Below are 71,716 nucleotides of genomic sequence, written 5' to 3'. Positions count from 1 at the left end.
GTTTCAAAAAGGCAGTGCTATCAATTGAACTGAAAAGCAACCTACAGAATGGGAGAAGATATTTGCAAATGACATATCTGATAAGGGTTATTATCCAAAATATATAAAAAACTTATAACACTCGACACCTAAAAAAACTAATAATCCAACTAAAAATGGGCAGAAGACATGAACAGACATTTCTCCAAAGAAGACATCCAGATGGCCAACACACACATGAAAAGATGCTCAACGTCAGTGATCATCAGGGAAATACAAATCAAAACCACAATGAGATAGCGCCTCACACCTGTCAGACTGGCTCAAATCAACAACAGATGTTGGTGAGGTTGCAGAGAAAGGGGAGCCTTCTTACACTATTGCTGAGAAGGCAAACTAGTGTAGCCACTGTGGAAACAGTATGGAGGTTCTTCAAAAAGTTAAACATGGAACTACCCTATGACCCAGCAACTGCACTACTAGGTATTTACCAAAGAATACAAAAATACTAATTCAAAGGGTTACATGCACCCTAATGTTTACTGCAGCATATCTACAGTAGCCAAATTATGGAAACAGCCCAAGTGTCCATCGATTGATGAATGGATAAAGAAGCGATAATATGTATTTACACACATACACAATGGAATACTATTCAGCCATAAAAAAACATTGAAAGCTTGTCATTAGCAACAACATGGATGGAGCTAGAGAGTGTAATGCTAAGCAAAAAAAAAAAAAAAAAAAAAAAAAGTCAGAGAAAGACAAATACCAGATGAATTAACTCGTGTGGAATTTAAGAAACAAAGCAAATGAGCAGAGGGGAAAATGAGACAAACCAAGAAACAGACTCTTTTTTTAAAAAAAAGTTTATATTTGAGAGAAAGAGAGAGAATGCAAGCATGGGAGGGGCAGAGAGAGAGGGAAACAGAGACTCCTAAGCAGGCTCCTTGCTGACAGCACAAGGCCTGATGCAGGGCTTGAACCCACAAACCATGAGATCATGGCCTGAGCCCAGGTCTGATGCTCAACCGACTGAGCAGCCCAGGTGCCCCGCAGACTCTTAAGTCTAGAGAACACACCGATGGTGACCAGAGGAGAGGCGGGTGGAGGCATGGGTGACACAGGTGATGGGGATTAGGCAGTGTACTTGTTGCGATGAGTTCTGGGTGTTATATGGAAGATCTGAATCACTATTTGCACATCTGAAACTCATGTTACACTGTATGTTAACTCACAGGAACTTAAATAAAAGCTTATTAAAAAGTGAAGTTGGAAACAATGACCAAGTGCAAGAAGGTAGTCAGGAGGCCAGTTCCAAGGCTGACCTGGTGAGAGGGAGGCAAGAGAAGGTGGCCCGTGCAGGAGGTAGTGCAAAGTAACAGCAGATACGGGGCTACAGGGTGGGCTTTGGGCTCCAAGAGGTCAAGTTTAAATCCTGTTCTCCACTTTTGAGGTGCACATTCTTAGCCTCTCCTGGCCTAAGTTACTTCTTCTGGTAAATGGGAGCAGCTAGGTGTCACACAGAAATGTCCCGCAGACCATGGGGTCATGTTCGTGAAGCACTCAGGTCAGTTTCCGGACCAAGGAGAGCTGTAGCCAACATCGTCCCTGATGCCCCATGTCACATCCCCCATCGGGACAGAGAAAGCAGGGAGCAGTCCAGGCCTCCTATCGGCTCGCTCCAGAAAACCTCTGTCAACACATCATGATCTGGCCTCAAAGCTGAGAGTGTTATGGAGCAAGAAGGAATCTGCATGAAGTCAATTTCCACCTGGATAGCATCATTGCATGAGTCGCAGATGTACTTCCTCTGGATACACAGTTGTCCTGAAGGTTGGGGCTCTGTTCCTCAGCCTTTGGGGCTCAGAAGTGACGGGAGCTGCTGAGGGGAAGCGAGGCAGGAAGCGAAGAACAGCTTTGTGCAGGCGGAGTGGAGCCGAAGCCAGTCTTGCTGTGTGTCCACCACTTGCACATAGAGGGATGGCCAGGTCAAAACAGAGGCCACGGCAGCTGGCAGAGGAGCACTGTAGATCTGGAGGCCGGGTGGTTGGTACCAGGGTGTGTCCACCTGTCCAAGGGCTCCAGGCAGATCGCTACTCCTGGTATTTATGCACATGAACCTCTGACTTTTGATCTTCCTGGGTGGAGCTGTCTCCTCTTCCAACCCTTCTGTGCCATTGCTCAGTTCCCGCTGCCTGCAGCCTGGGGGCGAACCTGTAGGTGCATCACAACCTGGCCCACCCAGGAGCCTTGGCCCTGCTCCGCAGGTAAGCCTACTTGTAGGTCAGGAGGATATTTCTCCATCAGGTAGGAGAGCAGAAAAGTGCAAGGGTTGCATTGCCCCATTTCTTTTCCCCTAAGGATAAGAGCTACTGCTCTTGAAGGGCTGTGATTAACAGGATTCCTTGAGAAGGTGGCAGGTTACAAGATGCATAGTCTGCAAAGGATGCTGATAAGAGATGAACTCTACTTCTCCAGGAGAGGTCACGCAACACCAGGGTGACCTTAGTGGTGGGCCTTCTGCTGTGGGGGTGTCTCCACTGCCCCTGTTTGGCATTTGCTGCTTCCGAGATGATAATGTGACTCCTACAGACAGAATGAAATGATGCGAAGTGATATCCATCTCAGGGTTATGGGTCTGGGTCACTTTCTTTGGATTTATGGAGTGTTAGACCCATGGAGACATAGGTGTAGGAAGAGAGGGTGCAAACACATCACGCTGCCAGTCTACCCCCTCCCCTTTAAATCCGATTCTTATGAGGAATTGATAGCTCCTCATATTCCTGATATGACCTAAGAGGTCCTGATATTGACCTATCAGTTGAGGATTAGTGGCATGTGAACTGCCCTGGGACAGATTAACCCTCAAGAAGGAGATAGTCGGCAGGTGAGCTGGGATTTTCTAAAGTGCCCTCATCCTTGTGATCTTGCCTGGTGAACCCTACCCCCCTGTGAGGCAGAGGAGCTTAGCTCTTCAACTAGCTCTTGGCAGGAGAATGCCAGTTTCTCCTCGGTTTTGGAACCGTGAGGACGTGATCCTGAGGAGCCAGTAGCTGGGTGGCTGGCCTTGGTTCCAGCCAGCCTAAGAAAACAAAGCTGACCGTGCAGAGAGAAGCAGAGATGAGAGGTGGCTGGGGAGACGCTGGATGAGCTCAGGTCCCTGGTTTCCGCTGGCTTCACCTCCCTGCCATTTGGCTATGTGGGACAGGAAATTGCCTTGATTTTTGCTTTTGTTTTGTTTTGTTTTGTTTTGTTTTGTTTTGTTTTGTTTTTCTCATGCAGGTGTGAGTTGGGTTCCTATCCCTTACAACCTAGAGAGTCACAGGTGACCACTGGTTTAACCAGCCCTGTTCTACACAAGATGAAGTTGAAGCCGAGAGAGATGAAGTATCTCGCCCTCCATCGCTGAGCTGGTCGGTGACAGAGCTAAGCCAGGATCCAGTAGGTTCAATTGTGTGGATTCTCAAAGCAGCTCTCAGCTCAGGAGGAGTTAAGAACCTCTGCTCTGGATCAAGAACAGTTCATTGTGAAGGAGTCGATGAGATCACTTGACCTTCTGGGTGTTTGAGTAAGAGCCTGGGGAAGAGAATTGGAGGGCAGAGTGGCAGGCCCACCTACCAGCCATAGTTGTATTCCAAAACCAGACAGTTATATTTTAAATACTCAAGTTCAAACCAAGACAGATTTGTACACAGGAGCAGTGGGGGTTATAGTCGGACCCTAACATACAAGCTATGTGACCTTGGGTAAGTCCCTCACTTTCCGTAGTTTCTTTAGCTGTATGGGGATCGTACTCTCACACATGGTGACTAAATGAGAGACAGTATTTATAGAGGACATTTGTGCATGGAAAATACACGTCTCACAACCACTGGCATCACAGCATTAGTATTTGTCACACACACTGAAGCCATGGCCAACAGCTGGTGTCTCCGGAGCCCTCAGTCTATTGATTCACTCAGTCCGTTCCCAACTGTCTGTCCTGTATCCAAACAGGAAGGCAAAAGTCTTGACCTGAAAAAGAAATCTGAAACATTGCGTAAAGCCAAAAGCAAATGCTTTGTGTGGATCCCAAGTTATTTGGGGAATTCCCTTTTTCCCCCATGATAGGAAACTGGAGGCAATGGTGTCCCCTGGTGGGCAGTGTCAGTACTGCAAGCAGTGGGTGTGGATTACTGGTGCCAAAATCTCCAGATGTTCTTGGGTTATATGTAATGCTTTTAAGTAATGGGTTTACAGAACTGGTTTTGAATGCAAATGCCCTCAGTGGAGAGCAGGACCCTATGGGAATCTCTGTGATTTCTTATATCTCCAGGATCTGAAGCGCTCCTTAGGCCAGACCTTTTGCCTCTGGTGATGCTCTCTGAGGTTGGGATGGAGATATCATGTTCAGGAAGACACCAGGATCATTCAGAGAGCATGTGGTAGATGCTCAATCATCAGCATACACCTGTCTGTTTAGGTAGTTAGAGAAAAGTGAGGTGCAGTGGCTGGTAAAGCAGGTGAAATGGCACCAATATAATGGAAAGTATGACCTTTCTTTTGGAGGCTCAAGTTCTACCTCTATCTTTAGTAGTGATTTGGGATAAGTTTCTTCATCACTTCGAGGCTCAGTTTCCTAATTTGGGAGCTTCCTGGACTCCTTGGGCCCTAGAATTTAGGGAGTGATTATGGTGATTAATTAATATACTGCATGTCAAGCGTTTAGTGTGGGCACTTAGTGTGGGCTTAATAAGCACTTATTATTTTTCTCTACCCACTGACTACGCCCTTCTTAAATTTGCCTTCCACTTCTCCAGTGGTTCCACACAACTACACCATTGTACAAATATTCATGGAGCACACCTTACCAGCCTGTATTGCCATGTTCTGGACAAGGAAGTAGAAGAAAAGAGGGAAAAGGTGAGTAAAAGGAAAACTGACAAAAGGTGTTGAGGAGATGAAGGAACCAGAACTTTCAAACACTCCTGGTGAAAAATGTAAATTAACACAACTAGTTTGGATAAAGGGTAGACTCTACTTAACCTGACCACATGCGCACTTTAGGACCCATAATTTCCACATCTGGAAGATACCCAGCAGAAGTGTATATTCACCAGAAGACGTGCAAGAATGTTCATGGCAGCACTAATGGTACAGGTGAATCTTGAACAACATGGGCTTGAACTACATGGGTCCACTAAATACAGATTCTTTACAGCGCAGTACTGTTATTGTGCTTTTTCTGCCTAATTATTTTGTTTATAAATTTGTATTTGAATTCCAGTATAGTTAACATACAGTATTATATTACTTTCACATGTACAGGATAGTGATTTCATCAATTCTACACCTTACTCACGGTAAGTTCACTCTTAATCCCCATCACTTATTTCATCCATCCCCTCACCTTGCCTTATGATTTTTTTATTTTATTTTTTATTTATTTTTTTAAAATGTTTTATTTATTTTTAGGAGATAGAGAGAGAGACAGCGTGAGCAGCGGAGGGTCAGAGAGAGGGAGTCACAGACTGAAACAGGCTCCAGGCTCTGAGCTGGCAGTCAGCACAGAGCCCGACGCGGGGCTCGAACCCACGAACCGCGAGATCATGACCTAAGCGAAAGTCGGATGCTTAACCGACTAAGCCACCCAGGCGCCCCTTATGATTTTTTTAAAAAAATTTCAATGCTTATTTATTTTTGAGAGACAGAGAGACAGAACACAAGCAGGGAAGTGGCAGAGAGAGAGGGAGACACAGAATCTGAAGCAGGCTCCAGGCTCCAGGCTGTAGCCCAGAGCCTGATACAGGGCTCGAACTCATGAACCGTGAGACCATAACCTGAGCCAAAGTTGGACGCTTAAGCAACTGAGCCACCCAGGTGCCCCCAACCTTATGATTTTCTTAATAACCTTTTCTTCTCTCTAGCTTACTTTCTTGTAAGAATACAGTGTATAATACATATAACATACAAAATATGTGTTCATTGACTGTTTATGTTATTGATAGGCTTCTGGTCAACAGTAGGTTATTAGTAGTTTAAGTTTTGGGGGAGTCAAAAATTATACATATTTTTGACCACACAGAAGGGCCAGTGCCTCTAACCCCCATGTTGCTCAAGGGTCAACTGTGATTCCAAATTTGAAATAGTCCAAATGCCCATCCACAGCAGAAAATAAGTCCATGTCATACATCCAGACTGTGGGAAACTGAACAGCAATACAAATGAGCAAACAGCAACTTCCCACCACAACACGAATGCATCTCACAAACATAATGTTGAGTGAAGGAAGCTGGACAAGAGAATGTACACTGCATGATTCCACTGAGATAAAGTTCAAAAACAGACAAAATTAATCTATATAGTTGGAAGTCAAGCCAGTAGTTTCCTTTGTGATTAGTGATACAAGAGAGCTCTGAGCAGGGGTGTGAATGTTCTGTTTCATAATCTGGATGCTGATTACGTGGGAATTTCACTTCGTGAAATTTAATCCAGGTGTATGCGTGGTGTTCATGCACTTTTCTCTATATATGTCACACTTCGATGACAATTTATTAAAATAAAATAAATTGGGTAAAACTTATTCCATCAAGAGGCTCATGCTGTCATTGGTGAGCAATTAGAGAAACAACCAACCAAAATTCAATACATGTTACAACCAGGGTTAAGCCATGAGCTATGAGTGGCCACAAAATCCTGACTAGAGACCCTAATTTCATCCAGGCAGTGGCTTTTGAGTGGGACCTCAGAGGCCAGAAGGGGGGCCTGCCTAGTGTGCTTAGGAAAACCAGAATAGTTGGCCAAAAACAAGAGAAGAAGTGTGGAAGAACCCAGCAGATGAAGCTAGAAATGTAGGCAAGAGTTTCATGTGTCACATTATAGAATGTGGACTGTGTTTTGAAAGTGAGTTCTTCACCAAGGAATACGCAATATATTGTTTTGTTTTGTTTTGTGTTTAAATCCTGTAGCAGCCTGAAAAATGGCCAGGAGAAAAGAGAGTAGAGGCAGAGAAACCAATTAGAATGCCATTGCCCACAACAAGAGACAGATAACCTGAACTTAGGTGGGAGCAGTGGGAACCTAGGGTAGGGCCAGGAGGGGACAGGAAAGGTTAGAAAGGACAATGGAGAGTCTGCCTGGGTCCCAAGCAGGATGGAGGAGGGTTGGCAGGAGGAGGTGGAGAGAGATGGGCTCAGGAAATATTCAAATAGAAATGTCCAGGAAGGGACAGGCAATTCAGATCTGGAATTCTGGATAAGGGTAGAACGGGAGATGTTAAGTGTGGGATTTGCAGTTACCTGGCATCAGAGTAGATGACATTGGCCTGGGGGGGTGGGGGGGAGGGACACACATTGAACTCTCTGACCGTGGGATATCCAGAGCACCATCTTCCATGTCACCTCACACAGAGTCCTTGGCTCCCATGTGCTTTATGTGGTACACTCCTTACTACATTCCTCCATGTGGATTCCCCAGCCTCCCTATGCCCCCACTATCCAAATCTATTTACCCTTTCAAGGGGCTTATCCCAAGCTCCTTCTCTTTCCTCAAGCTTTCCCAGATTACTTTGGCTTGATTTACATCTCCTCTAAACATCTAGCTGTACATACCCGCTAGTTTTCTAATTACCTGCCAGTGTCTTCTACTAGTTAAGATACCCATTCAGCTGCTGCAAATAACAACACAACTGGCCTAAACAAGACCAGCGTTTTCTTGTTCTCTTACATAATAGTCAGTGTGTAAGCAGAGCAAAGCCCATATGGTGTTGGGGACCTAGGAGTCTTCCACCATGTTGCTCTGTCATCATCTAAGATGGCTGCGGCCGTTCTTACCGTTCTATCCCGTGGTAGGAAGAGAAGGAAGTGGAGAGAAGGCCCCTTCCATTTAAGGCTATGTCCTGGAAGTGGCACACTTCACTTCTGCTAACATCCCTTTAGCCAGAACTTAGTTACTTGGCCACTCCTAGCTGCAAAGAAGTCTGGGAAATATAGTCATTATCTGGAAGGCTGTGTGATTAAGCATCTGGGATTCTATTACTAAAGCAAAAAGAGGGGGCACGCCTGGGTGGCTCAGTTGGTTAAGCGTCCAACTTTGGCTCAGGTCATGATCTCACAGTTGTGGGTTGGAGCCCTCCTCGGGCTCTGTGCTGACAGCTCGGAGCCTGGAGCCTGCTTTGGACTCTGTGTCTCCCTCTCCCTCTGCCCCTCCCCACCTCTCTCTCAAAAATAAATAAACATTAAAAAATTTTTTAAAGAGAAAAAAGGGGGAATAGATACTGGGTGACAGCTAGAAATCTCTGCCACTTGGCTCCCCACTATAAGTATCTTTTGGTAGGAATCGTAATAATGTCCAGGGAGGTATCAGAAGACCCAGCAGAGGACTGGGGACATGAACCTTACTCAAAGGTAAGGTTCACCTTTGGCCCCCTGAAGTCTTAACTTCAGATTCCACTGTCCTGGGCCCTAGGGTTTCAAGCAATTATGCTGGGCTGGTGACAGGGGTAAGCGGGAGTCGTTGAGGCATGGATGGGACGGAAGCAGGTGTGGCTGAGACCAGCTTATAAGGAATGCCCTGGAGGGACTAAGTTAGCAAGTGCTTTGAGAGTTCAGGCCAGGGCTGCTGGGCATATCTGCTTTTCTTACAGTAGAATTTGGACTGTGTCACTACGACCCCGAAGCCTTCTCTCCCGTGGTGGGTGGGGAGACTTGCTGGAGTCTAAACAGAGAGTCAGGGAGGAAGGCAGAGTGACTTCCTGGAGAAGCTCTCCTCTCAGTCAGGGAGGTGGACCCAAGGAGAAAGAGCTCAGGGCTGAATTATTTTCACTCTCAGGATCTGGCCAACTGAAAGCCTGAATCAGCATCTCTGGGGATTCAAAGTGCAGGATGGGGTGGGGGGGAGTGCAGAAAAAATGGGCAAGGGGATGTAACAGCCAGGCTCTTTAAATATCTGTTTGCTCCCAAGTGACCGAGGGTTGTAGCTCTCCTGCCCGTTTCCCACTCTCTGGCATCTTGCTTCATATTTATCCCCTCAGTCAGCTTTCCAAAGGGCTTCTACCCTCTAATGCATTTTTCCTTCAGGGAATAAAGAAAACAGTGTCACTCAGTGGTCACTTGATTTGCGTAAGGACCTGAACTCCCCACTGAGTATTCAGTGGGATTAACCATTGGCCAGATGGTAGGGGATCCAGGATCTAGTCTGAGTTCTGTCTCTAATGCACCCTTCTGGCCCTTAGACTCTTTTTAAAAATAGTTTATTTATTCATTTTGAGAGGAGGAGAGAAGAGAGAGGGGGAGAGAGAGAATCCCAACATGGGGCTCGAACTCACCAACCTCGAAATCATGACCTGAACTAAAATCAAGAGTCAGTGGCTCAACCGACTGAGCCACCCAGGCACCCCTGGCCCTTAGACTCTCTCTGTGGAATAGGAACAGGAATGTACTCTGCCTCATAGGGAGGTGATGAGTTTGCAATGAAATCATACAGAAGGTGTATGAGTGTATGGCTGATATACGTATGAATCATACACAGAAATCTGTCTGATGACAGATCCTTGCCCTGCAGTCAGTTCACAGAGGAGGCCATGGGACCCACTCCAGCCAGGGAATACAGCAGCACCAGTGTCAAAGGTGCTACCAGCAGCACTCTTTGTGACAGTCTCCAGCTGGAAACTCTACTTGTTCAGTAAATACATACACTGAGGTACATGCATTCAATGCGATTACAAAATAGCAATGAAAATGAGCAAGCTTGAGGAGGCTGGCTGGCTCCGTCAGGAGAGCATGGAAATCAGTAGAGCATGGGACTCTTGATCTCCGGGGTCGCAAGTTTGAGCCCCACGTTGTGTAGAGTTTAGTTAAAAAATAAATAAATAAAATTTTAAAAATAAAAAGGAAGAAGGAAAATGAGCAGCCTAAAGCTCTGTAGAGCTTGGATAAATCTCTCAAACATCAAGCTGAATAAAAGAATCAAGTCACAGAAGAACATAGGCAGTATGATTCTATTTATGTAATATCCAAAGTCAAGCAAAACTACATCACATTGTTAAAGGATGTGTCCCAGCAGGTAAATCCATACAGAGATGTCTGTAAATTATCATCACAAAAGTCAGAATAGCTGGTGTTTCCTTTGGGGAAGGAGGGAGAAACGGGTTTGCATTCTGGAAGTGGCTTGGGGAGAAGGGGTGCCAGTTATCTGTCTCATGCCTTAAGAGGGGATTACATCTGTGTTCATTTTATAATTATTCTTTCAATTGCACATATATATTTTATGCATATGCATTTTCTAGATATGATCTATCCTACAATTAAAAAGATATAAATGCATAGGGGTGCCTGGGTGGCTCAGTCAGTTGAGTAGGTTAATATATATGAAATAAATTAAATCATAGCAATTCTCTCTGCATTTTTTGACTGTTTTAAACATTTTATAATTAAAAAAAAACTCACATGTGTTAGGAGAGAGAAATAAAACTGATCTACACATTGAGAGACATGACCAAGTTCTGACATGGTCACTGATGTAGAATTTGAAACGAGCCATTTGCTTCTCTGAACCTCAGTTTCTCCACTTCTAAAATGCTGGTTAATTGGGCGCCTGGGTGGCTCAGTTGGTTAAGCGTCAGACTTCCGCTCAGGTCATGATTTCACAGTTCATGAGTTTGAGCCCTGCTTCGTGCTCTGTGCTGACAGCTCAGAGCCTGGAGCCTGCTTCACATCCTGTGTCTCCTCCTCTCTCTGTCCCTCTGCTGCTTGCACTCTATCTCTCACTGTCTCTCAAAAATAAATAAACATTAAAAAATATATAAGCGCATCTGAAATCAACAGGAAGACACCCAATATTAGAATAATAGCCTCAGGGGGCGCCTGGGTGGCTTAGTCGGTTAAGCATCTGACTTTCGCTTAGGTCATGATCTCACGGTTCATGGGTTCGAGCCCCGCGTGGGGCTCTGTGCTGACTGACAGCTCAGAGCCTGGAGCCTGTTTCAGATTCTGTGACTCCCTCTCTCTCTGACCCTCCCCTGCTCACGCTGTCTCTCTCTCTCTCCTAGAAATAATAATAATAATAATAATAATAATGGCCTCAGAGACCCACTGCCTCAGTTTTATAAATAAGGAGACTGAAGCCCAGAGATGTTACAGCCTTGCTCAAGGTCACAAGAATGTACCACCAGTAGAAGTGAGACTAGAACAAGGTCCAACAACTTGGAACTCTGTGTTCCTCTACCACCTTCCATCTCTCTGAAGAGGTCTCTCTTGGGTGGGGGGGTGGTGCGGGGTGAAGCACAGCTTCCCAGCCTGGAAGTTCCTTTGTTTTATGAAAAAGAAAAAAGCTGAGTCAGCAGGTCGATATCCCAAAGAACTGATATAAACTCTGAGGACTGTACACACTTTTCAGATGGAATTTTAAAAGATTTAAACACGTCCCTCCAAAGTCACCTCATTGTAATGATAAAATTAACAAAAAACCAAATACCAGAAATGTCTGGCAACTCTGAAATTTAGAGTTCTACTCAGGCTCCACCTGATTTACAGATGGTATCTGAGGGAGGGCTGGAAGGCGCTGGAGAGGGGCGGAGGAAGGACTGGGAGCCAGGAAGTCTGCAATTTTATTGACTTATCCACCTGGCCTAGGTGAGACCCTTAGCCCTGGGACAGTCAGGAAAGGAACCTCTGCTATCTCTCTGAGAGCTTTTTTGTTTTGTTTAGAGGTCAATTACTTCCCATTTGGGAAGCTTGTGAACATTAAGAGGTGCCTGAAGTGACGGGGCTGAACGATGCAGATAAGAGCTGATTGCTTGCAGAGCGCCTCCCTGGTGAAAGCCGGCCTCGGCAAGGCTGGGGACCTTAAGATGCACACACAAAGGGACAGCTTTCAGTGCAGAGGAGAGATTACAGGACTGAAGATGGGCGGCTGGAGGCGGGCTTGATGAGCTGAGAGAGGGATGCCTTTTAAAGTGATCTTGACAGGCTGGGGCGGGGGGGGGGTGAGGGGGGGTGGGAGAAGACAGCTTTCCTTCCCTCTGCTTTCCTTTTGGAGAGCAATTGGTGGTGTCAGGAGAATCTCAAGCTTCCAAGACCTCCACCAAGGAGAAAACCTCAGGAATTGCCTATGCACAAGGTTTTGTTAGTTTAGTTGTTTGTTTGGTTAGACCAGCAAATACAGATGCTAGAAAAATCTCCAGAGCAGAACAGAAAATGTCATAAATCAATGGCACCTGTAGAGGATCTTGGGCATGTATCAGAGTAACACTCCATCCAGCCTCCCCCATTCCTTTAGCCAACTGAATGCAGTTTACAGATTCCCAGAGGCTGGCCTTGAACTGTATCTCAAACTACTGTAGAACATGAGCGTGGCTTTGGCGTGTGCCCACTTACTTTTCTCCACTCCTAAGTCCTCCACCTTTCCAGGAGCCTCTCCCAGTAAACAGTGTCATTCCCATACTAATCACTAAGCTTAATCACCTCCTGCAAGCACCCCGCTCCTCCCCCACCCCTTCTCTTTCTTTCCAGAGAGGGTGCGCTGTCTGTCCTCCTTGACAGCGGCACAGACCACCTTGTATTTTTAGATGCCTTTCTCCAGATAGTCTCTGGTATCCAATTAGATAATAAATTTCTTAAGGGCAGCAGCCAGATCTTATTTTTGTAGCCCTTCCAGAAATGTCTGGGCGATGACTGAGTTGCTGATGACTGAACCATGCCGCTTTTGCCTTCACTCACAGCCTTGACCAAGCCATCGCTCATCTTTCTGTCCTTTTTCCGTGTGGTTCAAAATGTCGAGGCAGCATGGGAAGCAAGCCTGTTCAGAACATCACGTGTCTGGGAACTGCCTCGGACCTGACTTTTCTATGCGGGAAGGGGGCACAGGGCGAAGAAACTAACGTTCACTAATCTACTCGGTGCCAAGTACTCTGCTAGATCCCTGCGATGGTGACCTACGATTCCGGGGCAAGGACCTTACCCAAAGACCCACAACAAAGGACTTTTAAAAATGAACGTATAGTACTTTAGAATCTGCTCTTGGAAAAATGTAATACGACTCACTTAGCAACTGAGGGCTGGACAGATAGTTACTCATGGAGGCTTTGAACTTAAAGTCAACCGTCATGAATCTAAGGCCAGTGTCCACATGTCCACAGGTCCTTCCCTCTTGTAAGCAATGTCCCCCAAAGTCAAAGAAGGATAACGTGTCTGACCATTTTCTCATGATGGAGATTTTAACTGTAATCTCTATTTTTTTTTTTAAATCTTAGCTTAATTTACCAAGGAATATTTATTGATTCCAAATGTAAAATATACAATCTGCCCTTTTTAATCTCAGGAGCACAGACCTGGGGAGTATTTCTAAATGTTTTTTGATTAACAGCAAAAACAGAGAAATAAAAGAGTAAAGGATGAAAATCAAAAGGAGGGAAAATGTAAGGAAATGTAGTAAGAAAAAATAAGAATACTCTCGTTTTTAGCTTGAGCACATAAGCTTCAGGAGATGTTAGTGATCAGTACTCCTGTATAGGTTACAAAGGACCAAAGAATTCTGTTTCCCTTGTTGGTGAAAACAACCAGGGCACATTCAGAAATGAGAAAACACAGGGCCAGTACATTTTGGGTAAACATTCATATTTATTAAATAAAAAAATTAATTTTTGGCATGTTAGTGATGGAGGGGTTAGAGAACCAGAGTTTTCATTGTCTAAAAATGTTATCCAAGGAGGGAAAAGCGGGACCGAATGTCCCTACTACTGCCTGCCAAAGATAAATGTACTTGAGCCCTTGTTCCCATTAACAGAACGAGTTTGTTTTCAGTCTTAAAATGTGCAGAACTTCAAACATATTTATGGAGGAGAATCATGATTTCCCCTAAAGTTCAGGCTTCCTACCCATTCTATGTGGATTTATGGCCTCCTGGAGGCCTCCTTTCTTGTTACCCGAAAAGGGTTATGTTTCGAAAGAAACCCTACAGAGCAATAGAGAAGAAACCAGGTAACCTATCTCCAGGGCTCCATGCATTTTGTCTCCCTAGGGAATCTTGTCTGTGCCAAGGAGTCAGAACTTCTGGGTTTCATTTTTTAATTTTAATTCGAAGTTGTTTGGAGGTAAGGAGAGGTGGGTGGATTCTAATGGCCTACACACACGCAAACACACACCGATATATTTAGTATACTCACTCAAGGTGCTGAGCTGGATACAGGGGATAAAATGCAGGGACCCTGCAAGGGGAGAGCCAGAATACCTTTCCCGAGAGCAACCACTTCCCCATCGGATTAACGCAGAGTCCTGTGAAAACCGCAGAGCAGCGGGGGGGGGGGGGGGGGGGGGGGGGGGGAGGGCATTTTAAAGTCCCTTGAGGGCTCACACAATAGTTCCTCACCAGGACCTCCAGGACCCTTCCCTTCCCCGCCTACCCCCGCTCTACACCCCGGGTCCCACACCTCACTTGACTCCTCTCTTCCATATCCCCTTGCCTTTAACGGAGGATTGAGGTCCTCTAGAGCACCCCACCCTCGGTCCATCCCCCACCCCCCTCCCCCCTGCCCAGGCGCCAGGCTGCTGCACACAAATTAAAGAGCCTATCCTCAAACCTTGGGTTTCAGACCGGACTAGTCACCTGCCTGAGTACTGCTCCGAACCTCCGAAATTGCCAGCCACCCCAGGCTTTCCTCCCTCCCAGTGCTGCTTCGTGGCCGGCCCAACGCTCTTTCTGTCTTTGGGGAGAAGAACGGTCCGGGGCTTTCGGCGGGATGGCTTGTTGGGGCCAATTCGCAGTCCCAGGGATTGCTCGGGGAGGAAGTGCCATCCGGTGGCCTCTTCGCTCCAGCAGCGCCGCCCCTCATCGCGGTCGGCGGAGAGGCTGGCACGGAGCACCGGGACACGCGAGCCACCGCGCCTCACCAGGCCCTGACACCCTGCAGCGTGGCGGGCAGATGGCTCTGCGGGCTGGCGCCGGGGCCACCCCCGCCGAAGCCCGCGCTGGCCAGGGGAGCGGGCGGCGCGGAACCCGGGGGCGCGCCCGCGTAGCCGCCGCCGTAGCCGGCGCTGTAAGGAGCGCCCGCATAGCCGCCGTAACAGGAATAGGGCGCCGCGGCGGCGCTGTAGGGGCCAGAGAAAGCCGGCGCCCCGGGGCCCAGGCAGGGCTTGCCATCCCGCACTAGCACGGGCACCGCCACCCGGCGCGGCGCCAGGGGGTGGCCCGCCAGCTCTAGGGACTTGTCTTGGCGCTGTCTCTTGCACTTGTAGCGCCGGTTCTGGAACCAGATCTTGACCTGCGTAGGCGTGAGCTGCAGCGCGCCGGCCAGGTGCTCGCGCTCGGGCGCCGACAGGTACTGCTGCTGCTTGAAGCGCCGCTCCAGCGCCACCACCTGCGCCTGCGAGAAGAGCACCCGTGGCTTCCGCCGCTGGCGCGCCTTAGGTTGCTCCGTGCCGTGGCCGGGGTCGCCGACGCCGAGCTCCGGGCCCCTGGTCCCGCCGCGGAGGGGCGAGGCTGCGCCGAGGCCCGGCTCTAAAAGCACAGGAAGGAACAGCGTCAGCGCCCAGCCTCGGGGTCCCCTGAGCAATTCTTTCATGGTTCTCAAGGGGCGCCCCTCTCCCCTGGCAGCCTTCGTTTCGCGTCCCCTTCTGTCCCCGCTGCTGACCCCTCATCCCCGTCCCAGGACGACCTCCCCCCTGCCCAGGCCCTGTCGCTATTGTACCTGCAGGCACATACGCAAATGTTGACACTCCAGGGTCTCCCGTGTACAGCCTTTCCCAAAAGGGAGTTGATCAAGAATCTAAGACAACGTCATTTTCTTCTTAGAAGGTCTGTGTGGGGGTGGTGGGGTAGGGGTGATTCCTGTGGTTCGATTCTAGTGTGGTGGAGTTTGGGGAAGCTTTAGCCTCGAGGACCAAGTGTGAGTGTGGGGGCCTGTTAGATGGAGGTGGCTTTGGCCTGCCCTGGGTGGAGAGGGGACGGAGAAAGAGAGACAGAGATGGGGATAGAACGGAAACGTGGTGACGTGCTTGCCAGGGGTTTCCTGTCTGCCTGGTGGTCCGGTGCTCATCCCAGGTTATTCAGATCCAAGCACAGGGGCGGGTACCCCGAGTGTCTCCCACTTTCACCCCACCTTTGCACACACCCTTGCCTTTTTGGTCATCAAGTCCTCCTCTGGCACAAGGGATCCATCCCATCTTTCCTGGATGTGATGCTCTGTGGTCCAAATTGGCGAAATAAAATAAAACCAAACGAAATATTTCGGTTTCCTGATTCTTGGTTTGGAAACTGGGGTTCTCTTGGAGGTATATATAAAGTTTAGATCCACATTTGGCTTTTTAAAAAGCAGCCTCTTTCTCCTTCGGGGTCTCCTTGGCAAGCAGGCGGCATTGGTTTTGCCCTGACTTCCTCTTCCCAGGTTTGGTGCTCTAGCTGATCACCTGTAGGCGGCTATGCCTGAAGCTCGCAGAGATACAGACTTTCCTCCCCTTCTTCCCACCTCTCTTCTATCTTGACTAAGCTCTGTTTTAACTCAGGGGTGGGTAGAGAGGAAATGCTGAGTTTTCATGGAAAATCACGACAGGAGAAAATTAGGAATGCGGAGTGGCTGCAAGTTTGGGGGGGGGGGAGCAAGGTAGAGCAGAACACGCCTGATTCAGGAACGTGTGGGTTGGAACCCGGCTCCAAATCCCCAACTCTGTTGACACAGTCTCCTGGAGGCAGATGATGGGGTTGTTTGATATCTGAAGTCTGTGGAAATAAAAACTTTCTTCAGCCTTCCTTCAGCCTGTGCTTAGAGAAACTGGGGACATCTTGCAAAGAGGAAAAATACTGACGGGTGTTTTAATCCTAGCAAATTGAAAAGTAACAGCTGACCTTAAGCAACTCTTTGGAACAAGCAGGATCCCATTTGAGAGTCGCTGACCACACAAGCCAAGGGGCTGCGTGCCTCCCTGGCGCATGCTAGCACCCCGTGCCCTTGGTGTGCAACCCCTCTTGCCCTGCAGCTCTGAAGAAGGTGGTCTGGGAATAGGCGAAGCACGCAGAGGCCACCACTAAGGTTCCATCACTGATGGGGCCCTGGGCTTAGTCCCTGGAGCTCCGCGGGGGTCACTCCTCGGAATGAGTCCACAGCAGCTTCTTAAGTGATGCTGCCCAGGGATCCCCAGCTGAGGAGAAACGCACCCTGAGTGCCTTCAGATGCTACGTGACAGCTGTGCTCTGAGGACTGTGACCTTTTCTCAACAAAGCCAGAGTGAACGCCGAGTTGACTGAGCCGATTCAAGGGAATTAGTATTTAGAGTCTGCTGCAGAAAACTCAGGCCTCTCTGAGAACACACAGCAAAGTTTACTGTTCTCCAGGCTCCTGGAGTGGGTGAATAACCAGGCCGCAGCAAACAGCTCTGAACTAGTCCCTTTACTTATTCATTTGAGCCTTGAATGGATGGGCCGTGGCCGGCCTGGCAAAGGGGGCCCCCAGACGCCCGCTCAGAGGCTGCAGAGGAGGTGCCCAGGCGCAGAGAGGAAGAGTGGCTTTTGCATCGCTCAGAATGTGGAGACTCTCCTGCGGAAGCTTCCTGGGTCTCAGGAGCCAATGCAGCACAACTCACTGCCTGCTCCTTCCAGTCCTGCCGCTAGACGCAGGTGCCGGGGCCTCGCTTCCCCAGCACTGAGGTGGCACTTTCGGAGACCAGGCACAGAGATCCCCGCATCGCCCCCGCAGTCGGCTCCCAGAGCTTCAAAACCTGGAGCTGCCCTTACTCTGCTCCCAGACGCGCAGGAGCGGCCGCCAGCGCCCACAGGGCCATTCAGGCCTAGGGGCTCAGACACAACCTGATCTGGTCGCCACCTCTCTTTGTCTAGAGGAGGAACCCGGGCGGAGGGATGACTGGGCCGGCCAGGCCACTTAGCAAGCCTGAGCTGAGGGCGAGTTTCCATTCCTAAAGCGCTCAGCTGCTTTGATGGCTACACTTCTGGCAGTCGCTTTAGGGTAGAGAGACGCGGAAATGGCAAGGAGGACCTCCTGTGTTGGAGCACAGCTAAGTTACCTTGAGGGTTTTGCTGTGAGAAAGGGAAGCTAGAGTTTCTGGGAAGTGTGGCGGTGACTGGGGGGCGATGAGCTTGTGGGAAGCAGAGGGTGGGCTGGGGGAATAATGAACTCCCTAAAATTCAGGACCTTGTTTTGTTAGCCACGCAGGAAGCACCCTGGAGGTGCGGTGGGAGAGGAGGCTGAGAGATCTGCCTTTTGGAATTCTCAAACGAGGGGAAATGGGGTGAAAACCTCAGAGCCAGAAAGACCAGGAGATGCGCCTTAGGCCCACACGCCAACTGGTCGTGACCATCATAGCCAGGATCCGCCCGTAGAAGCCAAGACCTGAGCGCGCGTACTTACGTGGCTCCTCCACCCGTTCTGAGTCCATCTCTGCGACCGTCTCAGGGGGACCACCAGGAGACCCTGACTCGTTCTGCCTTCTGTTTCCCCCGCGGACACTGCAGGTGCTGTGAACCTCTGACTTTTGCGGTTCTGGGACCAGTCGCTGGCACTGAAAACGTTCAGGGCTCCCCCGTGCCTCCCGGAGTCTCAAGAAGTGGGGATCTATCTGCTCTGGCTCCAGCCTCAGGATGTCATTGACCGAGAAGGGGGTGGAGGTGACAAGGTTCAGCGGCATCCCGAAGGCGCAGGAGGCGGGGCTGGGGTGTCCCTGGTCACCCTCTGGGTGTCGCCCTGAGCTTCCCGTGTGGTTGTTGCAAGCACAGCGGGCAGACGCCCAGGGTCCTGTACTGCGCCTTCCTCTGGGCCATCCCTGCCAGTCGGGTGACCGAGACCCAGTGACGAGATGGCTGACCCTCATTGGTTCCGGCAGAAACCACGTGCTAATTCATATCGTTCTCCCTCGGAGCTTTCTTCCCTGGCCCTTCGAATTCCTCCTCAACCCCCAAGCCACCTTCCAGAAAGGTTTGGTTTGTGTCAACGGTTCTCAAAAGCCAGGAAATAGGAGAGTGCTGCGCGCAGCTCGGATCTGGGCGATAGGGTAATGGAGGGAGCCGCAGAGGTCAGCCCGGTCCACTGGGGGCTCCCCTGGAGGACGGGAGAGTATGGGGGGTGGAACCCTTCTCTGCAACCCGAGCCTGTCCTTCCGGCCCGGCCTTTGCTCAACTCTCCACTCACCCGGCCGAGAAAAACTCAAGTGGAGACAGCTGGGCACGCGCGGGATCGGAGGAACGTGCTGGAGTCTTAGTGGGAGCAGGGTGAGGCCCCGCGGAGGGGAGTTCGGTTCTGGGAGCAGAGGCCGGGCGCGGGAGGAGTGACTCTTGACCTGCCTATGCCTAGCCTCAGCCAGAAACTTCTCGCTTTACGCTGAGACTGGGTCTGGGGAACCCAAATGGCCACTTCCTAGGACGAGCATCTTAGCTAAGGCCACAAAGACTGGGTGAGGGGGCTATATTGGGGGAGCCCCCTGGCCTCTTCGCAGGCTCCGCGAGTGAGCGGGGAGGAGGAAAAGTACTAGCCCCAGTTCTCAAGGTGTCAGACGGGGGCTCCCAAGTTCCTTCTCTTCCTCCCCTTTAATCTCCCTGAAGTTGATTGTTTTCAGCGTGCGTACCTTCAATGTGTATGAACTCCGTGTCATTGTGTTTCTTCTCACCGCACCCCGCGGCTCCCCGCACCCACCCACCCCTGCCCCCAGGGAGCAGAAAGCTTCGAGGAGCAATAGATCTTCAGAAAACCCCCTCGGACACAGCTGGCAACAGTGAAAGGAGACAGCATGTACAGCGGCTACCAACGTGAGGCGGGAGTCAACGTGTCTTGCCCTTGCCCTGGACACAGCTGTGGGATTTGATTAAAGTATTTACCTCTCTAAACTAAGGCTTACTCTTAAGGTGGGGATAAGAATAGACTCATCGTAGGACGATTGTGAGAACTGAGATAAGGTGTACGAAACCATCAATGAATGTCCACCGCTATTACTCATGCTACATTGGTTCAGTTAAGTATACATGATTTAGGGCAAGCAGTCAGCGCAGACTCTAAGGAGTTTTAAAGTATCTTTTAATCAAAATGAGACCTTGCTAGAGTTCTTTTTTTCTGGGGGGGGGATTTCAGATGAACTGTTTCTTAGATAAGCCTTCTGAAAAGAATTCAATGTTACAGGAACTGTCTGAGCTTTATTACTGCCTGAAGTCCACATAAGTCCAACTCATCTTTCTAGGCTAGTGGGCACAGAATTTTGGCACATTTGATGGTTCAACCAAGTAATGATTTCTTATACATCACAGCATTAAATCTTTACATCAAAGCTATACCCTAGGTGTTTCCAGTTTCCCCTTCTCTCTCTCCCTTCCTCCCTCCCTCCCTCCCTTCCTTCCTCCCTTCCTTCCTTCCTGTCTTTTTCAGTGATGAGTCACCATCAGAGAGGTTAAGTGATCCTGAGGTGGCCCAGCTCTCCAAAGGCAGGGCTGGCTGGAACTCTGGTTTTGCCAAAACAGTACACCCCCACTTATTTGTCTTTGTTCCCAGAAACATCAAAATCTTGCGATGACCTATACATTTATTTAAGGTTGTTTTTTTTTTTTTTCCGATGATAAAAATTATCATGCACCCTTTGGGGGGAAAATAGGAAAGTAAGAGAAAGTTGAAAAGAAAACAAGATTCATCCAGAAGCAACATTTAGCTCACCTCCTTCTTTATAATATCTTGGCACAGGGTGTATGCGAGTTTGTGCCTTTTAAATTTACATCAGAAGCATGTCTGGCACATCATTAAAAAGTTTTTACAAATGTATTTGAAAACTACAATATAATAGTCCATGTTATGGATGGCCCATAATAGGCTGTGTTCATAGTTGTAGATTGTGTCTATTTATGTCACTGTAAATAAAGCACAGAGAATATCTTTGTGCCTTCAACCTTGTCAACATTTTTGGATTATTTCCCCAGGATAAATATGTAGAACAAATAATAATGAATCATATCCCACGACTTCCTAGAAAAAAAAAGTATTATCGTATTCTCTTCCCCGCACAGGTGTAAGCAAACGTCTGGGAGGTGGGTATTTACTACAAGCACTCTAACCTCCTAATGGGCGAATTTAGGACATTTTCATTGAGACCCCTCTGAGCTGGCGCTCAGCCCGCCACCCCCCCACCCCCCCAATAGCAAGCCCGCTGCCAACGCTTTGTTCTATGGTGGAATTTCCCCCGGGGGACTATCGCGCTCTGGGAAGACCTAGAATACTGAGAATGAAGGCCATAGAATAAAGGAGGGTCTTGTCATCAAAAGCCCTGAGTTCAAATCGTGCTCTCGGGTTCGGCTTTTCTTTTCTTTCTTGGTTTGTTGGAGAGTTGGGACAGGAAAAGGCTTTCTGACCCCTCGCGAGCGATCGGTGCAGACACCAGTCAGCTTTACGGAAGGAGCGGCTTCGGCTCAGGCTCCCGCCCATGCTGAGCAACCCTGGAGAGAGGCTCCCGGATCGCTCTTGCCCAAACCCTGCGGGGAGAGGGACCGGCCTTCGGACGCCTCGCGGCTGGGAGCGAGCCTGCTTCGCCGTACTGGCCTCAGCTTTCAGTGGTCTTCGCTTGCTGCATTCTCAGTCTCTCCCCAAGTCACCTCCAGGACCCCCGGGACCTGGACTTCTCGGCAAACAGGCCGAGCCTTGATGACACCCCTTCCTCCTCCTTTAGAGCTAGGGAGCACCGGGACCCTCTCCCGCCCCGAGGCACAGTGGAACCAAGAACGTGGATCTTACCCTCGCCTTGCCAATTGCAACCCTAATACCTGGGACAGAAGCGACCAGGCCAGCGGGAGGTGGGGGTGGGGTGGGGTGGGGTGGGAGGTCATGGGCAGGGGCCAGGAGTAAGCTAGGCAGGCAGGCGTTGAGAGGAGAAAAACTGAGGAGTTCTGAGGCTCTTAGGCAGAGCTGGGCACAGCCTAGACCGTGTGGTGCCACGGGATGTGAATGTGTGTGTCCCTTGCTCAGGAGTGGAAACATCATCATCTCTCGTTTATTTTAGAGAGAGAGCGACAGGGAGGTACAGGAGCAGAGCAAGCAGAGAGAGAGAGAGAGAGAGAGAGAGAGAGAGAGAGAGAAAGAATCTTAAGTAGGCTTCACACTCAGCACAAGCCCTCCGTGAGGCTCTGTCTCACCAACCTGGGATCATAACCCTGGTAGAAATTGAGTCCACTGTTCAAGGGACTGAGCCACACAGGCACCCCACCATCTCTGTTCTTAAAATGAGATGGAGCTGGCCATGCCAGGGGAGTGAGTGGCCTGAGTCCACTTAAGTCACACAATAAATAAAATCTTCTCAAACCAAACTGGGTCCACCAGTGTGTTTGAAGCACCTACCCTGGGCCGGCTCCGTCCAAGCTCTGAACATACTAAGGAAATGAGAGGCCTCAGCCCTGTGATCTTATCCCAGTCTTGCACAGGGGACAGACTTTTAAATTATTCCCATGCAGTGTGATACCATGCACCATCATACAGAATCTGTGCGTGAAGTATATTGAACCTCTTCCCATTCACAGTTAACAAAACTCCTCCCGTCCCACCCCCTCTCATTTTTTTCCAGACTGTCCTAAAATGAAGGGATTCCCTCTTTAAAACTCAATACACAACAGGCAACTCCCAATGAAGTCTGGTGCTGGGGTCCCTTGGGCTTTTACACTGTAGCAGGATCCCTATTAGGCGAGACTAGGGCTCTGGGCCTGTTGTCACAGTATATCCCCAGAGCCTAGGCTAGCAACTGGTACATAGTAGGTCTCTAGTAAACATTTGTTGGATAAAGAAATCTGCCTTGTTTGCATGGGGATGGTCCCCAGGATACCCTGGGGACTGGTCTAGAGGTGTCTGGTCCACCCAGGGCTGGGCAAACTCCGAATTGCCCACAATTGCACTTTCTGCTTTGCCACTATCTCTTTTGGTGGGACCCATTTTAAAGTATTATAATAATGTAGTTTTTTTCAGTACGTGAAATATTAACATGATTCTAAAAGCCAAAATTATGCACAAAGATGTGACCATGACACCTTTTCCTTTCTATTCTCATTCTCCATCTCCCACCCCCCTACCTTCCCCAGTTGCTACATACTCCCAGGCTTATCATATTATTCTTTTTGTGCTCCCCCCCTACAAATGATCAGATACATGTATTTCTTTAAAAAAAATGTTTCCCCTTCCTTACCTGACAAGGTTGCATAGTATGGGTGGTCCTTCTTGCTGTAAAGCAATGATATTAAGTTTTTTTGTGTTGATATCATGCTTCTAATCCTATCCACGGGTAGCTATTGCTTTGTAACACAGGGTGTCCCTGCTGCAACAACAATCTGCACACTTTCTGCCTGTCTTTCCTTTGCTCAAAATAAGCTATTCCATGTCTGTGATGTACTCAGGACACTGAGAATCTCTCACTATTCATGACTGCTGCCACAGATCGTCATGACCTTATTTTTGCAGAGTGCATAACTCTGGTCTTAAAGCAAACCCTCTCAAACACCACATTGCATTTTTTTTTCATTTGTTTTTTACTTTATTATTTAACTTTATTTATTTTGAGAAGGAGAGAGAGAGAATGGGTGAGAGCCTGAGCAAGGGGGTAGGGTGGCAGAGAGAGTCCCAAGCAGGTTCAGTGCTGTCATGGTGGAGCCCCATGGTGGGAGCGCCATCCCACCAACCTTGAATCATGACCTGAGCAGAAATTAAGAGTCAGTACGCTTAAGCAACTGAGCCAGCCAGGCACCCCCAAATTTTCTCATTAAAAAAGTGGCTTTTCACTTTTTTCTTTTAATTTAATTAAAATTAAAATTAATTTATTTAAATTTTATTAATTTAATTAAAATTATCTCTATAGTACAGATAAAGAACACAGATTTTACTTATAGTCTACCCAACAGCGGAGGAAATTAGAATCCAGGTTTTCTCAATAGGGATCCTGGTTCTTTCTATCATATGCCTGTGTCATAAACAAAAGCTGTTGCCCTTCACCTCTATTCTCCATGGTCACACTTCGATTCCCCAAGAGTAGAAATGAAGATTTGAAAAATAGCTCAGAATATTCTCTAAAATAATTTCTAGGTTACAAGTGAGAAAATGAAGACAAAGAAGGTTAAGAAATCTGTTTGGGATCTCACACATCTCATTTCCAGTATGGTGCTCTTTCCTGTAGAGCACACAATGATTAACATTAAATAATGTTTACTTATTTTTGAGAGAGAGAAACAGAATGCGAGTAGGGGAGGAGCAGAGAGAGAGAAAGAGAGAGGGAGGGGCGCTTGGGTGGTTCAGTCAGTTAAGCGTCTCCCTCTCTCTCTCTCTGACCCTCCCCTGCTAATGCTGTCTCTCTCTCTCTCTCTGAAATTAGTAAAACATTAAACATTTTAAAAAAGAGAGAGAGAAAGAGAGAGGGAGACACAGTATCTGAAACAGGCTCCAGGCTCCCAGCTGTCAGCACAGAGCCTGATACGGGGCTTGCATGGGGCTTGAACTCCAGAACAAAGAGATCAGGACCTGAGCCAATGTTGAAGCTTAAAGGACTGAGTCACCCAGGCGCCTCCCCTCCTTAGCACCCTTGTTTGTAAGGAAAATTCACTACACATTTTTAAATTTCCCTGAAACTATTACTTTAATATTTTCCAAATTATTTTATTCAATATAGTAGGTATTTTCTGAGTGCCCAGTCCTTCAGGGAGAGGTAATCAGATAATTGATCAGCCAAACCGGGACGTTTTTGAAAGAAAGGAAGCAGTAAGTGGATGGGATGTCAGGGATAAACCACAACTGTCCCAGGCAGACCCCAACATAGGGTCAACCCTATAACTAAGGGAGTTTGCAAGGCTCTTAGGACACAAAGATAAATAGCACACATTCCAGGACCTTCCAGGAGTATCCAGTCAGTAGGGGAGAAGTCCAGTGAACTTTTATCATAGAATGTTGTCAGCACACCCTTATCTGGTGGACTGACATTAACGTGCTTAACTTCACCTGTTTGATGGAGAACAGTAAAAAAAAGATTTTTAATGTTCATTTATTTTTGGGAGAGAGACAGAATGCAAGCAGAGGAAGGGCAGAGAGAGAAATGTAGAATGAAGCAGAATCCAGGCTCTGAGCTGTCAGCATAGAGTCTGATGCGGGGCTTGAACCCACAAGCCGTGAGATCATGACCTGAGCTGAAGTCAGATAATTAACTGACTGAGCCACCCAGGTGCCCCAGGAGAACGTTTTTTACTTATAATATTTTCATCATCAAAATCTATGATGTGAATCTGATTGTCATACTTAAGAGGCTGTTTGATCACTGATGTGTTTTTCATGCCTGCACAAGTCAGGCTCACCTGCAGTCACACACCTAAAGACCCCTCGCTAGCACAGACTTCTCCTCAGAACAAGGGATACTCCCAGCTTCCATTCCTTCCTCGAGATACTCTTACAATTTGCTCTTTTCACTTAACAATATGTCCAAGAAACCACACCCTCTTTGGTTCAAAGAGATCACCCTTATTCTACAGTTGTCTAGTGTTTCATTGTGTGAATGCGCCAGTCATCATTATTCAGCCACTCTCCTGTGAATGAGCTTTTCTTTAGGTTTTCCCAGTATTTTGCAGTTACAAATGATGTAATGAATGACGTTGTTGCTATGTGTTTTTATATTGCTAGAAGTGTATCTTCAGAGCATATACGTACCAGTAGGATTGTGGGTCAAGAGTAAATGCATATATAATTTCTTTGGGCATTGCCAAATTCCTATCCAGAATGGTTGTACAGGTTTGCATTCCACTCGGGATGTACGACATAATAGGTGAGAAATGGTTTCTCAGTGTTGTTTTAATTTGCATTTCTCTAACTATAAGTGAGAACATCTATTTATATTTCTAAAGGATATTTACACATGTCTATGTATGGATACATATGCATGCATAATATACATACAGACATAAAATCCACACACGTCCATTTAAGTTGTATTTTCTCCCATATTCTGTTATTTTTAAGGATTTTCTATGTATCAGCTACTTGGGTTATCTGTGTACATGGTGCAAATATTTTATTCCTGTTTGTCAGCTGTCTTTTCACTTCTTTTATAGTGCTTTTTGTCATGCATTTTAAAAAGTGGTCACTTGGGATTAATCTTCTCTTTAATCATCTCTGGATTTGAGTCCAAGTGAGAAAACTTTTCCTTATGCCAAGGTTACAGAGGAATTCACCCCTATTTTCTTCTAGTACTTTCACAGTTTCGTTGTTTAGGTTTAAATCTATCTGGAGTGTGTATTTCGAGCGTACAGTGGGAGCTAGGGATCGAATACTGTCTTTTCCCCGAACGGATATTGGGGGCCCTGTTAACGGTTTGCCTGACATCAGTTTCAGAGGCGCTCTCTGCGAACCCCAGAACACCAGCGCGGGAATCTCAGGGTTAGGGGAAGAGCACGAGTGGAGCAGAGAGGAGAGCGGGGCAAGAGATTTCTGTTACTGCCGCTTTACACGTCAGCCAGCTCCCCGGTTTCTCCTGGGCATCTCCCCGCCACCCGGCTTGCAGGCTTTCCGCCTTCACTAGAGTTGAGCGTTCCCTCCGGATCTGAGGGGTCCGCGAGCCGCCTCCCGCGCGCCCGCCACGCTTGCGGTGTAAAGCGGAGAATCTTCCAGCCCAGGGACAGCGCGGGTCCTCAGTGCCGGCCTCCCGGGCCCGGGCGGCGCGGGCCCTGATTGGGGGCCTGGGCGCTGCTCCGCGACCCTGATCAGTGCCACGCTGCCAGCCGGATTTCAATTAACATTCCAGCGCCCGCCCGGCCCGCCCCCTCCCCCCACTCTCCGCATGCCCGGGAGGACCGCCCACCCCCCTGACACGCCCCCCGGCACGCCCCCGTACGCCCCCTGCCCCGAACGACCCCCCTCCCCGCCGTCGCCCGCCGGGCTCTCCCCCCCCCGCCACTCCCCCAGCACGATCCTCCCCCCACCCCTTCTCCCGCCCCCCGCTGACAGCGACCCGCCAGCTCTGGACAAATACAGCCTTGGCCCTGGCGGCTGTGCGTCGCTCGGGCAGAGACCCAGGTCGGATAAGCGCCGGGGAGCGTGCTCCGCTGAGGCTCCTCGCGGCGAAGCGGGCGCGGAACCTGCTGGGGTGGGTACCGAGAGGCCGGGCAGCCCAGAGGCGGCGCGGGCGGCCCAGACGCGCACCCGCCCTCGGCTGCTCTCCGAGAGACTGGCTGTCCACGCACGGTCTTGCCGAGCCCTCGCGGCAGCCGCAAAGCCCGGGCTGTGATCAGGGGCATCGCGTGTCCCCAGAGCCCGCCAGAGGAGTTTCACAGGCACTGCCTGACCTTGGGGGTCAGACAGATCCGTTTCGGGAGTTTCTAGTGTCTGGTGTCTGGTTCAGCTTGGGCATCTATGATCTCATTGATGTCCCTTTGAGATAAGCAAGGCAGATGTCATTATCTCAGTTCCAGGGATGGGATGGGATGCTGAGGTGCAGAGTGGTCCCCTAACTTGTTTATAGCCATTTACCTAGTGTCGGAGCAGTGACACACCGGGCAGTCAGTACCTCGGGGGCCAAAGACAGGGTTCCAAGTTGTACTAGGAGGGCACCAACTTGCAAGTGACCATAAATGAAGTTCCACTATCATTATTGTTATTGTCTGTGAATGTGACAGATGTCAGCACCTCTTCGTGCCCAGGCAGAATAGAGGCGCCTCCTAACTGAGTGTACGTATGTGTCCAAAGTGGCAAACATTCCACAGGCATCTTTCTACAGAGAAGTCACCTTAACAAAACATCTACACCTCTTTATTTCTTTAAAATAATTGCAAGTTGCTCAAACACCACCCAGGAGTGTTCTATTACTTGCAAGAGCCAGCCCAGGCTTCTGAGTTTTGTTTTGTTTTTTAATTAATTTTGTATAATATAGATGAATGATGTTTATCAGTTTAATTTTTAAAAGACAATTGAAGCGCATTCTTTAGGAAAACTGGAGACTTGCTAAGGTGTTGGTAGGTAAGGACTAAATCAGATGGAAATAATGGTGACGTGAGCTTGTAAACACCATCCGTCCCAGATTGCCCAGCTTCTGCTGGAATGGAAATGTGAATGCGGTACTGTGCCATCAGTCAGAATGTTTTGCCCTTATATAGAACTACTGAGTCCTAAGGCATTTGTAGTCCCTGGGGCCACGATAATGTTCATAGCTGTCTGTAGGGCCATCTGGTCCTGGTGGGTGCCTTGCATGTAAGGAACTTAATTTGTAATACACTCACAGGTTTCCATTTCCTTCCTTCCTTCCTTCCTTCCTTCCTTCCTTCCTTCCTTCCTTCCTTCCTTCCTCCCTCCCTCCCTCGCTCCCTCCCTTCCTTTATTTTTAATGTTTATTTTTGAGAGAGACAGAGAGGGAACGTCAGCCCTGTGAGCAGGAGAGGGGTAGAGAGAGAGAGAGACAGAGCATCCAAAGTGGGCTCTGCCTGCGCTGACAGCCGAGGAGAGAGCCTGATATGGAGCTCGAACCCACAGAACCTTGAGATCATGACCTGAGCCCAAGCCTCATGCTTAACTAACATGCTTCCTAAGCCTTAGTGGATGCTAAAAAAAACGGAAACTCTTTTGAGATCTCCCCCAGGGAACTTGTGGAAAGCTCCCTCAGAACCTAGGAGAAGGGCACGTGGGCTAGCATGCTGGGGTGTGTGTGGGGGAGCCCAGGGCCTGAGGAGCTGCAGGAGCACAGCCCATTACCGTTTCCCCTGTGGGCATTCTCCACACACTTGTGGCAGCTGAGGGACAGCTGCCTGGACAAAGACGGAGCACAGAGGCACAGCCAGCTTGTTGATATCTGGTGCTATGTACGTAGATAAATTATGCCGATAACCAAGTGCGTTTTCCCCTTCCACCTCTTCCCCAGACAGTCTGACGCTGGGTAGATGCATTAGAGAGGAGGATGGCCCATTTAAAAGCTGACTTCGGAGAGGTCTCACGTTGTAGCAGGTCCACTTTACATAGGAGAATATGCCCCGAAAGCTCTCACTGTGCCAAGAGCCCCTCACCCACCTTTCGTTGGCAGGGTTCTTTATGGCCTCTGCTGTCATTTGGGTCCCCCCCCCCAGGTTCCCCCCCCCCCCCACCACCAAGGGCCTGGAGACTGCCTTGCTTGGAGCACGGCTGGAGTGGATCAGTAGCCAGAGGGTTCTGGGCTAACTGGGGGCAAAGCAGAGGATGTGTGGGAAACAAATGCACCCACGAGGAGCAAGGTAATACATTCTCCTTTCTCAAATCCTGGTAATTTGGAGAGATTGGAGAGCAAGGGATTATAAAAAAGGATTTAAAATGTTTGACTCTCATTGGTCAGGCCAACTGTTAAATGTCCAAATCATTGAAGTTCTGCTTTGCATTTCCTTTTGATCTCTCTGGGAGTCCGGGAACAGAGACAGGAGGGAAGTGACCTAACTTGTGCTTGCTATAATATACAACGAACAGTGTCAAACCAAGTTAACCCAGAGAATGAAGCTGCCAAGCCCAATAATCATTGTTATTTTCTGTCTAATTCCCAGGAGGATCCCTGCATAAAAAGCTAACTGGGGGCACCTGGGTGGTTCAGTCGGTTGAGCACCCAGCTTTGGCTCAGGTCATGATCTTGCAGTTTGTGAGTTTGAGCCCCATATCAGGCTCTGTGCTGACGGCTCAGAGCCTGGAGCTTGCATCAAATTTCATATCTCCCTCTCTCTTAGCCCCTCCCCTGCTGGTGCTCTGTCTCTCTGTCTCTAAAAATAAATAAACATTAATTTTTTTTTTAAAGCTAACTGGTGGGGGGCGGGGCGCCTGGGTGGCTCAGTTGGTGAGCATCCGACTTCGGCTCAGGTCATGATCTCACAGTGCGTGGGTTCGAGCCCCGCGGCGGGCTCTGTGCTGACAGCTAGCTCAGAACCTGGAGCCTGCTTCAGATCCTGTGTCTCCCTCTCTCTCTCCCCCTCCCCTGCTTGTGCTCTCTCTCTCTATCTCTCAAAAAATGCATAAACCTTAAAAAAATTTTTTTTTAAAAAAGCTAACTGGCCATTAGTTAACTAAACTCTAGGAATTATTTTTTTTTTAATCAACCACCCCCCTCACTTTTATAGGTAGGCTCGGAAAAACTGTGGCTGAGAGCATATGTTTGAGCAAGAGAGCAGGACTCTCAGCCTGGGAGAGCCAGACTCCTGACTGGATCTACTAGGCATGATTAGGTGTCTGTAGACTATCAGCCCTTGACATTTGCCCCCTTATCCAGTGCCTGCCTGCCAAGTAGCCTTTAATAAACATGAATGGGTTTATAACAAACCATTCGTTAAATTCTTAGCTCTCCTTTTCTACCTGGAATATTAATAATGGCCAAGGTTCACTCAGTGCTTGTCAGGCACTGTGCTTTCCACCAGCTTTTCTTAGGTATGTGTCCAGTTTATTACCCCTTCTCCTTGTCATCTTCTTCTAGATGTCTTTGTGGCTCCTTTAGGTCTTTGCTCAGGTCCTCAGGTCACCTCTCTTCCTGTCGCCCAGGGAGCTACCATCCTGGGAGACATGGAGAAGACAAATAAATAGAACGCATGGGTAAATTATATAGCATGTTAGAAGGTGATATACACTATGGAGAAAACAAATAGGTGTGAAATAAACAAATATGTAAAGGGATCAAAAGTGTGCTTGTGCGTGTGTGTTGGCACATGCACGTGGGCAATTGCCATTTTGAGAAGGCTGGTTGGAAAAGGCCTCTTTGAGAAGATGGCATTTGAGCAAGAGCCCAAGGGAAGGCGAGGGAGAGTCATGTGGGTCTGGAGGGAGTGTGCACAGCTAGTACAAAGGCCCTAAGTCAGGATCAGGCTTGGTGTGTTTGAGGATCGTGTACTGAGAACGGACTGGAGGGGCATGAATGAAAGGGAGGAGGCAGAGAAGTCATAGCAGATGAAGTCAGAGAAATAAGGGGGCCTTGCCAGGCTAGTAAAGGACTTCATCTTTTACTTTAGAAGAAAACCGAGCACATTAGAAGGTTTTGAGTAGAGGGGTACTATAACGTGACTTGAGTTTGTAAAGGAGCTGTCAGGTTCTGTATTCAGAATAGACTGCAGCAGAGCAGAGAGGGCAGGAGGGACTTGTCAGCGGGCAAGGGCAGTAATCTAGACAACAGACTGAAGCTGGTGGACCCAGGGTGGAAGCAAAGTGGGTAGGGAAAAGTGGTCAGATTCTCAGCATGCTCTGCAGGTTGAGTGAACAGGATTTCCAGACCCTTGGAGGTAGAATGTAAGGCAAAGTGAAATACAGAGTCAAGGATGATTCTAAGCTTTTTCAGCTTGGGTAACTGGAAAGGTGGAGTTAAGATCGGTAGTTCACTTACAAAATCTGAAATGTCTGTGAGGCCGCTAGTAAGCAGTTGGAGTTGGGAGTGCAGGAGACAGGCCCAGGCTGAAAACATATATTTGAGAGTCACTGGCGTAGGTAAGCCATCCAGAGCCACAATCCTGGATGAAATCACCAGGAGCATAAGTATAAATAGAGAAGAAAGGAAGTCCAAAACCAAATTCTCAGGCAGCCCAAAGGGTAAATTTGGAACAGGACCAATGTACAAACCAATTGGTTTGAAGGCTGCAAAAAAGTCACTGTCATTTTTTTAAAAATGTGCTGGGCTATTCTATATTAAAAGAAATGAAAGAGACATTAGCAACAAATACATAAATACGTTTCATCGGGCGCCTGGGTGGCTCAGTCGGTTGAGTGTGGGCCTCTTGGTTTCGGCTCAGGTCATGATCTCAGGTTCACAATTTCCAGCCCCGCATCGGGTTCTGCACTGCCAGTGCAGAGATTGCTTGGGCATTCTCTCTCTCTCTCTGCTGCATGTGAGCTCTCTCTCTCTCTGTCTCAAAATAAAGAAACTTAAAAAAAAAAAAAACATTTCATGTACTTGAGTTGGATACTGGGTGAAAAAGAAGCTACAAAAGACATTTCTGGAACAGTTGGGGAGATTTGAATTTGCATAGGTATTAGATGACATAGTAAAGTAATGTTACTTGTCTTAGATGTGATCACTGTGGAGTGGCTTTGTTGGAAGTGTATGATCTAATAAACTGTCATATGTGACAAAATGTGAACAGCGGGAGAATGGTTAGTGGAATAGAGGAAGGGTATGTGCATATTCCCTGTACTGCTCTTTCAGATCTTCCATAAGCTTGAAAATTTTCCAAAAGAAAAAAAATCACAGGAGAATAAGGTTGGAGGAAGTGGAGGAACTGGAAGGGAGAGATCAGAGAGGAAAGGCAAAAACACCAGAGAGGGGTTTGGCTTGGGAACCACCCAGAGGAAGAGGGTGAAGCAAGAAGGGACAGAAGCGATGGAAAATCTACTGGTAGGTGAAATAAAATGACAAAAATGATTTTTGGATCTAAAACCAGAATCAGTGGTGACCTTGGCAGGGCAGTTGGGGAGAGCCTAAAGGTGCCTCTCCTGGCTAAGTCCAAAGGATGGGCCTCTGACTGAAGACTGGGTTTGGGGGGGTGGATGACAGGAGGTAGGGGGAAGGTGGAGGTAGGGAAAGATCCGGACCCGGAGAAGGATGTGGAGGAGGAGTGAGGAGGGAGAGTGGGAGGGAGAGACTGCTCCGTGCCGGGCCAGGGGGGTGAGTGCCTGGGAGGCTGCCCCCAGCGAGGGAGGACTGTCGGGAAGGTGTGTCTGAGAAGCGGGAGGCGGGTCCTCACTCTCGCCCCGCAGCCGCCCTGACCGGCGTTTTCTGAGGAGGTCGGCGGGCGCGTCAAACAACTTTTGATTACAGCAAATGTAATCATTGGGGTTGGCTTTTATTTCGTAGGGAGCGCATTTATTCGGACAGAGGAAGGTGAGCAGGACAAACAGAATAACTAGAACAGAAGGACACGTACTTTATTCCTTGTTTTGGACCGTTCTCAGGCAGCGCTGATCTGAGTGCTGCGTGGGGTTCTTCTTCGGACAATCAGGATGAGAAAAGCAAATTTCGGTCTTCTTGAAACAGGAACCAGCAATTTTTCGTCTCGTTTCGTTTTGTTTTTGAATCTGACGCTTGAATTACCCCAGTAGTTGCCTCAACTTGGTTTTCTAGGGATGCAGCCCTGGCCTCCGAGTTGTTGCTTAGATACCAGCCTCGATGACAGACCCATCCGTACCCTCAGCCAACTACAGCAGGTTTGTAAGCGTCTTGAATCTTTCTCTCTTTCCTTTCTTCTAATGTAGCTAGATTCTTTAAAATAAAATTTAAGTGTTTATTTTTAAAGTTTTTTAATGTTTTATTTATTTTTGAGAGAGAGAGAGAGAGACAGCGTGAGCAGGGGAGGGCCAGAGAGAGAGGGAGTCACAGACCGAAACAGGCTCCAGGCTCTGAGCTGGCAGTCAGCACAGAGCCCGACGTGGGGCTCGAACCCACCAACCATGAGATCATGACCTGAGCTGAAGTCTGACGCTTAACCGACCAAGCCACCCAGGCGCCCCAATGTTTATTTATTTTTGAGAGAGACAGGGAGCGAGTGGGAGAGAGGCAGAGAGAGAGGTGACACAGAATCTGGAGGCTCCAGGCTCTGGGCTCTCCACACAGAGCCCCATGGGGGACCTAACTCATGAAATGAGAGATCATGACCTGAGCTGAAGTTAATCTTGTGTGTGTGTGTGTGTGTGTGTGTGTGTGTGTGTGTATGTTTTATTTATTTCTGAGACAGAGAGAGACAGAGCACAAGTGGGGTAGGGGCATAGAGAGAGGGAGACACAGAATCTGAAACAGGCTCCAGGTTCTGAGCTGTCAGCACAGAACCCGATGTGGGGTTCGAACCCACGAGCAGTGAGATGATGACCTGAGCTGAAGTCATTTCAGCTCATCCGACTGAGCCACCCAGGTGCCCCGCTGAAGTTAAACACTTAACCAACTGAGCTGCCCAGGTGCCCCCAAATGTAGCTAGATTCTTAAAGTAGCATACATTGGGGGGGGCTTAAGTACACACAGCAATTAAGGTCCCCTAGTTCCACTAGAGAAAAATGTTGATACTCTCCATTTACTCTTTCTTAAAAATATATGTATAAGAAACCCCTTTTAAAGAAATAGGGATTGGATATGCAATTTTCTAACTGGCTTTTTTCTTAACATAATATGAAAAATGTATCATGTCATCAAAGTGTTATTCTATAACATAATATGAGTGACTATATATACTGTATATTGACTGTATATTTTATTCTATGGATATAAATCGATTTTTAAAGTACATTTCTTTTGTGGGATATGTAGGTTTTTTTCCCTAGTTTTCCGTTTAAGTAACATTGCTAGAAACATTCCTGTCACAATGCCTCTCAACTTCCTAACTCGATACAAGGTATGTTGGGGGAGATGAGGGGGAGAAAGGCATTAGTCCTTCCAGAAAGGCGCTGCCTGTGCTGGAAGACCCTGCTGGAAAAATGGCACTCACTCGGAGGTTTTCCTGTAGACCCTTCTCAGGGCAGTCCTCAGTGGATCCCTCCCTCCACCCGCCCCCCCCCCCCGCCCCCCCCCCCCCCCCCCCCCCCCGCTAGTCCCAGGGCACTTGAAGGGCCTCTCATCACTAGGCTCCTTCTCCTCCAGGAGAAGGGGCTCCTCCGGGCGCTCCAACTCCTCTTCTCCTNACCCTGCTGGAAAAATGGCACTCACTCGGAGGTTTTCCTGTAGACCCTTCTCAGGGCAGTCCTCAGTGGATCCCTCCCCCCCCCCCCCCCCCCCCCCCGCCCCCCAGGCTCTGGCCAAGGGGCGCTAGTCCCAGGGCACTTGAAGGGCCTCTCATCACTAGGCTCCTTCTCCTCCAGGAGAAGGGGCTCCTCCGGGCGCTCCAACTCCTCTTCTCCTGGGAGACCGCAGTTTCAAGAGATGGGCCTGTAGGGGAGAAGCAGAGGCTAGAAGTGACAGCGGAGGGTGGTGGGCTTTGGATGTGCCACATTTCTGATTCTCAAAGAATTCCCCGGCCTAGAAATAGCTGCTGGGGGCTGGAGAAGAACTGCCTGCTGGGATTCTGGGCACACTTGGCAGCTGGATGGCTGCCCCCTCATTGCCACCCCCTCCCAGTTCCCTACTGCCTATCCTGGGAGCCCTGGGGTTGGGAGCATGGGAGGGGGGCCTTCCCACCTTTCTGTGAATCTGTGAATTGCCCTTGGGATACAAGGGGCAAACCCGGAGCTCCTTCCTCTGCCTTGTCTGGTTTGAGAGTAGAGTTCTGCTTGGCTAGGCTAGCGCAGTCTGGAAAATGAAATGCGCTCAGTGCCTGGGCCTTTCCCCGCTTCAAGCAGTCTGAAGCCAAAAAACAGCGGCCACAGCCACAATCCTGACGGTTATTTCTCTTGCTTTGCTAAGGACCTCTGGCAAGTACAGGTTTAAGGCACTAACTCAAAACCTCACTGCCATCCTTGACCATGAAAAGAAAACCATTAATACTTAAACAAAAATGACATGAATATTTTCATGACTCGGGGCAGGGAGAGGTTTCTTATGATATGAACACTCTATACAGGGAAAGACTGGGAATTTGAACTACGTTTTGGTCATCAAAACCCAACTGTAGTTTAGTGAAAAGGTAAACCCTAGTGGGCGATTTTCACAGCACATCATGGTAAAGATGTATCCAGAATACAGGAGTTCTTCCAAATCAGCAATAAAACTAGAAAATGGAGCCAATGACTTTCTTTTAACAAAGAAGAAATCTAAATGGCCGATAAACATAAGAAAAGGTGCTCGTCCTCAAGTGGCTAAATTTGCCAAAATTGAAAAGCTGGACAGTACTAGGTGTTGCTGGGACATGGAGCCATGGGAATGTTTACTAGTGGGAGTGAAAACTGGAAATCTGTATGGCAGTATCTCATAAAGCTGGAGCCCCAGTCACTCCATGACCACAATTCTACTTTTGCGAATAAAGGCTGTTGAAGTGTGTGCAGTTATGTACCGTGAGACCGTACATCAATGTTCATACAAATATTATTTGTAACAGGTCCAAAGTGGAAACAGTCCACATGTCCACTAATAGTAAAACAGATTGCAGACTAGTTACAGTTTGGAAGAGTATAGAAGACGATGCAGAGAATACCATAAGTATGGAATAATAAGTAAATGATAAGTATGGAATACTATACAACAATGAAAATCAATAACCCCCAGATGCAACAGCGATGAATCTTAAAGACATAATATCGAGGGGGTGCCTGGATGGCTCAGCCTGTTAAGCTTCCAACTTCTGATTTCTACTCAGGTCACCATCTCACCGTTTGTGAGTTTGCCCTTGAGTAGGGCTCTGGGCTCTGCACGGATAGCACGGGACCTGCCTGGCATTTTCTGTATCCCTTTCTGTCTGCTCCTCCTCCCCTCTCTGCCTCTCAAAATAAATAAATAATCTTTAAAAAAAAAAAAAAAGACATACTCTTGAACCAAAGAAGCCAGGTACAACAGAACACATACTAAGTGATTTCATTTGTATAATGTTTTAAAAACAGGCAAAGTTTAACTAGGGTATATTGTTTAGGGATGCATCCTTAGGTGATATATATATTGTATATATATATATGGTGCCTGGGTAGCTCAGTCCGTTAGGTGTCTGACTTCAGCTGGGGTCATGATCTCACAGTTCATGAGTTCGAGCCCCATTTCAGGCTGTGCTGACAGCTCAGAGCCTGGAGCCTGTTTCAGATTTTGTCACTCCCTCTCTCTCTGCCCCTGCCCTGCTCACACTCTGTCTCTCAAAAATAAATAAATGTTAAAAAAATTATAAATATGTGTGTGTGTGTGTGTGTGTGTGTGTGTGTAACAGTGTAAGAGAAGTCAGGAGAGACGTCACTGTTCAGAGAGAGGGAAAAGAAAGATGTATGATCCAGAAATGGCTGGCCAGAGTTCCCGAGAGTCTTGACCTTGGTGGTGTGATTCTAGTGTTTGTTTCACAACAATTAATTAAGCTTGGGACTTATGTTTTACGTACTTTTTGTGGGTATGGTTTTATATTCCATCCCCCAAATTAGAAATGATAAAGAGGATCTAAGCAGGATTTGGGGAGGACCCTCCCGAATTTCCAATTTCCAGTAAACACAGGAGAGCGCAGGAGAGCGGAAGGATAAAGTCTTGCTCTTTTCAGCTAGACACAACAAAGCCAGCCATCCTCATACACCGTGGACATCACATGACTTTTTAGGGTTGATTCCTTACCTGTCACGTTAATTCTGTAGAAAAGAGGAAAAATTTCTATTTAATTTAATTGCAGTGAATATATCAAGGCCTGGCCTAAAACAGCACCTCAAGTTTTTGAAAACAGCCCACTAATTTAAAAAGTTAATTATCTCCTTTGTATTAACTGAATCAGTCCCTATCCTAAATCAGGGGCATTTGAGTTAGGAGGCCAGCTGTCTGCCTGCATTGCAGATCCTTAGGTCCAAGTGGATCCTTAGGTCCACGCCATTTCTCCCCCTCCCCAAGGGAAACCTCCAGGGACAGGGACTGCTTGGCAGCAGAGATATTACTAGGAATGTACCGATTTGCTGGGAGAGAATTCTGTGGCAAAATGAGAAAAGCACAGGGAATTAGAAAATATAGGACTGCTCCCTGGCAAGGCAGAACGTATTGGATGATTGATTTTTAAAGTTAAAAAAGATAAGCGGTGGTTGTCACAACAAAAATATTTGTATAAAGCTTACCCACATTTTGCATTTTCACATGTATGTTTCTTTTATTATTTTAACAGAACAGCCATACCTTTAAGTATATACTTTGAAATGCACGTTCAAACACAAATGCTCTGTAGAAAAATGAGATGTTCACTTTATAAGACTTAAAGAAACTTGCTTTTCAACACCTGCTAATAATAGTTCTTACACTGTGCCAGGCACCGGTCTAGAGTTTTTACAGATGTGAACGTTAAATTAGAGCACCTGTGTGGCTCAGTCTGTTAACTACGGCTCAGGTCATCATCTCACCGTTTGTGAGTTCAAGCTGGTTTGTGAGTTCAAGCCCCACTTGGGGCCCTCTGCTGTCAAGGAAGAGCCTGCTTCAGCTCCCTGGTCTCCCTCTCTCTCTGCCCTTCCCCCGCTTGCTCTCTGTCTCACAAAAATAAGGAAAACTTTTTTTTTTAAAAAGTATTTTGGTAAACATATGTGTTTTGCTAAAAAAATATATGAGAACGTTAACTCTTTTAATTTTACTCGGGACCATTGGCGCTGGATGTTCTACATTACAGCTGGGGAAACTGAGGTACCAGAGCCTAAGTTCTTTGCCTCTTCCAAGTCTGGCGGAGTTCCGAAGGCTGAGCTCTTGAACACCACGGTGCACTCACCACCTTGGAGCCGTCCAGAATGACATCCAGAAGTCCACGGACCGGAGGGGTCCCCGCTCTCCCATTTGGAGTTTGCAAGGTCTCCTAGTCCCCCCACTGAGAGCTTTCCGGCCGTGACCGGTGGCGCCCAGCCCACTCCCGGGCCAGGGGTTTGCACAAATTAGCTTCCCCCGACCCAGGGGAGTATAGAAACTTAACAGAAGCCCAGACAACCGTGCCCGCTCCCTGTCACCTCCTCCCCCGAGCTCCGATCGAGACCCAAGTTTTCTAGAAACAGGAGACCGGAGAAAAGCCGGGTGGCCTGGTCTCCGTCTTAGTCCCGCAAAGGGGAGGGCGCCGACGGCCTCCCGGCGAAGTCCCTGCGACGCGGCGAACACACGGATGCTGTCAGGAATGGCAACCGAAAGTCAGGGACGGCTTTGCAACGAGGGCCACCTCACTCGGCGTTTCTTCCGAGGGCAGGATTGTGGCGCCCGCTTCCCCCACAGACCGCTTATCTTTGCCCCCGCTGTCCCCGGCCGGGCTGGGGGCCGCGTCCCCGCGCTGCGCCGCCTCCTCCCGCGTCCCGCTCGGCTCCCCCAGCCGCGCCGCGGGTCAGGGGCCTGTGGGGTGGAGTTGTTTCCCCCGACCTGGGGGCCGTCATTGTCATTCCAGCAGCCTCCCGCTGCGGCCCCAGCCCCGGCCGTAACCCGACACCTCGCGCCGTTGACTGCAGCTGGCGCCGGGGCGGGGGCGGAGCGCGGCGCGGGCGGCGCGGGGGAGGGGGCGGAGCGCGGCGCGGGGGCGGGGGCGGGGGCGGAGCGCGGCGCGGGGGCGGGGGCGGGGGCGGAGCGCGGCGCGGGCGGCGGGGGCGGAGCGCGGCGGGGGCGGAGCGCGGCGCGGGCGGGGGCGGCGGGCGGCGCGGGGGAGGGGCGGCGGGCGGCGCGGGGGCGGGGGCGGAGCGCGGCGCGGGGGCGGGGGCGGAGCGCGGCGCGGGGGCGGGGACGGAGCGGGGCGCCTGCGCCCAACCCAGCCTCCCGCGTGTCGTCTCTCCGAGGGGAGCCCTAGAGCCGAACCACCGGGTGCTCTTTTCAGATCCAGGACAGAAGCTGGCGACTACTGCGCCACCACCCGGGGAACCTAACGGCCCGCCTTGCCAAGCTTCCTCGCCCCCTTCTGTTCCTTTTTTTCTACTGGTATCCGATTTCCCACGGTATTCCTGTTTACTTAGTAGCTTATGTTAATTAGACCCACCTCTAGAAAACGTAAATATTTATTTTAACCCGATTCTAGATAATAGTATCCATTAAGGCACAGGTGTGAAGGGTTCTATAGTTGCCTATACACATTGCATTATAATCATAATTAAGAAATTTTTAAAAAACATTTATTATTGAGAGACAGAGACATGAGCGGGGGAGGGTCAGAGAGAGGGGGAGACACAGAATCTGAAGCAGGCTCCAGGCTCTGAACTGGCAGTCAGCACAGAGCCTGACGCGGGGCTCGAACCCACGAACCGTGAGATCATGACCTAAGCGAAAGTCGGACGCTTAACCGACTAAGCCACCCAGGCACCCCTAATAATCATGATTTTAAAAAGTCCCTACATGTACGACCTCTCATGGTCTTTTACACCATCTGTGATTTGGACACCATGCTCTGGAAGAGACAGATTTATTCTATTTCTCATACCGCCGCCCCGCCACTCCCCCCATTTGAAAACAGCCTCATTTTACAGATGAGGTGCGTAAGTACCTTTTTCTGGGATAGAAACACACACCTGCTTCACCATCCTGGAAAGGGATAGGAGAGAGGTTCAGGAAGCTATCCACCTGCCTCTGATCGCACACAGAAGATGGAATCTAGTGTTTTGTAGACAGATTTAGGAAGCAGTTCCCGGTCTGCTTGCTGTCTAGACTCTCATTATATACTGGTGTCCCACCTTGGCCCCAGGGCTACCTTGCGCATTCAAGAGCTTCCTCATACTGGCCAGTGCCCCCTAGAGCTGTCCTGATGGACTTAATCTTTCAGCACCCAGTTTCACCTGCCCAGTGTCTCCCTTTCCCGCCACAAGATGCCCCTTTGCAAAACACCGCAGCAAGCTAATTTGATGGTGTTGGATGTCTGGCCCAACCTGCCTCTCCGTTTCCGATGTTCACTGGATGAAGGGCCATCCTGACTGGACACCATGCCTTCCCCAAAGGGTTGGGTGCTGTCCCAGAACTTCTCAGACTTCAGTGTCCCATGTGAATTACCTGGGACCTTATTAAAATGCAGGTTCTGATTCAGTGGCTTGGGGCCTGATTCAGTCGTTTGCGTTTCCCACAAGCTCCTAGGGGGTGCTGATGTTACAGTTCCCCAGAACACACTTTGAGTAGTAAAGGCCCAAGGAATTTTGGATTTGCCAGGCTGGCTCCAGGGACAGGGAATTTGGGGGCTTGGCAACATCTTGCTTTGGCCTGAGGCAGGCCTTTTGCTAAATAAATGAGTTGATTAGAAAGACCATGAGGTAGGTGGTTAAAACTAGAGTCTTAGAGACCAAGCCATACATTTGTATTTACACCATTTATCTCGGGAACTTGGTTAAGTGACATAACTTCTCCGAAGTTCTCTTTTCTCATCTGTAAATGGGAGCAGTAACCTGTGTCCTGGGTTTATGCACCAACATGGGAGAAAAAATCCACGTAAATGTTCTTTTTTAAGATGTAAAGCAGGGCGCCTGGGTGGCTCAGTCGGTTGGGCGTTCCACTTCAGCTCAGGTCATGATCTCACAGCTCGTGGGTTTGAGCCCCTCCTTGGGCTCTGTGCTGACAGCTCAGAACCTGGAGCCTGCTTCAGACCCTATAGCTCCCTCTTTCTGACTCTCCCATGCTCGCTCTCTCTCTCTCTCTCTCTCTCAGAAATAAATAAAAACATTTAAAAAAAAGATATAAAGCAGTGACCACCTGTAAAAGATTCATGTTTTATTCTCCACGAACTTGTGGTAATGTCTTCAATGGTACGTTGATGGTCAAACACACAAAGGGGATATTAGGTGTATATGCACGAACCAGAGCTATGTTATTCTAAAGCAAAAGCTATACTCTTCTCTCTGAAATGACTTAAGGATCATGGTTCATTTTATTGAGCTATCAAGATTCTTAGAGAAAGACAGAAAGAAATATGACAGTTTTTGGAGTCACCACTAGCTGTATCTCTCACACCGACCTTAGGAGATCATGTCACATTGGGATAGAATTGCTCAGGGTCAAGATACATTCACTGGGCCTGGTCACGGGAAGGCATTCTTGATCATACTGGTCATCGTATTTGGTACTTTATTTGAATTGGTATCAGCTTATTTTCAGAGGTGGTGGTCATTCTTTTATTAAGTGGAGTTTTTCCTGTAGCAACATACAGCTTACAAAACAAAAACAGTCTTACATAAGCTTTGCCTTAGATAAGAAGAGGACCCGGATGTGGCAGCAAGGTGGGTTGCAAAGAACTTGGAAAGGGAGGCCTAAATTCTAGTCTTGACTCAGCCGTTAACTACTGTAATGACCACTTCTTACATCAATCTCTTTTTCTGAAAATAGGAGTCGTTTGTACATTAGTGGTTGTTTCACCTCTCTTAAACGAGGGTTGCCAAATGTTGGTCCTTCAGAGATGGTGTTTTTGACCCACGCTGTGTGTTTGTTTATTTTAGGTTAATAGGCGTTTTTTAGAAGACACATTTCAGGTTTACAGAAAAACTGAGCAGAATGTACAGAGTTCTTATGTTAAGTCCTCGTCCCCACCCCCCCCAACAATTGCCTCTATTTTTAATGCCTTGCATGAGGGTGGTACATCCTTTGTAATTTATGAACCAATGTGGATGCATTATTAATACAGGACATTATTTATGTTCAGGGTCATCTTTGTGTAGTGTATTCTATAGGTCAGGATACAATATGGATTCATCAGTATTGTCTCATAAGGAATAGTGCCACTGCCCTCAGAATCCCTGTGCTTCCCCTATTCATCCCTCCCTCCCCCTGAATCCCTGGCAACCATTCATCTTCTTACTGTTTCCACAGTGTTGCCTTTCCCAGGATGTCATAGAGTTGGAATCAGACTAGCTCTCTTCACAGTGACACACATTTAAGGTTCTTCCTTGTCTTTTCATGGCTTAAAAGCTCATTTCTTTTTATTGCTGAATATTATTCCATTGTCTGCATGTACTAGTTTAACTATTCACCTGTTGAAGTTAATTGTGGTTGCCTCTAGTTTGGGGCAGGTATGAATAAAACAGCTATACATATCTGTGTGCAGGCTTTTGTACACACCCAACTCGTCAGCTCATCTGGGTGGACCATATAGTAAGAGGATGTTTAGTTTCATAGGAAACTGCCAAAATGTCTTCCTAAGAGGCCATACCATTTTGCATTCCCCCCAGCAATGAATGAGATTTACTGTTTGCTCCACCAGCAAATGCTCCAACCAGCATTTGGGGATGTCAATATTTTGGATTGTAGCCATGCTAACGGTATCTCCTTTTCATCAATTAGTCAGTCTAGTCGTATTATCATTATTGGTTTAACTTGCAATTCACAAATGGGACATGGTGTAGAGCATCTTTTCATATATTTGTTTGCCATCCATTTATCCTAGTTTGTGAGGCATCTCTTCAGATCTTTTGTCTATTTTTTTAAGATTGGTTGATTGTTTTCTTATTGTTGACACTTAAGAGCTCTTTGTGTATTTTGGATACAAGCCCTTTATCAGATTTTTCTTTTGCAAATATTTTCTCCCTGTCTGTGGCTTATCTTCTCATGTGTGAATAGTGTCTTTCACACAACAGTTTTCATTTTAATGAAGTCCATTCCAACTTAATTAGTTTTGCTTTTGTGGATTGTATATTTGGCATTTTAGAATGTTTGAATCTGAGCTGATATTTTAAAAAATGGAAACATTAAAAAACAAATCTGACATCAAATAACTACAGATTGAGGGTTTTTAAAAAAATAAAATAACAGGTTTTGTTCTGGTTACAGTGGTTGTATCACAAATAACCTCAACACTTAGTGGTGTAAAATAATTGTGTGTTATGGTTATGACTTCTGTGGGCTAGAAATTCACAAAGGGCACAAAAGGGATGGTTTGTTTCTCTTCCATGATGTGTGGGTATCAGCTAGGAGACTCCAGGCCTGAGGGCTGGAAATATCTAAAGGCCCATTCATTTTCCTGTCTGGTGGTTGATGCTGGCTGTCAGCTGAGACCCTGACTGGGGCTGTTGGCAGAAACACTTATAGGTGATCTTCACACGTGGCCCCTGGGCTGGGTTCCCAGGGTAAGTGGGGAGAGAGATAGAAAGAGAAAATATATATATATATATTTTATCTTTATATAGATATAGATATATATAGAGAGAACCAAGCAAAGCCATATTCTTTTTATGACTTAGTCTCAGAAGTCACATGACATCATTTCTGCTATACTCTAGTGGTTAAAGCAGGAACAATCCCACTCAAGTTCAAGGAGAAAGGAAATAGACTGTACCTCTCAATGGAGAGTAGTTAAGAAGGTGCAGCTAGAAATATCGTCATCATTTTTGGAAAATGCAATCTACTGGAGATCTATAATCTTCAAAATTTTCACGAATGTGAGGGCCAAGGAAAGGTTGCATAACTGTCCTAGATTAAAGGAGGCTAAAAAGACATGAAAACTGAATGCAGACATGATCCAGGATTTTCTTTTGCTATCAAGGGTATTATTGGGAAAGTTGAAATCTGAATAAAATTCCAATGTTAATTTCCTGGTTTTGATAGCTTTACTGTGGTTTTTATAAGAGAATGTATTTAGAAAATATATACTGAAGTATTATAACTTAAGGGGAATAACGTCTTCAACTTTCTCTAAGTTTAGAAAATCTATGTATGTATGTATGTATGTATCTATGTATGTATGTATCTTTCTATCTTCTTACCTATCCACACACAAACACACACACACACACAAAGACACAAATACACACACAGGTGGAGAAAAGAATAAAGCAAATGTGGTAAAATTTTAATGTTTGAGGAATGTGAAGGGTACATCGTAATTTTTATAACTTCTGCAGTTGTTCTGTGTGTGTGAATTCTGTCATATTAAAATTTAAAAATTTTATTTATAAACATTAAAAATTAAAAATAAAGTTTATTTGTATATTTATTTATTTTTTTAAAATGTTTTTATTTATTTCTAGGAGAGAGAGAGAGAGAGACAGCGTGAGCAGGGGAGGGTCAGAGAGAGAGGGAGTCACAGACTGAAACAGGCTCCAGGCTCTGAGCTGGCAGTTAGCACAGAGCCCAACGCGGGGCTTGAACCCATGAACCATGAGATCATGACCTAAGTAAAAGTCGGACGCTTAACTGACTAAGCCACCCAGGCGCCCCTGTATATTTATTTATTTAAAATTTTTTCAATGTTTATTTATTTTTGAGAGACAGAGGTGGGGGGAGAGAGAGAGAGAGAGAGAGAGCGAGCATGGATGGGTGAGGGGCAGAGAGAGAAAGGGAGACAGAGTCCAAAGCAGGCTCCAGGCTCTGAGCTGTCAGCACAGAGCCTGATGCAGGGCTCGAACTCACAGACCACAAGATCATGACCTGAGCTGAGGTCAGATGCTTAAGAAACTGAGCCACCCAGGCGCCCTGTGAGCTTGAGTTTTTATGGCACAGGGACAGGAGATAAAGCCTAGGGCTGCATCTACAGAGAATCTGGCAGAAGCCTTCCCACATACATCTGGGCCCCTGCAGTGACCTTCTCTGTGCGAGAGTGAGTTAGAAAATGTCCATACCTTGGAGGACATAGCAAGTTAATTTGCCAAAAAGGCAGAGAGTAAAACACATACTGCCTGAAAACTCAAGCTTAAAACCTTCACTTACATATGCTTGCAGCACAAATTCACGTTATTGAGATGATTTGGACCCCAAGCTGACAATTAAGTTAAATTTCGGGTTCCTGATGGAAACAAACACAGATGTCCACTGGAGGAACTTACCTTCGAGACTCAGAATTCGTACAAGTACAAATCCAAGAAATGTGAAACCAGGGGCAGAAGTCAAACATGCACACACACACAAGCACACACATGGGCGCAGATGCATGCACGCACACACACAGGCACAAGTGCACACATACACTCACACATGGGCGCAGTTGCACACACACGCACAGGCGCAAAAGCCAGAGCCAGTGGAAATAATAAAGCGAAGTTAGGCCCACAGAAATTCTACATATGTAAATGAGCTGGCTCAGAATATCAAGTGACCATATCTCACGTGTATAAAGACATAAAAGAAGGACGACAACTTAAGGACTTAAGAGACCACTCACAAAGGGAAAAGCTGTCCCCGCCACCTAAAGGTTGGCCTGGCACTCACTGCGAGGCCATGGGGTTCTGTTGAACGTAAACCATTCCACAGAACAGCAACGTCAGGTAAAGCCGACCTGTGACCAGGATGGATCCAGACAAAAGCAAGACCCCACCATAATCATGTATGACAGAACATGCAATTGCCCTATTAGAAAAATGACCCAGCATCCCCCATCTTGGCTAATATGGTGACTGCTGTTATAACTTTAGTCTTGGCCTCATCTGTCTTCCTTCTAGGTAAGATTTACTGATACCCAGAATTACCCCATTTCCTGACAGCATCCTCACCTTCCTTAACGCCCATCCCCACACCACCCTAACCCTAATACAGCTCAAATCCTATAACAGGCCTTTTTTAAAAACTACCTTCTTACCCAAATGTCTCATGCTTCCGCATGGTGTGCATTTCCTTTTGCTGCAATGAGTAATAAACCCAAATTGTTCAACTATGGGTATGTTCATGGCACTGTTTGACCTGGAGAGCATGATGGATATAAAAATGAAGTCAATTTGAAAAGTAACCAAATGGTACTTGTAGAAATAAAAATATAGAGATAGAACCTCAATGGATGGGTTTCACACAGCAGCTTGGGCACTAGAGAATTAATGCACTGGAAGGTACACCCAAAGAACTGACTGATTACGCACACGAATTGCAAAGAGATAGAAATATGAAAGGTAGGATAGAGCAAAAGGTGTAACATACATCTTATCTAAGTTCTAGAAGTTCTAAAAAGAGGAGAATGAGAATGAGGTCAAGGCAACATTTGAGGTGGTAGGGGGCTGATATTTTTGCCAAAATGATAGACTTCAATTCTCAAATTCCAGAATTTCGGGGAATCCCAGTCATGAACTGTAAATAAAAGTCCATACTTGGATACAACAGAGGAAGCTGAAAATGCAAAATTGAGAAAATATTAAAAGCAGCCATACAGGAAAGTTAGATAATCTCCAAGAAGACAATGATTGACCAATGGCTGATTTCTCAACAGCAAAATGAAAGCCAGAAGAAGGTGGAGTAATATCTCCATTGTGCTAAGAGTGAATGCCTGACAACCGAGATCTGTGTGTCTAACAAAGATATTATCAGATTAATGAACACTAGGAGCATTTTTCATCAGCAAATCCTAATGCATGTGCTTCAGAAGCAAGGACAGTAATCCCAGAAAGGAAGTTCGAGAAAAAAAGAATGTAAACGACAACCAAAAAAAAAGGTGACTAGGTGGTTCAAACTAAGCAAATCATGAATATATATAACAATCACAAAAATAATGTCTTCCGGGATTGGGAGGAGAAAACAAGACAGAAAAGAGGAACAAGAATAGTGATGTTAAGAGGAAGGATCAATGTTGTTAAATTATCCCATGGTCCTTGAGGTGGCCAGGAGAATGGCAAAGACAATGGTTAACCATTGCCTTTGTTAAGTTGGGTATGCATGTTATAATTTCTTGAGCACCTTGGCTTCCTAGATTTGCCATCACAAAGTGCCATGAACAACAGAGATGTACTTGCTCATAGTTCTGGAGGCCAGAAGTCCAAGATGAAGGTGCCAACACTGTTGGTTTCTCCTGAATGCTCTCAGGGGAGTCTGTTCCATGCCTCTCTTCTATCTTATAATGACAGCCCGAAATCCATGGCGTTCCCTGGCTTGTGGATGCCTCACACCAATTTCTGCCTCCATCTTCATGTGCTGTTCTCTTTGTGTGTCTCTGTCTTATAGGACATGAGTTATATTGGATTAAGGACCCACCCTACTCTAGTATAACCTCATTTTAACTTAAATGATATCCGCAGTGACTTTATTTAAGTAAGTTCGTATTCTGAGGTACTGAGGATTAGAATCTTAATATATCTTTTTTGGGGGATGCAATACATTCCATAAGGGTAGCTCACTAAAGAACAGAAGTAGTAGAGGGATAAAACTGGAATAAGCAAAAAAATTTCATTGCAAGAGAAGGCAAGAAAGGAAAGAAAGGGGGAAAAAGGCAGGAAACATAGAAAAACTAAAATAAAGTTGTGGAAATAAGTGCAAATATATCCACAATCACTACAAATTTTAATGGACTAAATTCTATAGTTAAAGGATGATTTTTAAATTACATGAAAACAAAACTCTAATTATATAATAAGTATATATGTGTGTATATATTTTTCCTCAAGAGATACATCTAAAACAAAAGCACAGGGCTGCCTGAGTAGCTCATTTGGTTCAGTGGCTGACTCTTGATCTCCACTTAGGTTATGATCTCACAGTTCGTGAGTCAAGTTCTGCATCAGACTCTGTGCTGATGGCATGGAGCCTACTTGGGATTCTGTCTCTCCTTCTCTCTGCCCTTTCCCTGCTTGTGCATGCTCTCTCTCTTTCTCTTTCTCAATATACAAAAATACACTTTAAAAAATAAAAATAAAGAAAACAAATGCACAGAAATTCTTGAAATTAAAAAAATGGCAAAAGAGGAAGTGGGCATATACTAATTTGAAGCTATTAATTACTACAGAGAAAATAGACTTTGGGTCAAGAAGCATTTTTATTAGTGAAAAGAGGATTTCATAAAGAGGGAAGATTAAATTCTCCAGGAAGAGACAGTATTCTAGACTTGTATTTATCTATAACATAGTTTCAAAACACCTAAAGCAAAAATGATCACATATATAAGAGGAGATGGATAAATTTTCAGAGTAAAACATTTTTAACATTGTTCTTCTATTTAAAGAAGTGAACTTCTACCAGTTGACTTCTTTAAATAAACATGTACTCAGCATGTGCTCAACTTACTTAACTCATTAAATGAGTGAAGGAACCAGTAATAAGTTACAATTGATTCAAAAGGATAAAGTAGTGTGTGTCACATACACATACACACACTCAGGCCCAGAAACAGTTAAGGAAGGTTGAAATCATTTAAAATAGATGTAAAATGGAGGCACAGTGGCTCAGTCGGTTAGGCATTTGACCTTGGCTCAGGTCATGATCTCATGGTTCATGGGTTGGAGCCCCGCATCGGGCTCTGTGCTGACAGCTCAGAGCCTGGAGCCTGCTTCAGATTCTGTGTCTCCCTCTCTCTCTGCACCTCCCCCATTTACACTCTGTCACTGTCTCTGTTTCTCTTGAAAATAAATAAACATTAAAAAAATAGATGCAAATAGATCAATAACGCATTTCATTCAACTGGCCCTTACTAATCTGCATTTCTACAAATAAAATCTTTTGCATTATCATCAAATTTCTCTAACTTATGGAGTTATCAATTGCTAATTCAAAGACAAAGAAAGGCAGAGATAACTTGGAAAGATGTCCTGGACAGAACACTTGGTAATTTTTTTGTAAATTAAAAAATTTTTCAAAATTGTTCATAGCAGTAGTCCGTATTGTGATCATAATAATATCAAAGATTATTCCTTTTTTTAAAAATGTATTTATTTATTTAAGTAATCTCTACACCCAATGTGGGCCTCGAACTCGTGACGCTGAGATCAAGAGTTGTTTGCTCTACCTACTGAGTCACCCAGATGCCCCAAAGACAGATTACTCTTGATAACAAAATAACGCTGCTGTCACTAGATTCGGCTTGATTATTTAAAGAAGTGCTGCCAGACTGTTCATTAACCGTGGTGTTTGCTTTCAAATCTGGAGCCATAGAGAATCGAATTAAGTCCACAGTTATATTTCTCTGTCACTATTATTCCTAGTGTAGTCTCAGCCACTAGTATCACTTACATGTTATAAAGAATAACTTTTACACTCATGGGTTAAAGAATACATCAGAATAAAAATTTTAAAAGTATTTACAATGGAACGATCATAAAATACTATTTTTGGAATTTGTGGAACATAGAAGAAAATCTGTGGCCCTAAATGTTTATAATATAAAAGAAGAAAGAAAATAAATGAGCTAAGCATTCACCTTGAGAAATTAGAAAAGGGACAGAGAATAATTCTAAAGAAAGTAGAAGGAAGAAATAGAAGAGTTGAGCTTAAGGAAATAGAAAGATATAAGGACTCCTGGGTGGCTCAGTCAGTTGACTGTCTGACTTCACCTCAGGTCATGAAGCTCAGGTCATTATCTCATGGTTCGTGAGTTTGAGCCCATATTGGGCTCACCACCATCAATGCAGAGCCCACTTCAGATCCTCTGTCCTCCTCTCTTTCTATGCTCCTTCCCATCTTGCTCCCTCTCTCTCTCAAAAATAAAGAAAACTTTAAAAAATCATTAAAAAAAAGAAAACAAAGTTACACAAGACAGCTTTAGCAAAGTCAAATGTTACGTGTAAATATTAATACAGTTGAAAAAACTGTAGCCAGATTGATTTTTAAAATTGGAGAGAGGGGCTCCTGGATGGCTCAGTCAGTTAAGCGTCCGACTTCGGCTCAGGTCATGATCTCGCGATTCGTGGGTTTGAGCCCAGCGTCGGGTTCTGTGCTGACGGCTAGCTCGGAGCCTGGAGCCTGTGTCAGATTCTGTGTCTCCCCCTGTCTCTGGCCCTCCCCTGCTCACTCTGTCTGTCTCTCTCTCAGAAATAAATAAAACATTAAAAATTTTTTTTTAAAAATGGAGAGAAGGCACAAGTAAATAATTATTAGGCATGAACAATGGGACCCTAAGCATTTATGCTACATAGATTAGTAAAATAAAAAGGTGTCATAAATTTGAAACAGATAAAGTGGTTGAATTCCTAGAAGAACACAGTGTATCCAAATGGATTCAAGATTAAAGGGAAAGGTTATGCCACCAAAGGTAGAGCCAACAAATGAAAAAAACTAGACAACTTGGACTTGGTGAAAATGAAACAATTTTTTGTTATTCCAGAAAAAAAATTGTTGTTTCAGAATATAAACTAAACTAAAACTCAAGAACAAAGTAGACAAGCAACCTGATTAAAAAGTGGGCTAAAGACTTGAATAGACATTTCTCTAAAGAAGAAATACAAATAGTCTGTATGCACACAAATAGATGCTGGACGTCACTCATCATCAGGGGAATGAAGTCAACACCACAGGGAGACATGACCTCACACCTGTTAGGATGGTACTATAAAAAAATAGAGTAACATGTGTTGGGGAGGATGTGGAGAAATGGAAAGCTTGTGCACTGTTAGCACAAATGTAAAATGGTGCAGCCATCCATGGAATACTGTACTGTGGTTGCTCAAAGTATTAAAAATAAAACTACCACATGATCTGGCAAACCCACTTTTGGGTATATAAACAAAAGAATTAAAGGCATAGACTTGAAGAGGTATTTGTTTATTTATTATTTGTTTATTTTAAAAAGTTTATGTATTTATTTTTGAAAGAAAGAGAGAGGGCATTTGCACAAGGGGCAGAGAGAGAGAGAGGGAGAGAGAGAATCCCAAAAAGTGGAGGAACTGAACTCACCAACCATGAGATCATGGCCTGAGTCGGAATCAAGAGTCAGAAACCTAACAGACTGAGCCACCCAGGCATCCCTTGAAGAGGTATTTATACACCCATGTTCATAGGAGCATTATCCACAATAGCCAAAAGGTAGAAACAATGTAAATGTCCACCAGTGGATCAATGGATAAACAAAATGTGGTGTACACACACAATGTGATATTATTCAGCCTTGAAAAGGAAGGATTCTGACACATACCAGAACATGGGTTAACCATGAACACGTGGTGCTACATGAAATAAGCCAATCACAGAAAGATAAATACTATAAGATTCCACTTACGTGAGGAACCCAGAGTAGTCAAATTCATAGAGACAGGAAGTAGAATGGTGATCACCAATAGCAGATCATTGGGGGGCGGGGACTGGTGGGGGAGAGGGGATGGGAGTTATCATTAATGGTTTTAGTTTTGCAAGATGAAAAGAGAGGTGATGGAGTGGTTATTGTTACACTTGATTCTACTGAACTTAAAAATTCTAGATGCAACTTTTGTTATGTGCTTTTTATTATACTTTTTTTACTTAAAAAATTTTAAATGTTTTATTCATTTCTGAGAGAGAGAGACAGCATGAACAGAGGAGGGTCAGAGAGAGAGGGAGACACAGAATCCGAAGCAGGCTCCAGGCTCTGAGCTGTCAGCACAGAGCCCGACACAGGGCTCGAACCCACGAACCATGAGATCATGACCTGAGCCGAAGTCGGACGCTTAACTGACTGAGCCACCCAGGTGCCCCTATTATAATTTTTGTAAAAAGGAAAAAAGAATAAGGTGAAACCTTGAGTAGCTTTATAATTATTAAAGAAATCTAGTCGGTGATAATAATAGCAAATGCATAGTACTTGCAGTGGGGCAGGCAATACTCTAAATGTTTAGATATATTTGATCATCTCAGGTAGGCGATATTGTTATTCATGCCTATTTACTGATGAGAGTCCAAGGCACAGATCATATAACTTGCCTCAAGTTGCAAGGCAGGTAGGAGGCAAAGCCGGGATTTACATGCAGACAGGTTAGCTTCAGGTCTTACAGTATTAATCATTATACGACCCTCCGTCAGTAGTTTAAAAATCTTTCTTCCGAGAACATAACAGTCCCAAAAGACTACAACTGAGTTCTTCCAAACATTTAGGGAACAAGTAAGTCTAATCCGACAGAAACTTTGTAGTCAACACCAAATCCTGCATTTACCCGAAGAAGGCAAGCTTGGTTCGCTTGTAGAATATCAATGAATGCAATCTATCACTTAGTGGATCATTTCAATCAATTCAGAAGTATATTTGATTATAATTCAGCATTCATAATGAAATCCTCAGCGAATTTGGGATAGAAGGAAAATTGCATAACCTGACGAAGTGTATTCATCAAAAACTTAGTGTTTTTGTAAGCTTGTATCGTTCTGTCTTTTACCTTTATGTTGTAAAATGTGGAAAACTTTTCCTTTGCTACTGAGGCTAAGATAGGACATTTGCTCTCAGCACTTTTGTCAACATGGTGCCGGAGGTCCTATCCAGTAAAGGAATGTGAGGAAAAGGCATACAAATACAAGAACTGGAAGGAAAGAACGAAACAGTCATTATCCACAGATTATAGGATTATGTGCATTGAAAACTCCAAGTGATTCTACAGATAAATTATTAGACTTGTTAAGAGTTTAGCAAGCTTGGGGCGCCTGGGTGGCTTAGTCGGTTAAACGTCCGACTTTCACTTAGGTCATGATCTCGCGATTCGTGGGTTCAAGCCCTGCGTCAGGCTCTGTGCTGACTGCCAGCTCAGAGCCTGGAGCCTGTTTCAGAGTCTGTGACTCCCTCTCTCTCTGACCCTCCTCTGCTCACGCTGTCTCTCTAGAAATAAATTAAAAAAACATTAAAAAAAAAAAGAGTTTAGCAAGCTTTCTGGGTACAAAGTCGACCTAAAAAAGACAATTACATTTGTATTTACTAGCTGCAAACAAACACGAAGTAAAAATTAGTTATGCATGGTACGATTTAAAAAATGAGGCATGTAGGAATAAATCTTTTCAAATGTGTGTTGGACCTCTAATAGTGAAAACTATAAATCTTTATGAAGAGTAGTTAGAGGGGCACTTGGTAGATGCTGTCAGCAGAGCACGTGACTCTGGATCTCAGGGTTGTAAGTTCGAGCCCCATGTTGGGTGTAATGATTACTTAAAAATAAAATCTTAAAAAAAAAAAAGAGTAGTTAGAGAAGGCCAGGACCTTTGGTGCATATGGCTCATGGCATCAGTATATGCAGGAACTGGATTTTCTCCCTCCTTTGAACTTCCTCAAGCTGCAAGCTCCCCTCTCTTTCCACCAGGGGAGGTGGCACCAGGCATCTCAGGCCCCATCATCACTCTAGGCCTGGCTGGGACAGGCAGTTCTGTGCTGGTGGTCAGCCACACCCGGCTCTTGTCCTCCCCATGCTCACGGGAGCTGGGGAAGTTCTTTCTTAACAAGGAGAATGCGCTGGCTCGGAGGGTTGACAGATGTCAGGACCAGGTGGCTGAGAGTTACCCGCAATGGCACCAAGTGACATGGAAAGTCCAGCAAGTCACCTTCTCTTCTCGTCAGGGCATGCTTGTTTTCTCAAGAAGGCCGAGGGAACCCGGGTCTAAGTAAAGATGACAAAAACTCTCCCTTTCAAAAACCAAGAATATGAAAATTTCCAGAATGTTTCATTGTTTGCAGCCCTGCACCTTTTTGACATCCTGCCTTTGATCTTAAAAAGACCTTGAGATTTTTACCTTTCAAAAATGGAGGTGGTCACAGGATTCAAATTCTTCTGGAAAGGCTGTGGGTTGGCCTACACAGTTTGAAGAATGCAGGCTGCCTTTTTCAAGTGTGCGGTCAGAGCTCTGGGGGACCCCCCCCACCGAGAACAAACTGGATGAACAAAGTCCTGGTGGTCAGTCTTACCTGGAAATGGGCTGAATACCTGGTGATAACTTCCATTATCCTAGAAAAATATCCACTTTACAAAGCACCGGGATTGACCCTAAAAGAACAGACATTTTATTACGTGTTAAAGAGAACTCAGTTTACCAGTAAAAAAAAAATTAGGGGAACCTGGGTGGCTCAGTCAGTTGAGCGATTGACTTTGGCTCAGGTCATGATCTCACGGTTTGTGGGTTCAAGTCCCGCGTTGGGCTCTGTGCTGACAGCTAGCTCAGAGCCTGGAGCCTGTTTCAGATTCTGTGTCTCCCTCTCTCTCTGACCCTCCCCTGCTCACGCTGTCTCTCTCTCTCAGAAATAAATTAAAAACATTAAAAAAATTAAAGCTGTTTAATGCTTTTTAAAACAGGGAATCAAAGAAAACTACAAAAAGTAGACAAATGAATAGATCTTTTCACTTAACAATCCTACGTTTGTATTCTACCGAAAGTATACTAAGATTATATACAGATTTATCCTTCAGAATGGTAATTGGAGTGGTATTTATAACTGAAAAACTAAAAAAAAATCTAGATATTCATTAATAGACATTTTGATGATCACCCAGTGGGCTAGCACATAGCCATTTAAACATGTATGGATTTAGAAGAAAGTTGTGCCTATTTCACATACATATATGATATGTCACATATATATTTGAAAATGTGAGTTGTAGATCAAAAAATACATGATTCCACATTTTAAAATAAAGGTTGTGTGTGTGTGTGCATGTGTATAGACTCACCATGGGTTTGTGTGTTTAAATTTAGGAGCAAGTTAGGAAGGATACAAACATTAAGAATTACTGATTTTGAGAGGTGAGATGGGTAGTTGGGTGTATACTTTATACTATTCAAACAAGTAATGGGAGTATTGGTATTTTTTTGAACGGTTTAAAATTATTCTATATATTAAAAAACCCTAAAAACAATGCTATAGGGCTTTATGCAAACATTAAGGCAGAAGTGATGTGTGGGGAAACTTTGAGCCAACACTGCCCTCTGGTGGGAAAATTGTGTCATGCACCAGCTTGGTTTGCGAGGGGTCCCCGGAGCCTGGGGTGTCAGAACTTTGTGAAACAGCGAGGAAGAAGCCAGGGAGGTCGAGCTCAGGTCATGACCCCACCGTAGTGGATTTGAGCCATGTGTTGGGCTCCGTGCTGAGCATGGAGCCTGCTTAAGACTTTCCCCACTCTCTTTCTCTCTCCCTCTTTCCCTCTGCCTTTCTTCCCTGTTTGTGTGCTCTCTAAAATTAAAAAAAAAGAGAGAAAAAAATTTTTCCTTGTGATGAGAACTCTTAAGATTTACTCTCTTAACAACTGTCCTATCGTTATAGGAGTCTTAGCTGGAACAGTCATGCCATGCATGATGTCACTAGTACTTACTTATCTGTTTATCTTGTAACCGGAAGTTTGTACATTTTGACCAACTTCATACAATTCTCTTGCCCCCCACCCTCCATCTCTGGTAACCACAAATCTGATCTCTTTTTCAATGAGTTGTATTATTATTATTATTATTTTTTAGGATTCCACATATAAGTGAGATCATAGAGTATTTGTCTTTTTTTTTTTAGTTTTTTTTGATGTTTATTTATATTTGAGAGAGAGAGACAGAGTGTGAGTGGGGGAGGGGCAGAGAGAGTAGGAGTCACAGAATCTGAAGCAGGTTCCAGGCTCTGATCTGTTAGCACAGAACCTGACATGGGGCTTGAACTCATGGACCATGAGATCATGACCTGATCCGAAGTTGGATGCTCAACCAACTGAGCCACCCAGGCGCCCCAGCATTTGTCTTTTTCTGTCTGACTTATTTTACTTAGCAAAACGCCTTCAGGCTCCATCCATGTTGTCACAAATGGTAGGATTTCCTCACTTTTTATAGCTGAAAAATTCCATTGTGTATATATACCAGTCATCCAGTGATGGGCACTGAGGTTGATGTGTTGACTATTGTAAATAATGCTGCTATGGGGGGGACAGATATATTCTCCAGTTATCTTTTGCATATATTCCCAGAAGTGGAATTGCTGAATCATATGATAGTTCTGGTTGTAATATTTGGAGGATATTCCATACTGGTTTCCACAGTGGCTGTGCCAATTTGCATTCCTATCAACAGCACACAAGGATTCCTTTTTCTCCAGATCCACACTAGCCTTTGTTAGCTCTTGTTTTTTTTCTGTGGGGTGTGTGTGTGTGTGTGTGTGTGTGTGCGTGCGTGTGTGTTGGATGTTGGCCATTCTAACTGACATGACGATATCTCATTGTGGTTTTTCTTTGCATTTCCCCCAGTGACTTGTGATGTTGAGCATCTTTTCATGTACCTGTTGGCCATTCATATGTCTTTGGAGAAATGTCTGTTCAGGTTGTTTGCCCATTTAAAGTTGGGTTATTTGTTTCTTTGTTACTGAATTGTGGGAGTTCTTCATACATTTATCAGATATATGACTTGCAAATATTTTTTTTCCATCTTGTAGGTTGTCTCTTTACTTCCGTGCAGAAGTTTTTTGCTGTGCAGAAAACTTTTAGTTTAGTGTAGTCCACGTGTTCATTTTGATTTTGTTTCTTATGCTTTAGGTGTCATATCCAAATATTCATCACCCAGCCCCATATCAAGATAATTTGTTTTCTTCTAGCAGTTTCATCATTTCACATCTTACGTTTAAGTCTTTAATTTATTTCAAATAAATTTTTGTGAGTGGTATAAGATATTGGTCCAGTTTAATTCTTTTACCTGTGAATATCCAATTATCCCAGCACCATTTATTGAAGAGACTGTCCTTTGAGTATTCTTGGGTTCCTTGTCAACTATTAGTGGATCACAAGTGTTTGGGTTAATTTCTGTCCTCTTGATTCTATTCCATTGCTCCGTTTTTCTGTTGTTGTTGTTTTTTTAATTTTTTAATGTTTATTTAATTTTGAGAGACAGAGAGAAACAGAGCGTGAGTGGGGGAGGGGCAGAAGGAGAGAGGGAGACCAAAGGAGTCCAAAGGAGGGAGTCCAAAGCAGGCTCCAGGCTCCCAGCTGTCAGCACAGAGCCCGACGCAGGGCTCAAACCCACAGACCATGAGATCATGACCTGATGTTTAACTGACTGAGCCACCCAGGCACCCCGGTCTGCTTTTCTGTTTATATGTCAATACCATACTTTTTTATTTCTTTAGCTTTATGTATAGCTTGAAAGGGAAGTGTGGAAGTATGATGCCTTCTGTTTTTGCTCTTTTCTCAGGATTTCTTTGGCTATTTAGGGCCTTCTGTGGTTTTATATAATATGAGGTTTGTTTTTTTCTACTCTCTAAAAAATACCATTGAATTTTTAGATAAAGACTGCACTGAATCTATAGATAGCTTTCAGTAGTATTGGCATTTTAACAATATTAATTTTTCCAATCCATGAACACAAGATACCTTTCCATTTACTTGTATCTTCTTAGATGTCTCTCATCAGTGTCCTATAGTGTTTATCATAGAGATATTTCACTTCCTTAGTTAAATTTATTCCTAAGTATTTTATTTTTTGATGCTATGGTAAATGGGATCAATTTCTTTCCTTTTCAGAATTTTTGTTGTTATGTATAGCAATGCTACTGATTTTTGTATATTAATTTTGTAGCTGACAACTTTACTGAATTCATTGGCTAGATCTAACAGTTCTTTTGGGTGAGTCTTTAGAATTTTCTCTCTATAAAATCATGTCATCTGCAAATAGAGACAGTTTAATGTCCATTGATAGATGAATGGATAAAGAAAATGTGGTTTACACATATACAATAGAATATTACTCAGTCATAGAAATGGATGAGATCTTGGCATTTGTGACAAGATAGATGGACCTGGGGGGGGGTATTATCCCAAATGAAATAAGTCAGATAAAGATGAATATCCTTTGACTTCACTTGTATGTGAAATCTAAAACAAACAAACAAACAAATGAACAAATAAAAAAGTAGATACAGACACATAAATACAGAGAACAAACTGATGGTTGCCAAAGGGGAGGGGCGTGAGGGATGAGCAAAACAGGTGAAAGGGAATGGGAAATACAGGCTTCTAGTTATGAGATAAATAAGTCACAGAGTTGAAAAGTACAGCATAGGGAATATATACTCAATGGTATTGTAAGAGCATTATACAGTAACTAATTAAAAAATTTTTTAAATGTTTTACTTATTTCTGAGAAAGAGAGAGAGAGAGAGAGAGAGACAACATGAGCAGGGGAGGGTCAGAGAGAGAGGGAGATACAGAATCTGAAACAGGCTCCAGCCTCTGAGCTGGCTGTCAGCACAGAGCCCGATGTGGGGCTCAAACCCACGAACCGTGAGATCATGACCTGAGCCAAAGTCAGAGCCGAAGTTGGATGCTTAACCGACTGGAGCCACCCAGGTGCCCTACAATAACTAATTGTAGCCACACTTGAGGTGAGCATAGCATAACATATAAAGGTGTTGGATTATTACATTGTGAACCTGAAATTTATGTAGCATTGTGTGTCATCTATACTTCAATAAAAAAAATACTTTGAATATGTCATCTTTTTTTCTCCTGGCTTGAAAAGTTTTTGTTGAGAAATCCACTGATAGACTTATGGAGTTGCCTTTTTTGTAACTTCTCTTTTCTTGCTATTTTTAAAATTCCTTGTCTTTGGCTTTTTGACAACTTAATTGTAATGTGTCTTGGATTAGTCCTATTTGGGTTCAACATATTTGGGCTTCTTTGGGCCTCATGGATATGGAAGTCCATTTCCCACCCCAGGTTTGGGATGTTTTCAGCCATTATTATTTAAATATATTTTTTATCCTTTTCTCTTTTTCTTCTCCTTCTAGAATTGCTGTAACACAAATATCATTTCTTTCACTGTGTCTCATAATTCTTGCAGGCCTTCTTCATTCTTTATCATTCTTTTTTCTTTTGCCTCTCTGGCTGTGTAATGGCTAATGTCCTAGCCTCTAGTGCTCTGATTCTATCTTCTGCATGGTTGAGTTTACTTCTGAAGTACTGTATTTAATCCTTCAGTTCAATTATTGCATTTCTCAACTCTAGGATTTCTGGTTTTCTTTTTTTGGGTGGTTGCTGTTTCCTTGTCAGATTTCTCATTTTGTTCATGCTTTGTTTTCCTAATTTTGTTTTATTTAGTTGTCTGTCTGAGTTTTCCTGTAGTTCACTAAACTTCCTTAAGAGGATTATTCTAAATAATTCTTTGTCTGAGAGTTCATAGAACTCCATGGTTTTAGGATCAGTTATTGACGCCTTATTGGTTTCCTTGGTGGGGTCTTGTTTACTAGATTTTTTTTGTGGTCCTTGATTCCTTACATTGGTATTTGTGTATTTGAATAATCAGGCTTCCCTTCCAGATTTCACAGGTCTGCTTTGGCAGAGACCAATCTTCACTAGTCATCTCAGTTTGGGTTTCTGGATGTGTCTGCTTATGATGGCTTTGGGCAGGTGGGACTTACTATTATGGTCTGTTTTTGAGTGTGGCAACTGTTCAAGCTCTGAGAAGGAGAATAGGGGATGTGCCCTTGGCTTAGAACAGTCAGATAGGACTGCTGGCTTTGTTCCCTACCAACGTGAGGCTGTAGGAGGGGCTCTGTGGTTGTCTGGAGTCTCTGGCCAGGCTTATGTGATGGGTGGGACTGGATACTATATTCCATAGTATTTGGGGCTATGAATTTGCTTCCCTGCCGTGGCAGAGCAGCAAGACAAAGGCCCAAGGGCAGTATACCTCATTGTTTGGGGGCCTGAATCAGGTTACAATGTGCACTGAATCCCCTAGTCAGGTGAGACCACTGATTTTACTCTGCAGAAAGGGAAGCTGTGGGCCATGCTGTCTGTTCAGGTGTCTCTGTGCATAGGGCTGTGGAATGGGCTACAAAGCTTCCTGTGTGCTTTGGTTCAGTTCCCTGGTTGGACAGGCTGAAGGCTATCTTCCCTTAGCAGAAGCAGCTGGTGAAAGCTCTTGTTCTCTTCCTCAAGCCCAGTTCCTTGGCCAAATAGAGTCACTGGGTTTGCTTTGCAGACTATGAGCTGTTCTCTAAGCTCAAGCACCATGGGTCATGCAGCCTCCATGAGTTGTCTCCAGCCTTTTTGGTGGGACGGGGCTGGAAGACACTCTCTACAGTGTGTAGGGCTGTATCCCAGCACCCTTGCTTGGGCAGGAGGGAGAAAGGCCATTCCAGGCTACTCTCAATTTCCCAAACAGGCTCTCTGGGTGAGAGGTGCTGGAAGCCTTGGCTTTGAATTAATCCCCCTGCTGGCATGCAGCCCAGGAAGGCTCTGTGCCCTGCACTGGCTTTGCTCGGGGGCATCGGCTCTGTCTGCTCCCCTCTAGGCTGGAGGGCAACTGGGCTGCACAGCTTCTATGAGTTGCCACCTGCCTTTCTGACCAGAGGGGGCCAGAAGAGAGTCTCCACCGTAGGTGGGTTTATAACTCTGCTTCTTGCCTGGGTGTGGGCAAACTGGGTTGTAGCGCTGGCAAAAACTCTTCATTGGAGGATCTGAATCAGGCAAATCTGCATCTCAGCTCGCGAAGTTCCTTGGTCAGAGTATGCCCCTGACTTGGTTCTGCAAAGGAGTAAACCGCCAACTGGGACTACTCCTTGGGCTGGTTCTCTTGTCCTTCTTATGTGGCCCGTCTTGGTCTCTTTGGTGCAGAGGGTTCTTCAGTTTCACCCTGTGTTTTTGAACAATGGTGTCTCATTCTTGAATAGTTATCAGCTGTCCTTGTGAGGGTCAGGAAGGACGTGTTTCGCCATCTTGCCGAATTTAGTTTTGTGCTCTGAACCCACATTCACCAGCAATGACCTTGTCCATATGCAGTGGCCTTTCCTATTATGGTGGCCACCTGGGAGTTTTCTGGATTTCCTTCTCCTTCTCATCTCTTCAGTTCAGTCATAAGCAGGTCTCAGACATCTGAAACCAAGAAGTTAGAAATCCAGATCCTTTACTTCAGTTCCACTGAGAGGCAGCTAAACGCAGGCCCCAGAGCTAGAAGGCTTGGTGAGAATCAGGCTCCACCACTCACCAGCTATGAGATTTGCGGCAGGTTCCAGCAAATCTTTAAGCCTCAGTTTCCTCACCTGTCAAATGGCAACACATACTAGTATTGTCCCTCTTATGGTGGTTAAAATATCAAGTGAGAGAATCTATGGACAGTGTCTAGCTTCAGTGCCGGGCATCAGATACATATGATACATCTAATGCAGTGTGGTGGCACTGAGAGCGGTTAGAAGGCATAGCGACAAGGGCGCCTGGGTGGTTCAGTCAGTTAAGTGTCTGATTTTGGCTCAGGTCACGGTCTTGTGGTTCATGAGTTCGAGCCTGTGTTGTGTTCTGTGCTGACAGCTCAAAGCCTGAACCCTGTTTTGCATTCTGTGTCTCCCTCTCTTGCTGCCCCTCTTCTGCTCACACTCTTTCTCTCTCAAAAGTGAATGAACATTAAAAAAATAAGAAATAAATAAAAAGAAGGCATAGCAACAGTCGGAACCTTGACCAGCAATGGCGGCTGTGCCCCAGACGGGTCCCGTTCACTTCAGAGAAGTTCTGCCAAGTGGCTATTTAAGCCTCCAGATAGGGGAGGATGTATTGAATAAAGGCACTAAGAATTCCAGAAAATAAAGCTACTTTCTATTTTCAGAGTTACAAAATGTTTTTCTAAAAAAGCCTTGCCCGTTTTCCCTGTGTCTTCACATCATAAATTAGACGCTCCTCCACGAGAATTTTATGAGAAAAGTAATTGCTGCACAGTACATGTCTAGATTAACAAAGCGACTTTAGATCTTTGGCGAGCATTAAAATATCAAAAGTATTCAAAAATACTTCCCCACACCTCTTTTCTGCATGGCTTCATAATCATGGGATATTTAAAACCTATGAGCAGGGCACTTTTGGGCGCACAGGTGTGGGAGTGAGATTTATTCTGTTTGGGGGGTATTGTGTGTGGGGTACATAGTGTTTTGGGGAACCCAGAAGGAGGTGGTGAGGGGTCTGTGCTGGGAATTTGGATGTCCTCAGGGCCTGGGGACTCAGAGCAGGGAGGGGCCTGCAAGTACAAGAGGTAAGAGGAAGGAAGAGCAGGTGCACTGGGGCCGGGCTGGGGCCTCATGGAGAACAACAACTGCCTAGTTCAGTGGTTTCCAAACTTAGCTGCACACTAAAAGCACTGTAGTGCATGCTGGGAAATGTCCCCAGGGATACCAGTCCTAATCTCTGGAACCTGTAAATGTTACCTTATTTGGAAAAAGGGGTCATTGCAGATGTGATGAAATTAAAGTCTTGAGGTGAGGTGATATTGCATCACCCAGGCAAGCCCTAAATGCCGTCACACGTGTCATTAGACAGAGGCGGAGGGAGAGTCGGCACACACCCAGAGGACAAGGTGATCTGAAGGAGGAGGCGGAGAACGGAGTGGTGTGGCCACAGAATGCTGGCAGCCATTAGAAGCCAGAAGGGGCCAGGTATGGATTCTCACCTGGAGACTCCAGAAGGGAGTGTGTTCCTGCCGGTGCCTTGATTTTAGCGACGCTGATGTCTGACTGCTGGCCTCTAGAACTGTGAGAGAAGAAATTTCTGTTTTCTTAAACCACCCACCTTGCGGACATTTGCTACAGCGGCTCTAGGGCGCTAACAAAAGCACCCCAGTTCCTGGAGAGTCAAATAGTGCCTAGGAGCTGGGAGCCAGTCATCAGTAGTGATTAAAAACCCCCAGGTGATTTCCTGTTCAAAGTGAGGGAATCACTGACCTACATGAGGATCCTTTCCTCTCCTTTCAAAACCTGCTCCGTCTGCCTTGCCTGGATTCTGATTTTCCACCAGGTAGGGATTTGTGCCTTTCAATTTCTTTACTTGCTGCTTCAGCTACCTTGTACCTGGGGCAGAACTTGCTCAGATTATGTTCTGACTGAAAATGATAATTCAGAGATTTTCCATGTCAGTTCAGACTAGTTATCCCAGAAGGGAGGGTAGGGACAGAGGGTGCCTTCAGATTTTGAAGAGGAAGCTTCGTTTTATTAGCCCCCGAAGTAATTTGTGCGAGCTCTCTTCGACTTCAGCTATTAGCTTCTCCAAAACTGCTGGATTCTAAACTCACTGCAGCAGAGAGTTGTGTTTGGCCCTTGGGAGAACATCAAAGAAAGTGAAATGAATCTTAGGGGACACCCAGCCTCCCATTCTCTTGGGGATACTCATGGGGCCCGGTCTTCCTGATGAAGCTCAAGGAGAGTGAAGTCCTTTTGCTTTCTCATGTGTCCCCCTTCCCTATTGTGAATTACCACCCCTCTTCCAGAGGCAGATCTCTATGCCTCCCTCCATAGGAGCCCCTCTATGGCATACCTGCAGTGCCAGGGCTCCTCCTCCACAAATCCAGAAATCTCCTGGGTTGTGCATGGAAGGAGAAGGTCCTGGTGAGGAGAGGATCACTGACAAAAGATTTCAGTCTTCCTTCTTACATTCTGCAGACATCTTAGGGTAGAACCTCCAGCCTCAAGAACTGGCCTCTCCACATTTAACTCTCCCTTCCCAGAGCTGGGTGGAGCCGGGGCTCTGAAGGAAGAGTAAATTTTGCTACATAGCACAGATTGTGACGCAGAGAATGTCAGGAATTGAAAAGATGTGGCTTGCGAAGTAGATACCACCCAAACTAGCTTGACGTCTGGGCTCCCAGTCCCCGTGCTGCCTCACTTGGGACCTCTGGAGGAAAAGGGGAGCCTTCCCTTTTATCCTTTGATATTTTCATTTTCCTTTTGAGACAGGCTCATTCCCCGGGTCAGGGGCAGGAAGCAGCCTTGTGTTTAGTTCTGGTCTAACAGGATTCTGATTGCTTAATACAGGAAAATAACCAGAGAAGTTGAGGAGCGGAAATCACTCATGCGCAGTGAGATGGGAGGCTGGGCAAGGGCCGTGTCGTCCCTCTCATCTGTCCTCTGGTAGGATGACCTCTGGACTCCAAATAAGGACTTAAGGCCATCTCCTTTACATTTTCACTACCCTCTAAATGCTTTCATATGAAGGAATGACTGAGGCCAAGGGCAGCATCAGGCTCGCACGTGCGCATGCCTGTGCATATGTGTGTTTCTGTGTATTTGTGGGAGGGTGAATGGTGACTTAGTGTCCCTCTGATCACATAGAACTAAGCACTTCACACATGTTCAGTGGTGTGGGTACTGTGGGCACTCAAACACGTGTTGATGGAGAATCGAATGTTCCTTCCATACCGGGGAAGGTAACATAGGGGTGAGAAATGGGGAGGAAGGGAGAGAGCTGCCTCTTCTTGCTCAAAAGGTAAGGGCAGGAAAAAGATAGGTTTAGGGAGCAGGGAATCGGTGAGTCCCGGAATACTCCAGCCTGAAGATGCTGATAATGTCCTTACCCTTTTGGAAGGATATGCTGCTGGGGTTTTTTGCTTACCATACCAACTACGATCGCTCTGCCCACCCTGATCCAAATCTCTTCCTAAACCAGCCCGAACCCTCGCAGATTACCCGTGGTGGTGTGTTTTTGCAGGGCAAGGGTCCCCTTTCATTGCAGGTTTGGCTCCACACCTTTCTCATGCCAGCTCTGACTGCCGGTACGAGTGCCCTACACCAGCTCAGCTCTGTAGCAGTCCCCCCACCCCAGACCCAAATCCTCACCCCCACCCTCACCCCCCTCCACTATAATGGGGACACAGTATCCTCCTACACCTCTTGTTGTTATAGCCTCAGACCCCTGCCTTATTTCCTCCAGCTCCCTGTCCACCAAGATATGTGATATATGAACTTGGCCTCACAAGAACTCTTTTTCCAAGTTCCAGAGCTTGAGCTTTTGTCACGCGCCCGATATTTTTTTCTCATTTGCCTTTATTCATTTCATTTTTACAGAGTGCCCACTCCGGCGCTGTGCTGGATGTGGGGGATCGCACCTGCACGCGGAACCCCCTTCGTTTTCGCTTCCCATGCCGCCTACCTGGTGGGTCCCGCGGTGTCTGTCCCATTCTTAGCTGTCTGGGTGGTAGAGTCCTGTGACTCACACGTGCACCTCCCAGATGATGTTTGCTGGTGCGTGCGGCCCTCAGAGTCCTGTTCACCCTGAGGCTTGGGCTTGTTCCTTGTGGGAAGGAACATCTTGTCACCCTTTGCTTGAACTGTGATGAGAGAGGCCTGCCTGAATGTCCAGGGACAGCCCATCGGGGTCCCTAGCACAGCCATCCCCAACGCTGCCCAGCCCCAGAGGGAACAAGGAGAGCTGACTGTGGCCCATTTCCTGTGGTCCGCTTGCCATGTGCTAAGTAGCCAAGTCCTAAGAATTCTAAACAAAGCGTAGCAATCGGTGGTGTGAGTTCCAGACAAGGGCAGAGTGATTGTGTATGTAGTGTGGCCATAAGAGCACTGATATAAAAGCAGCTCGAAGAGGTGCTTGGTGGGACCAGTTGAGGAGTGTGTGACTCCTGATCTTGGGATCTTAAGTTCAAGCCCCATGTTGAATGTAGAGATTACTTAAATTAGAAAAAAGACTAAAAAATAAAGAAAAAGGAAAGACAGAAAGAAAGAAAGAAAGAAAGAAAGAAAGAAAGAAAGAAAGAAAGAAAGAAAAGGAGGAAGGAAGAAAGGAAGGAAAAGGAGGAGAAAATTGAACTATTAGAGAAAGAAGTCTTCTAAAGTCAAAGAATAAGTTCTTCAAGAAAACATGTTTTAAGCTTAAAACATAGAGGGGGTGGCAGATTAGGCATGGGGTGGGCTGGGGAGCTGCTGGCTAATCTTAGTGAAAAGGGAGATTGAAAGTCTTGGGTCCTGCATATCTGAATGCCATTAAATCCACTGTGTGATCACAGTATATTAACCATATGTTTCCGCCACTTTGATATCTGGGGTCTTGCTGGCCCTGGAGCAAGTGCCCCTCCCACGGTTAGCCGATCCTAGGGAGAGTAAAGGGCTCTCCCAAGAGCACACATTTCTTGTGCAAAGCATGCAGTCTAGAGCCCACACTTCCAAGTGCCTCCTGTCCCAGGCTCTGACATCCAGGCCACTATCCCTCTGCCCCAGCGACCCCAGTGCTGGGTTCCAGGCAACCAGGCGAAGCCCCTATGGCCCTAAACTTTCCAAGTTGGCCAATCCTAAAGCTGCTTATCCCTCCATGTCCTTTCTTGGGAAACCCCAAGAAAGGCTCTGGGCTGCAGTCACTCTGGCTTCCTCTGCCTCCTGACTAACCCTGGTGTTTCCTTGTGTGGCCCCTCATGGCGCAGCATGCTTCCTCCTCTTGGGAACTATGAATAGTAAACCATCTTTTCAATGGCAGGTGTCTCTGGTCTGTTGGCCTCATAATAATAAAACCCACCTTTAAAAATACACCAAGAGGGGTGCCTGGCTGGCTCAGTTAGTTAAGTGTCCGACTTCAGCTCAGGTCATGATCTCACCACTCGTGGTTTAAGCCCTGCATTGGGCTCCATGCTGACAGCTCAGAGCTGGAGCCTGCTTCCGATTCTGTGTCTCCCTCTCTGCCCCACCCAGCTCACACTCTATCTCTCTCTCAAAAATGAATAAATGTTTTTTGTTTGTTTGTTTTTGTTTATTTATTTATTTATTTTAATTTTTTTAGAAATAGTTTATTGTCAAGTTGGTTTCCATACAACACCCAGTGCTCATCCCCAGAAGTGCCCTCCTCCATGTCCATCTCCCCCCTCCCCCCCCACACCCATGAGTCTTCAGTTTGTTCTAAGCATTCAAGAGTCTCTCATGGTTTGCCTCTCTCCCTTTCCCCCACCATTTCCCCTCTTCTTCTCCCCCACGGTCCTCCATTAAGTTCCTCCTAATCCTCCTATATGTGCAAACATATGTTATTTGTCCTTCTCTGCCTGACTTATTTCTCTCAGCATAACACCCTCAAGGTCCATCCATGTTGCTACACATGGCCAGATTTCATTCTTTCTCATTGCCTTGTAATATTCCATTGTCTAGATAAACCACATCTTCTTTATCCATTTGTCCGTTGATGGACACTTAGGCTCTTTCCTAAGAGCTATTTCCTAATAGCTGTTTTGGCTATTGTTGAGAGTGCTGCTATGAACATTGGGGCACATGTGTCCCTATGCATCAGCACTCCTGTGTCCCTTGGGTAAATTCCTAGCAGTGCTACTCCATAGGGGAGTTCTACTGTTAATTTTTTGAGGAACCTCCACACTGTGTTCCAGAGGGGCTGCACCAGTTTACATTCCCACCAACAGTGTAGGAGGGTGCCCGTTTCTCTACATCCTTGCCAGCATCTAGTGTCCTCTGACTTGCTCAAAAATGAATAAATGTTAAAAAGTTAAAAAAAAATACACTGGGAAGTCTGAGCTTGTTTTTCTTATCACCTTAATGAGTGATTAGATAAAATGGGCTTTTCTGAGCTTCCTTTTAGTGCCCAGATAGGTTTGGGAGGTAGTGGGTCTGTTGCTTGCCCCCTACCTCCCTCCGGACTCCAACCCTGGGGATCCTCCCTGCCACTCAGGGGGCTGAAGGAGGCCATGTCATGTGGCCCAACTTCCTGGTTTCTGCTAGTGGGCACACATCCAGGAAATCCCAAGATAAAAGGTGGGATTGGAATCCTGAATAGGAGTCAGCTAATGCCAATGTTCATGTCCTTTTTTAAAACTACAAGGTTACAGTTCAAAAGCAAACACTGAATTCAATTGCTTAAATGCGGAGATATTAATTATCCACATTAAAAATCTTCATCTTAAGACTTGGAAACATGGATTTTCAACTGTCTGCTTTCCCAGAATCACAGAAAATGCCCTGAGGGGCACCGTTGTCCTATGTCTCCTTTTCCCCCATCTGCAAGCACGAATCTGGTCTTTCTTTTTCTTTTGTTGTGATAAGAACACTTAACATGACGTCTTCTCTCTTAACACATTTTCGGGTACAGTCCAGTGGTGTCAGCGGCGGCACAACGTGTCACCGCAAGTCTCTAGGACTTCCTCATCTTGCATGATTGAAACTTTATACCCATTGAACAGTCACCTCCGCTCCCCGTCTCTCCAGCCTTTAGACCCATTGAACAATCATTTCCCCTTCCCTCTCTCTCCAGCTTCCGGAAACCACCATTCTACTCTGATTCTAGGAGTTTGACCATGTTTGGTACATTACGAACATGTGTTTTTGACATGTGAGTTTGACTGTTTGGTACATCACACACTATGTGTTCCATTGTCTACTGTGTCCTACGGCAGGTTTCTGGACTCTGGGCTTGCTCTGACTTGTCACACGGGTGCCAGACCTGGGCACTAAAGGTGTCGCTGCCCAGCACGAGTCACAGGCGCTCACGAGTGTCTTCGATCTGGGCTCCTGTTCGTGTGGCCTAAAGCTGGGGGCTCAGCATTTATCTCTCTGTATTGAAGGGCACTGGAGGCTGGATTTGCTAGAAGAATAGCTTTACCATATATTTCCTCTAGATGGTGCTCCTTGTCAAGTGTGAGTGTTTCTTTACTTTTTCCTTTTCGTTTTTTCTCCCCCCACCCCCAACCCCAGCCCCGCTTTTTCTCTTTCTTTTGAAGCTGCTGGCATTTCACTGTGCTCCCCCCCTCCCCCTGCCTAAGTTAGCATCCATTGAATAAGTGGAAAGTTACGGTTGTCAGACTTGGTAAGTGACGTCTGAGATGATTTCGACTGGAAATAATCCTCACCTCTGGGTATTTCAAAATGGTTTAGAATAGGAATGCGCTGTATGACTTGTTTATGTGTACGGCACGTGGCTCTCGTTCTTGGTCGCATGACTGTATGATCAGTAATTCCGTGTGCACGGAAGGTGGTTGATATTTACAGAGGAATGACGGGGGCGGCCTGGGAGGAGTCCATAACCCCCCCCCCCCCCCCCCCCCCCCCCCCCGTTGTCCTTCCCTGCTTCAACTTTTCTTTGGATAAGAAAAATATCCGGAGACCTCGATCCATTACAAGCCTCCAAATGTCTCCCTTGTCTGTTCTCCCTACTGTTTGAAATGCCACCAGGACACGTTCAGGTCTTTGTATGATCAGGAGACTTCTCATCACAAATGTATTCCTTCTCACCCAGGGCTAGCTGGAATCACACCACTCTGGGAATTGGAGTTTTAAGAGTGGAGGTGGGAAGATGATTTCAGAAAGTAGGGGAACTTTTGGTGACAGGGGCAGAAAACTTCAGCGGGAGGCTGTCCTGGTGGAAATCTGTGGGCATCATTGGGGTGGGTGAAGACCTGGGCGGGATGCCAGATGATGGAAGGAAGCATTGAGATGGGAAGTTGGAGGGAGGTGAAGGCACATTTGGCCAGGTAATGCTGAGGACTGTAGGCCACTATCTAGAATGTTCTTGATCCAACATGAATGTCATGGGAGCAATCTCTTAGGAGATGAAATGTTCACCATACTTTGTTAGGGTTCCTGACACACTCCATGTGTACTCTAGCCAACTTATAGGCATCTTATTTGCTGCCAGGAATTGCTTTGTCTCGAGGAAGTCACTGTAGAGTGGACGCAGTCTCTGGAGAGGAAAATTTTGGGTGCCCATTAGTGAAACCGGTGGGGGGCGCTGCAGCTCTCGGTGCTAGTTATGTTTATTGGCAGCATGTTACGGCTTTGTTCTATCACTTGGGTCTTCAATGGTCCTCTGCAGGGGAAGTAGGTCCTCCAGAGAACTGTGGGGCCAGAGCAGGCTCAGGCTTCCATCACTCTGGATTTTAGGGGAGTGACACGTGAAGGGGGGAGAGAGATGAGCTGAAGGGGAGCAGCAGTTATCCATGTAATTAGTTAAGGTGGATCAGTAGTTCTTAGTTTTCTCTTTCCTGTTGGTTTCTATGTTGTGGTCTGAAGTAACAATTCTCTCCCGACTGCCTTTGTTTTCCCTTATTTCTGTCTCTAAGCTGTGATTCCATCTTCAGTCTTTCATGGCCCACCGATGTCGCATGTGGCGAGGCAAACAGGGTCCTGAGGAAGGATGGGTAGGAGAGTGAAAGAGAGAAAGAAGGCTGGTGGGTGAGCAGAACTTGTCTTAGCACCTGGGGTGTGTGTCCTGAGCCCTGGATGGAGGCACGCACAACTATCCCACAGCACCCTCTAACTTGGTGGTGTCGTCTGACTTGGGCGATGGGAACACACAGTCCTTGCGATTCATCTGACTTCTTAGATAGACCCGGGGTTCTGTTCTGTCTTACGCATGATCAATGTCTTCTAAGATGCTGGCTCATGAAGGCTTAAAATATCACCTCTCCTAGGGATTTTTGCACTTTAATTAAGGACTCTTGAATGAAATCTGAACTCCTTAAAGCCTTTGTATAAAGTGTCCTCTGTGCTCTGTCCCCAGTCTTACATTCCTAGACATATTTCCCCTTTATTTTTCTTTATTTGTTTTTTAATTTTTATTTATTTTGAGAGAGAGAACCAGAGGAAGAGCGGCAATAAGAGAGGGAGACAGAGGATCCAAAGCAGGCTGTGTGCTGACAGCAGAGAGCCTGGTGCCAGGCTTGAACTCACCAAATGTGAGATCATGACCCGAGCCCAAGTCAGATGCTTAACTACCGGGGCGCCCCATATTTCCCCTTTAAATACCTCTCAGCCTAATCAGGTCACTGGATAGTTAGCTCTTCTGAGGCAGGGATATGTCTTACTATTTGGCATTTGGGATGGATGCCTAATGAATGTTTCCCTGAATACATTCCCTGTGTAGTTTCCCCCCTCATTGAATCTAGATCAACCATATGATTTGTTTGGACAAATCAAATGCTGTGGAGGTGATGCTGTGCAAGTTCTGGGCCTATGCCATAACTGTGGCTTTTGCTTCAGCTCTCTTCCTGTCTTTTTTTTTTTTAACATTTATTTTTGAGAGAGAGAGAGAAAGAGAGAGAGAGAAAGTAAGCATGAGCAGGGAAGGGCAGTGAGAGAGACACAGAATCTGAAGCAGGCTCCAGGCTCTGAGTTGTCAGCACAGTGCTTGACACAGTGCTTGAACTCACGAACCACAAGATCATGACCTGAGCTGAAGTTGGATGTTTAACCAACTTGCTGTCCCTTTCTTTCTGTCTTAAATGCCTTACAAGAAGGCCTGAGCCAACTTTCTCTAGGATGCAAATTTTTGGGGGAAGAGAGGCCCTGGGATGTGAAGTAGGAGGAGATGGAGACGGACATGTAGCTTCCAACTAGCTGCAGTCACCCTGGCCAAAGTGTCGGACTACGCGCAAGGCCATCCTGAATTGTCTGGGTGGAACCATGAGCTGATTGTAGAGTAAGCCATGCTCCTGAGCCTGGTATAGACAGCAGAACTACGAACAATTAAATGGTTGCTGTTGTCCTAGCTACTGAATTCCGAGGCATTTATTACACAGCAGTGGATAGCTGATACAGTCTTGAAGGTCGTGTGTGTGCGCGTGAGTGCGTGAGTGCAAGTGCACATGCATGGATGCATGCATCAAAGAGGGTTTCATTAGTTGGCTTGCCATTTCTAGACATGCTTCCTTCCCACATTTGCACCCCCATGCTCGTGTTCCTCCAACATGGCAATCCAAATTGGAAAGATGGATTTTTTCCCTTGCATCTATCAGACTGGAGCCAGTCTCCTCTGATATTCCAGCTAGAATCCACTTTCTTCTGAACTCCTTTGGTGCCTCATGCTATTTGGCATATCGGCATCTCTCCTCTTCCTGTGTGTGTCTTCTCACCAAGTTACATTTTCAACTCCCCATGGCAGGTTCTGTCTTCTGTAAATATATTTACTGAGATACCCTTCACGTTTGAAGCATGCAATTCATTGGGTTTTAGTCTATTTGCAGAGCGGTGCAACAATTCCCACAGTCTCAGTTTGGAATACCTTCATGACTCCCAAAAGAAATCCTATACCCATTAG

General features: G+C 46.1%; 1 protein-coding gene across 1 annotated transcript; it reads right to left on the bottom strand.

The window, feature by feature from the left end:
• Window positions 1-14,842: 14,842 nt before the first annotated feature.
• NKX2-6 (NK2 homeobox 6) lies at window positions 14,843-18,590 on the bottom strand. Its single transcript, XM_039243747.1, has 2 exons — window positions 18,314-18,590; window positions 14,843-15,453 (listed from the first exon to the last, which is right to left on the bottom strand). Exons 1-2 carry the CDS (start codon window positions 18,588-18,590, stop codon window positions 14,843-14,845), a joined length of 888 nt encoding a protein of 295 aa, XP_039099678.1.
• Window positions 18,591-71,716: the final 53,126 nt, after the last annotated feature.

Source organism: Hyaena hyaena, unplaced genomic scaffold (assembly GCF_003009895.1).
Source record: "Hyaena hyaena isolate Hyena2069 unplaced genomic scaffold, ASM300989v1 scaffold_230, whole genome shotgun sequence".
Taxonomy (NCBI): domain Eukaryota; kingdom Metazoa; phylum Chordata; class Mammalia; order Carnivora; family Hyaenidae; genus Hyaena; species Hyaena hyaena.
The sequence above is the reverse complement of the archived record's forward strand: the minus strand, read 5'-3'. Positions and strand labels throughout refer to the sequence as shown.

Coding starts and splice junctions, on each gene's coding strand:
- NKX2-6 (XM_039243747.1), bottom strand. CDS start 18,590: ATGCCGCTGAACCTTGTCACCTCCACCCCCTTCTCGGTCAATGACATC. Junction 15,454..18,313: donor AGAACGGGTGGAGGAGCCAC/GTAAGTACGCGC, acceptor CTGTGCTTTTAG/AGCCGGGCCTCGGCGCAGCC.